This window comes from Schistocerca serialis, chromosome 7, assembly GCF_023864345.2.
Source record: "Schistocerca serialis cubense isolate TAMUIC-IGC-003099 chromosome 7, iqSchSeri2.2, whole genome shotgun sequence".
In the NCBI taxonomy this organism is placed as follows: domain Eukaryota; kingdom Metazoa; phylum Arthropoda; class Insecta; order Orthoptera; family Acrididae; genus Schistocerca; species Schistocerca serialis.
The window spans coordinates 465,416,045-465,488,133 of record NC_064644.1 but is presented as its reverse complement, the minus strand read 5'-3'; positions in this window follow the sequence as shown (position 1 = coordinate 465,488,133).

The window sequence follows — 72,089 nt, the reverse complement described above, 5'->3', positions numbered from 1 at the left end:
CCAGTGGTGTGGTCATGGGAGGTGCGACTGAAATCCCTGGTCAAGCAGGACAGAGCGGATAAGGTTATATTTGTGGAAAGGGGCCAAAATAAGGTACTGTCAGTTGCACTCTTCATATCAACTTTACTTGTTAAAACACACAATCACACAAGCAAGAATCAAAACTTTCAAGGTTTTAACGAAAGACCTCCTTTGATTTAATTTAGATCGGCTGAAGGCCACATCAAAAATCCAAGGCACAAAGCCTAAGCAAGGAATGAGGTACAGATGTTCTGGAAGTTTCTCTTCTTTAGAAAAAAAATTTTTGTCTTCAATATAAATAGGATGAAAGCCTTAGCTTCAATTTTTCCCATAGAATTCGGTTACACATTAATCAAGAACAGTGTTATAGCTTAAGGCCGAGACATAGATTTTCAATGTTTATTCTATATTGTCTGAAAACTCGGCTGAATGCCGAATATCAACAAAACATTTTAACGGGTTAAGGCTTAGGAAGAAGTGCTTTCAATTTGAAAAGGCTGAAGGCTTTATTTTAAAATATTTCGTGTAAAATCCAGCCGAGGACCACACAGAGTACTTAAGACTGAAAAGGAAATCACTATGTAAAACACAAGGGTTCCAAGGGTCGGCCTGCGAAGTAACACTTACTCGTGTTTAGGTGAGACAGGCGGCCAGACCGACAACCTCTTAATCGGAAGGAAACTCAACCGAAAACCAGCCAGCGAACCAACCAACAAGATCAGTTCTGCTCCACCCGATCAGCAAAACGACAACAAGATGTCAATAGCACAACGATCTGGATACTGGTGCGCAATCCATCCATGTCAGAATAACCGCCCAAAACTACCAACAACACCTCTGCTGTCGAGCTACACACCGTGCTGGACAGCATCAACACGACGAGGAAAATACACTGCCGTAAACTACGTTAACGTCTAGGGCAGCTAACCGGAACGACAACGGCCACAAGGCAGAAGATACCGATGGTACACTTCATCAATGAAGGAATGAATTAAATTAATAGAACTAAAGTTTCACTCTACAGTGGAGTGTAGTTAAACACCACACGGGAAGACGGCTGAAATTCTAGCCAACTTGAATGCACACACGTTGTTGCTCGTGGGAATTTCCCAGAAAGCGACAACCATGATCAAACGAAGAGATGTGATAGCAGTTGAGGCTTGATAGTAGGTTAAGTGAGCACTCAAGTTTAGTGTCGAGGATCGGTGGCCGACGAACTTCGTCAACCTCGCAAGAAGCGGCTCATAACTCCAACCGCGCGTGCACGCCACCGGGGTTCTCCGGCCTGACGACGAGCCACGGAGACTTCCACGCTGCTCTGTCCCAACCGACCGACTGCCACACACAGCACACCCAGAAAATATATCCGCCACACTGAAGATAGTACAGCAGTTCTTGTATCGATAGACGCTGCTGCTGCCACTCGCGGAGAGAAGACAGCAACGTTATGACGGTAACGGGAGAAGAAATAAGACACCACTGAACTGCCACCAGTGATAAAAAACAAGGCATGAAGTGAGCCTGCCACGGCACAGCGACATTGACACATGCGTTAATAAAACGAGAATTGTCCCTCTAAGCTCTCCCAGTTAGGCAACACCCTCGGTGTCCCCCAGGCATCTTCACTGAGTGCGTTAGAAATGTATCACTACAGAGAGTCAGTAGTTGATTCCTACGTAACGGGGTGGAAGGTGACCATTTCTACAGCCCTAACCTGAAGGACTACGTCGCTGAACTACTGTCCGCTGGCCGCTTGCGTAATCTGAGGGGTGTCCGAAAGGGATGTCTGTCGGGATGGTGCCTAGGAGTCAATGACTGGCTGTTTTTGAAGTGCCCGACAAAGATGTGTAGTTTGCACTTATATCACTGCAACGGCATTTACGTAGCATGTGCTATGAAATATCAAGTTTGGTTTATTACGCACTATCTCCGAATTGAACAAATAGTCCTGTCACGGAAAAGCCTCGTATAGTACTTCCGTCCGCTACTGATTTACCATAACCTTAAAGTTGGAGGCAGATCGTGAAATGGAACTATTTTTACTAAAACATTTGCAGTATAAAGAAGCAGAGCAGTGTTACCCTCTGAAAGGAATTTAGTTGTGTTGACTGCGATGTACCTAACGGAGGTGGCTTATACGAAATTAAAGTCAGAATTACGTAAATATTTAAACAGTAACAAACAATAATTTACCTATCGACAGTGTCCAAATGATAATAAAAACGGTCATCAGCCTAATTAGGCATAAGTATGAGTTGCATTCTTGTTCAAGAAAATAATATGAGTAACTTTATGGGCAAACACAGGCTATACTTTGTCACACGAGAGTGCAAAGAAACCCTGTCACTAGCAGATGTTACCCGTTAAAGAAAGTGAAAGTGTTAACAGATATAGAAGAACAAGGCTATTAGCATAAGTACAACAGATAATGCCATCCAGTTTTTGCTTTCAAGGCTTGGTCAAACTGAGTGGTTTCAATAATATTACTATTGTAGTGCACTTTAGAACCACAAATTGGACATAGGTTCAATATTACTTTTTCTAACATATTCCTATGTGACATGAAATATGGATACGGTTCACAGCAAAATTAATTATTATACATAGATTAAGTCTCTCACTACTAAACACCTTTTCACTTAGAATGAAAAATAAATGGAATTCAATAACAGATTATGTCTCACTGTCTTTTGAGTAAAGAAGTTACTGTTTTCATAAATAGTGGTCTTTCTATTAATCATTATCTAGCATGAGGATAATAGATAAACTGTGGATCCTGGTACACTATTAATATGCACTTTTTATACACAAGAGGAACCCAGTATTGTAGAGAAAAAAATGGTTCAAATGGTTCTGAGCACTATGGGACTCAACTGCTGAGGTCATTAGTCCCCTAGAACTTAGAACTACTTAAACCTAACTAACCTAATGACATCACAAACATCCATGCCCGAGGCAGGATTCGAACCTGCGACCGTAGCGGTCTCGCGGTTCCAGGCTGCAGCGCCTTTAACCGCACGGCCACTTCAGCCGGCTATTGTAGAGAATTTGAGTTTAATAGCAAGAGTAATAAAACGTTTATATAATTTGGAAACTGTGTGCATTTCAGCTACTTTCAATGGAGGGGGGGCCCTTAATCTTGACCACTGTAGCAGAGAAAACTAAACACACTTTCAGTACACTACAGAAACAAGCCCTTAACAAGCATGAGCATATAATTTTCAACAGTAATAGTTCTCAACTTTTACTGCAGTAGAACTCACTTGATGTGGTTATAAGACTATAACTCACCTTTGGGTGATTGTCAACAGACTGCACTGTGATCATTTAATTTGCAAAACTCTATAAGCCACAGGTTTGAGAAAATTCACTTTAGAAGTTGGCAACACAATACTAATAAGCATTTTTAATAGAAAAATTATTTTCAATAAGCATCATTTACTATATTATTCAATCCAGCTACATTAACTTTAACTTAGTTTCCTCTTACTGTCTTCAAGCGGCATTAATTAGTAAAACACTAAGCTTTAATGTTTTTTCAATAAGGACACTTGGTAATCACTTTAGCATGGGAAGGATGTGTGGCGTTCGCTGTGTTATTCAGTGGTTTGATATTTAACTAATTTGTAAATAGAAATGATAATCTTATTTTATTACATTGAGTAATTACTAAATAATTTTTCTCACGGCTAAAGATTTGATCAAGTTGCTAAAGAACTCCGAGTTAACGTCGTGTTAAAGTGTTGTTTGTAAGTTGTGTAACTGTCACTAAATCACGGTTCATACAACAGATTCTATACAACTATGGATTATGATGGAAACAGTTATCCTCAGCAAAATGATCATTAAAACTACCGAATATCAGCCGCGCACAACACTGACATATGTCACCTGAAACAATATTCTTCGCAACTCGTGCGTAATTAATTTCGGCTCCATACATCAGCAAGAAAGGTTAACGTTCGTGCTATGAGCACTGTTTTTTAAGAACCAATCTGATTCGAATCATTTTCATTCAAATGAGTTCGGGACCACCGGTGCATATTTATTTTTACACATTTGTATTACGTTCGGCATCTATGTCTGCAGAGTTGCGTAATTTGAATTTGCCGCTGAGACAATTGTTAAGATGGCGGCAGACAATTGATAGAGACTTTGTATTGTTAGAGCAAATAAGTATTTTAAATGATCATTAAACTTTACAGAAACTCAACTTTCGTATTGTGCACTATTTAGACTTCATCAAGAAAACATTTGACTTGTTTCTATGAAAAACACATAAAAAACGCGATACAAATCGCTATCATCAATGGCTGCGCTCGTTGCAGCGGAAAGAAATAATTAACATAGATAATGCTTACTGAGAGAGGAATTACAGTTACAAATAATTAATCACTCATATTTATAATAATAATGAACTCTATTTTCAAGTAATAGTTAACAAATAATTACATTTTCTTAACAGACCTCAGTTTGATATGCGTCTTGCGTGCTGAACCTACAAAAGCCAACCAACAAAAGGTAAAAACAAAGGAAGACAAACGTAGATCATAAAAGCACATTACAATTATCATTGTCTTTGTAAGATACACATCGATATGTCCAATTACATCATAGAAGATTATATAAATAATTAACTCACTATTTTTTCCTATGTCGAATAGAAAATGTTTATAACTGCTAGAGGCATAATTTCCTCTCGTCGCACTGTAGCCAAAAATTTATCGCGTGGATGTTACAATGCCCCTTGGGCTGAGAAAAAAAAATAGTTTATCTATTGTGTATTTTTTTTTTATCAGTCCACGTAAGCCACGTAAATTTGCTACTCTCAAGATGCATATGTTTAGTTTCTCCGTGACTATATTATCTCGGAAATTGCTGCGGATACTTCCCGGATTAATTTACCCCCCCCCCCCCCCCCCATTTGGGTTCACTGGGCACGGAAAAGCGGGAATAAAAACGTCCAAGGGGCTTCAAGAAAATACAGATACCTACTTTTAACAGTCAGGGTTGGCATGATTGTAATAAAATATGCTGGAAAATGCAAATTTATGACTCTGTTGTAAGCATCTGAGATAATGAATGTTATCTCATGGTGGTATATCACAAAATTTCCAAAGTTACTCATTTATCGAATGTCATAACAATTTGCTGCTGATGTCGTAAGACCGCCCCCGTGTCGAGCCGTTGGACGGCAGACAGGTGGTGACTGCTGCTGGACCGCCCCCGGACGAGTCGACGGGGCGTCTGTTGCCGTCGGCTGCATCGTGGTTTGGATCTGCTGCTGGCTAGAAGTCGCGCTGCATCAGGTCTTGTTTCTCCTTTCCCACGTCCCTCAGTTTAAGACGGGTACATGGAATGTCAAAATATAAGCATCAGTGACAAGATAATTACTATTCTCATCCTGTGGAAAAGTTTATTAGTGTCCATTTCACTTGCATTCACACGAATGGAATTAGACTGCTTTTGGAGTATGTTCTGTATTTTGACACTGTTCAACACAATGCAGTGATTCACACTTAAGTTTATCACAATATGCACATTTTGAACACTGCACCGTTAATCATACAAGTGTCCGTAGTGCGCTTCGTTTACTTAAGCGGAATGTAAATATTTTCGCGACGCGCTGCGTAGCCAACGTTGCATTATTGTTTTGCCGCGCGGCTGGCTGTACAGTCTGTCACATTAAATTTGGCACGCGGAGACGCTTCATATCAAACTACTAAAGGTCATCAGTTCAAGTTAATTATTAATTCAGTTAACAGTACTCAACGTTCATAGCGTTGCTGCTGACTTTGACACTCCAAGAGCGTTCATAAGGTTACGTGATCACAGTTTTTATCACTGTTCATCATTATTCACAATATAAATCACAGTTCTTCACGCGTCCACAAGTTCCTGCGAAACACGTTTCACTGTTCTGATTGCTGTCAGTAGTTTTCCACAGTACTTAACAGACAATCTATATGCAAATGACACTTTTCAAGTAATGAGATCTGGTACACTTGCACATAAGTTCATATTACCCTGACTGAATAACAAAATTTAAAATTTTACACTGTCACATAAACATGAGATAATATAAAACTTTCAGAATCTGCTACATTACCTTGACCGTGAGATCATTACTGAACTGTCCAGACAACAGTACATTTCCATTTTTATTACAGATACATATATTTATATTCCTTTTATTTTTTTATTGGGATTGTTATTTACCATGTTTTTGGGACAGATGTCCATGTTCGGTTTATCTAACAGGAATGTTGCTCATTAGAGCATTTTAAATGACTTTGTAATGAAACCGTGTACGAAAATCAGTAGACATTCAGATTTCGCTTCACTAGCGGTGAAAGCAGTTTATTTTTTATATTTTTTTTATTTTTATTTTTTTTCTCAGTCACACAGCTCACACACCACCAACGCTCGCTATGTGTGTGGGACTACATGACTCAACTTTATGAAAATATTTTTGTTATATCCATTCTTACACACGAACAAATATATAATTTAAGCATTTTAATCATTTGTATCCTACGTATGGAAAGGTAAAATTCCTCACATCTAATGCAACAACACTCAAGTGTTTATCAAGTTATTTATTCCTTTTAAAGTAAAAATACATTTATTATGGGGATTCTCTACTCCTTGTTCAAATAATTCAACAACATTACAGCGTAATACTTGACATGAGCTTATTAACTAATACATACATAATATTATCACATTATTACTGCTCATTATTTTACCATAATCATTATATTTACAGTTATGCGATAGAGCACTTGCTCTTCTGATTGGTCCTTTGTATATTCAGTTAGTTTTTCTTAGTCCAGGGGACCGAGTAAGATGCTCTGCAATAGGTCTTGTGCGGATATACTTTCATATTATACTGGTAATCTTTCATGATTCCAGGGCGTTCAGTGAATCCTTCGAGGTATCCGGATAATAATTTTGTTAATTGTCTAGCCTCTGAAGAATTAATGCAAGTTGCCTCCTGTACTTTCTCTTCTATTGTTGTGACGATGTCACTCACGTTGCTGGGTGCATCGTTATTTCGATTTTTGTGACATATCTGTGGGTGCTTATGATCCAACACTAACAACTTCTGTTTGCCGACAAAAATATTCATTTTTGTCATCAGTGGAACGTTCGCACCGAACTCCCAATTCAGCATTAATGTTATGGGTCGTTGTTGGTACTTCAGTGCACACGTCCCACGGGCGAGATCAATTACAACTTCTCTTTCCCGATGGAAGTCAAGACCCAGAAGCACCGGTAATGACAAGTTATCCATTAGTAGGAACGTGCATAATAAGCGATCATTTCCCAAGGAAACTTCCACCTGTGTCTGGTATTTTATACTCTGTGCCTTTTTTCTCAATGCCCCTATAACCTTACAATTTGCAACCGGCAAAATCGGCAATCTCCTTATCTCCGATACCTTCTTGAAAAACTACGTGTTCATAACTGATACATTCGCACCTGTGTCAAGCAGAATAGTAGTTGTTACACCATTTGCCGATCCGGTGACACTTGCTTGGATATTTTCCCTTTGTGGCTTATCAGAGACAGCAGGTTCCTGATATAGCTCATCTCCGATCCTGTTGCCATCCTGATACCGTATCATGTTTCGTTTTTGTTCTGTCGACCTACTCCTATTGCCTTCATTGTTGTCCTCGGTCACCTGGCGAAGGCCTACAGGGACCGAAATTAGTTTGTAACTTCCTAATGTTTTGTTCTGTTTCCGAAGGTACCTCCACTGTTCTAACATATTGTGAGTTTTCAGTCGGTGGAGGCCTGCTTGGGTCCCACCTCGGTGGATATTGATTGCTTGGTATAGGTATAGCCTCTACATAATTTATTGGCTGACCTGAATTGATAGAATTACGCAGCGGCTGCCTATGACTTGGCCCTGGCTGTCGCCAATATTCACTGTCACCCCGCATATTTTTAGGCTTGTCTTTATATGGACTGTCTGACCTGTTGTCATTTCGTCTCTTTCGGTTGCTATTGTTATTGTTTGAGTTTTCATTGTGGTACGGCCTCTGATTATCATTCGGTTGTTGGTGTTCTTCGGCCTTTTGATAATTACTGTTATTATTATTAGGATAACCAAAATTTTGGTTGTAGGGATTCCTACTACTACTATTATCATTGTATTTTCCGTTACTATAAGGTTTACTTTTATTTTTCTTTGGACTACCTTCGCCCCTATTTCCATTATTTCCATTCCATGAATTTTTTCCATTACGACTATTATTATTGCTGATCACGTCAGAATTTTTTATGGTGGCTTGTAGCACTAGATCCAGAGAATCAATTACAGACAGAAATTCTTTCAGATCGGTGTCTGTAACATTAAATAATTTTTCTCTAATATGTATGGGTAATCTAGCTTTTAACACTCGCGATAAGTCTCTGATAGTTACTGGCTCATCCCAGTACCGGGACATGTTAATATATTTTTCAAAGTACTTTCTTAAGGAACCTGACTTCAGATTGTACATTTCTGCATTGTAAACAATTTTACGGAGTCGCTCTTGAGTAGACACTGACCAGAATTGTTCAAGGAACGCCTTCTCAAAATCGTGGAAAGTCTTGCAAGTTTCTGCTGCATTTAATGCCCAGAGCGACGCATCACCAGAACTATGTGAAACCACAAACTGTATTTTCTCTTCTTCCGACCATGATTTTTGAAGAACTACTGGATGTATGTTTTTCTTGCTTTCTTTGTTAAATATTTGAAACTGTCTATGCTTAATTAGGCTTTCTTCATGCATCAAAGTAGGTAAGTGCATGGAATTGCTATCATTCGCAGGTGGTGTGGTTACTTTATTACAAATACATTCTATTCCACTATTATTGTTCCTTGGTGTCACATATTGCTCTGGTAATATCGGTTGATTACCAAAATTTGGTCTTCCTTCTGGTGCATTAAAATTCGCCGTTAGATTATCTGCGACCTTTCCCCTGTCAGTACCAATGTTGTCATTACTGCGTACTGTCAGTTTTCAAAGTTTTGATTTTCAGAGCTCAGCACCCTGGCTACTTCTGTTCGGACTTGCTTTCGGATTTCCGAGGGAATGTCCTTCTGCATTGTTTCCACAGCGGTAGCCAAAGCTTTGAATTGATTCTCTATCTACTTCAGTTTGAAGGCTATTAACCTGAATTGGAATGTTTGTTAACCGTTCAATAGTGGTTTTTACTGCATCGATTTCCTGCTTAAAATGGGTAGTAATAGCATAATCACGATCGACCAAAAACTTGATTTATTCTACGGACAATTTCTTTATCTCTTTCCAGTAATATATTGTCTATATTTTCCATAAATTTGTTTTCCTTTTCTTGGTCCCTGAGCTCCTGTTGCTGTTTTTCTATAAGCTTTTCCTGTCTACGTTTTTCCTTTTCCTGCTGACGTGGTCTTTCACGCTCCTCCTCTTTAAGCTCGCGTTGTTTTTCACGCTCCTGCTCTTTAATAGTAATCTTTTCAAATAATGCTGTTAGCATATCCCGTATGGACATAGCTTGAGCATTGCTAACTTCTGCCCCTTGCTCAGAACAAATATTGTCATTAATTCCTAACTGGTTGAATGCAGGAGTGTCAGTTCGTTTTGGCAACTCCTCGGTTTTACTATCACTCGTGACATCAGTTTCTAAATTATCATTCATAATTAAATTTTCTAATAATTCGACAGAAATATGGGTAGATTGTTCTACCTGCGACTCGGATGTCATCTCTGCATCAGTATGCTCATTCGGTTTATTTTTCTTTTGTTTAACCATTCTATCACCAATATAGCACAACAAATATATAGATCACTGACAACCACCAATTGACACAAAATAATCTTATAACTAACACATATACACAAATAATAATGAAAAATATTATTCTCGCAGCCATAATATTCAATTATTACTACTTATGGCTGCAGGTACAAACTTTCACGCAGTAAATGTTGTTGGTGTGCTGACAAAAATTTTGAACATGTACATCTGTTTCTACCTCTGTGAGGGTGATGAATTGCATTGCTTACACGAAGTTACTGTCGCACCGGCACACACACAGATTCGTACAGCGGTTTGGTAGGAAGATAATACTCATGAAACAAATAAACAATGAATAATAGTTTGTTTTCGTACTCCTTTCCTGTAATAGATCATAATTTTAATTATTAAAATGAGTAAATGTTAATTGGTGGCCCCACATTGGGCGCCAGTGTGGCGTTCGCTGTGTTATTCAGCGGTTTGATATTTAACTAATTTGTAAATAGAAATGATAATCTTATTTTATTACATTGAGTAATTACTAAATAATTTTTCTCACGGCTAAAGATCTGATCAAGTTGCTAAAGAACTCCGAGTTAACGTCGTGTTAAAGTGTTGTCTGTAGGTTGTGTAACTGTCACTAAATCACAGTTCATACAACGGATTCTATCCAACTATGGATTATGATGGAAACAGTTACCTTCAGCAAAATGATCATTAAAACCACCGAATATCAGCCGCGCACAACACTGACATATGTCACCTGAAACAATATTCTTCGCAACTCGTGCGTAATTAATTTCGGGTCCATACTTCTGCAAGAAAAGTTAACGTTCGTGCTATGAGCACTGTTTTTTAAGAACCAATCTGATTCGAATCATTTTCATTCAAATGAGTTCGGGACCACCGGTGCACCTTTATTTTTACACATTGTATTACGTTCGGCATTTATGTCTGCAGAGTTGCGTAATTTGAATTTGCCGCTGAGACAATTGTTAAGATGGCGGCAGACAATTGATGGAGACTCTCTATTGTTAGAGCAAATAAGTATTTTAAATGATTATTAAACTTTACAGAAACTCAACTTTCGTATTGTGCACTATTTAGACTTCATCAAGCAAACATTTGATTTGTTTCTATGGAAAACATAGACAAAAACGCTATACAAATCGCTATCCGCAGTGGCTGCGCTCGTTGCAGCGGAAAGAAATAATTAACACAGATAATGCTTACTGAGAGAGGAATTACAGTTACAAATAATTAATCACTCATATTTATAATAATAATGAACTCTATTTTCAAGTAATAGTTAACAAATAATTACAATTTCTTAACAGACCACCGTTTGATATGCGTCTTGCGTGCTGAATCTACAAAAGCCAACCAACAAAAGGTAAAAACAAAGGAAGACAAACGCAGATCATAAAAGCACATTACAATCTTTGTATGATACACATCGATATGTCCAATTACATCATAGAAGATTATATAAATAATTAATTCACTATTTTTTCATACGTCGAATAGACAATGTTTATAACTGCTAGAGGCATAATTTCCTCTCGTCGCACTGTAGCCAAAAATTTATCACGTGGATGTTACAGATGCTAAGTGCAAATGTGACAGAGGATAAATCAAGGTAAGTTTTCATAAATAGTCTTTAGGTTACCTTATTATTGAAAATAAATAAATTACCCACATGAGCTGATCGTCCACTGTACATATTTACAGGCCCTGATTCCTTGGTTCCTTTTCAGTGATTGCGCAACGTGGTGCGAGTGCTCGTCGGTGGGTCGATTTGCAGGTACAACTGCTGGACCCTATCATTTCTTGGTGGCGATGATATATACTAATTCCAGAATAGTTCCAGCTCTTTAGCCACCCATCCGAGGCATTGGAAAGTTGCATGAAAAGCCTCTCTCAGTACAAGCACAATACACAGCTTTTACATGAGCAGTTGACAGTTTGGTAGCTTGTCCCCGACAGATTCTTGGTTCCACCTTTCTATCCATGCCCACCACATTTTGCGCGCGCTACACAGTTCCGTTCCCGAGGGGAACCACACCACCTTTTACATACAAAATAACTCAGAATCTTAAGTGAAGGTCAACTGTTTACATAACAGCAACCAAACATATTAAACAAAACAATATTTGCATATATTGACATTTCCTCAAAAAATTATTCACACAGAAATTACAATTATGTACAGTAAGTTTTGTTTCCTCCAAATGAGACAAAGAATTTAAATGACAGATCCACTAAATTGCTTAGAATCAAACCATGACATCAAAGTTTTTACAAAGATGAGAGTATGCAACTTTGTGTTGTCGATTCAATCCAACAACATTTACAGAAGCTCAACGATTGAATGTTGAACAAAACAGAAAGCAAAATGAATCAACAAGAGGTATGTAGTGTCTAAGCTATGGTGTTACACACTGAAGGCGTTTCCAAACGGGTGGGGGGCCTAGGGTGATCTTTTGCCGTTGCATTCACGCACTTGTCATCGCTGCAGCCCCTCCTGATCACGGTACAGCAGGGTGCTAAACAGAATGGCTGAAAAAGCATGAAAAATATTTACTTTCTCGAATCACGTTCAAGTTTCGACGAACAGTTTTGAACAGTCTCTAGCGTTTCCACGCTGTATACCAGAGCGAAAATTGCGGTCGTGCTACATTCCAAAGGGACACGATCAGGTTCAATATGCTTGTAGGTCCACCATGTCTGGAGGATGCCATCTGTGTCAAAGGTTGGCAAGAACGTCGTCTTGTTGCTCATATCACTATGAACTGACGATTTCGACCCCGAAATGTAAGGGAACCAACATCCCGAGGATGGGAGTGGTGGCGCCCTTTATGCCACCCCTTCAGGCCTTTATCTGTAGATACGGAGTGACGATGACTCTGAAATGTCTTCCTCGGGCAGCCATAAAAAAAGAGCGTGCTTTCAACGTTGGGATCCGTGGTTCTGAGCTCCATCGCAGAGGCGTCGACAGAAGGGGTCTAATGTGAGTAAGGATGGTTGTGACGGCCAACTCATCGTGTGATAAGTATAACGTGAAGTTTGGTGTCCGTACGACATCATTATCCGTGAGGTGTGGCGACATTTTGACGAATGAGCCGTTACGTAACTGGTGCTCTTAATATAGCAACGCGCAAATGGAATGACACAACAGCGGGATGTGCGCGAGAGCTGGCAGCGTCTTTTAGCACTAGGAAGCTGCCTCGTTTTGGTGCGCTTTTGGCAATTCTAGGACAGTGCGTTGCACTGACTCACGCTGTCTATTGAGAACCCACAGCAAGCCATAGAGACCAGGAGTCTATGCCGAGTACACAGATTGGCTACAACATGGAAAGAAAAATAGCTTCTCGGCTTTTCTCAAGATCACTGTATAACTCGTTACGTCAAAAATGGCCCAGAGGTGGCTACTGAACACAGAGGTCCTGTTATTTTTACTCCAAATAAAGATGATCTTACAGCTCGTGTTTTATGCATGATATTTTAATACTATTTTGGTCAATATGAAGTCTCTTTAATACGTAATATAAATATATGCTAGGACTCTGGTCTCCCTTCGTTGTATACTGCAGATAGAACATCTCGCTTAACGGAACAAAATCGACAGATGCAAAGGTAATACAGGAGTACACAGAAAAGTATGATAGGACCGTGGGTGTTTACAATATATAGAAATGATCTAGTAGAAAGCATCGGATGCTCTTTAAGGGTGTTCGCTGATGATGCCGTTGTCTATATCAAAATAGCAACGCCTGAAGATAGTAAGAATCTGCAGAAGGTCCTGCAAAGAACTGATGGTTGGTGCAGGCTCTGGCAGTTGACCCTGAACGTAAATAAATGTAACATATTGCGCATACATCAGAAAGGAAATCTATTACTGTACAGCTATACTACTGATGACAAATAGCTGGTGACAGTGTTTGTCGTAAAATATCTAGGCGTAACTGTCCAGAGTGACCTTAACCGGAATGGTTCAAATGGTTCAAATGGCTCTGAGCACTATGGGACTTAACATCTAAGGTCGTCAGTCCCCTAGAACTACTTAAATCTAATTAACCTAAGGACATTACACACATGCATGCCCGAGGCAGGATTCGAACCTGCGACCGTAGCGATCGTGCGGTTCCAGACTGTAGCGCCTAGAACCGCTTAACCGGAATGACCATATAAAACAGATAGTGGTAAAAGCAGACACCAAACTCAGAGTCATAAGAAGAATCTTAACGAAATATAACTCATTCGCGAAAGAAGTTGCTTATAAGGCGCTTGTTCGCCCGGTTCTTGAATATTGTTCATCCACGTGGGATCCCTATCAGGTAGGACTGGTAGAGGAGATATAGAACAACCAACGAACAGCGCCGCGTTTCGTCACGGGTTCGTTTAGCTGGCGAAAGAGCGTTACTCCATTGACAGATGTTACAAGAGAGGCCTTGTGCATCACCGGGAGAGTTACACTTGAAATAATTTCGGGACAGCACTTTTCAGGAGGCGTCGCAGATGATATTACTTCCCCCCCCCCCCCCCCCCCCCCCCACACACACACACACATCTTACATATTGACCACGAGGAGAAAGTTCGAGAAATTAGAGCCAATACAGAGGCTTACCGACATTCTTCCCACCCACTATTCGCGAGAGGAACGGGGTTGGGGGATCACATAGTGGTACTGAAAGTACCGTCCACCACATACCATTAGGTGGATTGCGGAGGCCGGCCGGTCTGGCTGAGAGGCTCTAGGCGCTTCAGTCTGGAACCGCGAGGTCGCTACAGCCGCAGGTCCAAATCTTGCCTCGGGCATTGATGTGTGTGGGGTCCTTAGTTAGGTTTAAGTAGTTCTATTCTAGGGGACTGCTGACCTCAGGTAAGTCCCATAGTGCTCAGAGCCATTTGAACTGCGTAGTATAATGTAGACGCAGATATTATGTGATGAAATACATATATATTTACTTGAACATCTGAGGTCTGACCTTTCTTTCGCATGAGTTGACACCTTGTTGTTTGAAGCGTGGAAGAGCCCGGTGGAGACGTCGCAGGGTGCCACGCTTTTCCACCATTACGGAAGATGGCTGTAAGCACCTTTGAGCCAAATTTGAAACTTCTGCGGCGCAGTCGGAGACAACTACGAGGTATCGAATAAGTGACCCATTAATTCTGTTTTCAGTGCAGAAAAATTATAACAGTGTTGTGACACAGTGCTACAACACGTAGCACACCAGCGCCCAGCGACACAACACAAGCAGTCCTATAGTTATTCAGTTTCTGAAAATTAGCTAGCATTGAAGGGCATTGTACTTAATACTACTGTGCAGCTCCTACAACAACTCAGTGGCCATAAATACCTGCATAATGATCAGAGTGACTTTTTCTTCGGAAGTAACTATACGTGAAACCACAACAACAAGACTGGCTGCTCCCTACTTGAGGCACATTTAGCTAAAGCATGAATAAAGGGAAGTATAAATCTTGAGAACGAGATCACGACACATGTTTTTAATAGTTCATTAATTCACCAATAACCAAATTTTCGCAACTTATAACCTCGTGACGGCAATTCCATCCACATCTGCGCCTACATATGAACTCAACAAGCCACCTTGTTCCATGTAGCGTACTCTAGTTCCTTTCTATTACTACGTCCCTGCTTATCTGTTCCAGTTGCAATTTCTTCGCGGGAAGCACGATTGCCGGCAGTCTTCGGTGAGGGCTCGAATCTCTGTGATTTTTTCTTCACGGTGTTTTCGTGAGATACACATAGCAGAAAGCAGTATGTTCGTTGACTCGGAACTTTAACTGTGAACCACACCATGATGTGGAACGACTCTCTTGCGGCGTCTGTTACTCAAGATAGTTCACCATCAACGTGATATTTCCGTGTTTACTAAGTGAACCTGTAACGAAATGCTCTGCTTTCCTTTGCATCTTCTATATTTCGTCCATTAATCCTGTCTGGTGCAGATACCATATGGAAGACCAATATTCAAGCATTGGTCGAATGAGGTACCTCCTTTGTCGACGCACTACTTTTCCTAAGAGTTGTTCCAGTGAATTTCTCTCTGGTATCCGCTTTTCCTACAATTAGCTACATGTACGTACTCCTAGACATTTTATGGACGTAACTGCTTCCAGCGATCGTTCTGCAATCATGTAATAAAAAACAATGGGTATGTCCGTCTATGTATACGCAATACGTTACATTTTTCTTTTATCTCGATGGTTATTTTTCACTCCCTGCACCATCACCTGTAGGTGGTCCTGCAGTTCGCTGAAACTTTCTACCGTTATGACTTCTCTGTACACAAACAGCATCATCCGCAATAAAAAAAGTCACGCAGCATTCGATGTTGTCCACTACATTTACATATTTTGTGAAAAGTGATGCATCCATGACACTGCCTAGGAGTACCCACGAAATTACTTTTACGTGTGAACACCTCTCTCCATTGAGAGTGATATGCTGTATTCTGTTTGTTAGAAACTCTTCAGTGCAATCACACAGTTTGTCATATATACAGCACGCTCGTATTTTATTCATTAGAGGGCAGTGCGGATCTGTGTAGAACGGAAGTCAACAAGGATGCTACCTGCACGCCGGGATCAACAGCATTCCGAGCTGGCTGGGTTTAACACGATCGTTGTTTTCGAAACCTACGTTGACTACTACAGAGGAGATTTCGGTCCCCAAAATTGTCATAATACGCGAGCACAAAACGTGTTCCTACATTCTACGATATACTGAAGACAGAAATATAGGCCTACAATTTTGTGCGAGTATTTGGCCAGCCTTCGTGAAAACTGGAATGGTCGGTGCTTTTTTGCAATCATCAGAAACACTTTGCCCCTCCAGGTAACTTTGGTACGCTGCTTCAAGAAGAGGGGCAAATTATTTAGCATACCCCATGTACATTGGTGGTGGTATACCGTCACATACAGTGGACTTTCCGCAGTCGAGCGATTTAAGTAGCTTATATATACCGAGGGCACTTACTTTTTTATCAGCCATTTTGTCGTTCTTGCGGCGGTTTAAAGAGGTATTACAGCGCTATTTTCGTCTATGAAACAGTTTTTGAAAGAAACATTTAGTATTTAGACCATTTGTGTGGCTTCCTCCGTTTCATTACCATTATGGTCACGGAGTAAGCTGATCTTCTATCCCTTTCTACATTATTTTGTATCTTTTTCTTGTCAGAAACTGGGTTGTATGAGCTATTAAACTGATTGTACGATGGTTCTCACACATTTGTGCCTTTGGTATCTTCGGGACTGTGTGGATAATATTCTTCCGAACGCCTTTACAGATTTCGAAGGAATTTTATCTGTGCCCTCTTCATTGTTCAATATCAAACCTTCCAAAATGGTTTCAAATTCTACTAGTGGAGCTTGTATATCTTTCAAATACCATCATTTCTTCTATCAGGTTGCTGACAATTCCTCTACCTCGTAGGATGCCCCAGTGTACTCCATCCCGTTTTCTGTTGTCTGCATCTTTCGCTGGTTAACTCGTTCACTCATGGTTTCTTCAAAGGTACCTTCTTCGTACATATATTTTCTGTCAAATATATGTGATGTAATCCGCCTGGTTCCTACCCTGTCTCCATGGTTTCACAAGCGTACCTCCGTAGCTTATACGTTATTTTATATATTGGCATGTGAGCCAAAAATTAAAAGCTCTCTGAACTTTCTTCGGGAGACAGTGGTCGATGTTTACATTGAATATTTACCTTGACATATGTAAGTGACGTACTGTATCGACCACCATTCGACTTCGTCAGAAAACCTGAAGCAGAATCGGGATGGTACGCCGAGTACTGCTTTGTCATATTGTTGTCATGGATAACTCAATCATCGTTCATAAGGATTTCCACACATTACACAATAAATTAAAAAGAAAAATTTCGAAAATAATGGGAATGCTATTTATATAAGTACTGCTTAATTTAACTGAAAACAAGTAACTAAACCTCTTGTGAAGTTTTAATTGTGAGTAGATCCGTTAAAAATTGTCATAGATGTATTTATTCATTGCCACGCAGCGTAACAAGGAAAGGAGTCAGGACGGATCAAACACGAACCATGTTAAGCAACATATCATTACACAAACACGTCATATTACATTGAAATGGCCAAGTTCTGCTTTTGCAGTCATCTATTTTGCTATTACGTGTCTTTTCTCATTCACTAGTAGTCCCTGGTTACCATGATTCTCATGAAATCTTACATGTACATCTCCTGTGTCTATTCTTAATATTTTTTCTGCAAAGGTGTTATGCTTTCCTTCTCTCACTTTATTTAGGCAGTCGCTCCTTCACCCAATTCCTCATTCTTTTTGCTATTTGTCCAACTCATTTCAGTTACTTTGCTCCATAACCACTGTTCTGTTGCCCCTAAATGACACTGATACGACCTGAACATTGTCCGGTTTTTGTATTCATACAGGAATAAGCTAAAGGCATAATCTTTGCTAAAATCCTTGTATAGGTTGCCTTTTCAGAACATTCTTCGTTCTGGAAACCACGTTTTCTGAACTTTTCTGCGTTAGAACTTAAACGTATCTCCAAGATTCAGTTCCTAATCAGCAGCTCTGTTTCACTGGGTTGATTTGAATAGCCTAATTTTGCAAATGCGGTATTCGATTGCTGGGTCCTACTCACTTCCTGGATCTTTGCCCTCTACGAGTTTACCCTTAACTCGTATTATTTTATAGAAGCAGCCAATACTTCAAGCATGTTGTTCATGCCCTTTTCTCATGCTGTAACTAGAACAATTGTCGTCAGCGAATCTTACACAATCGTGGGTCAAGGTCATTTATTTTTCTTGTTTTCTCTTCTAAGCTCTTCAAAATACGTGTTAAAGAACTATGATAAAATAAGGAGCACAGCTTAACCTCGTTCCAGATTTTTCGTTCTCTCACATCTTGTGGCATCTGCTACTGGAGTTTATTTAGTATCTCCTAAAATCTGTTGCACTTAGCAAACGATCCATGACGATACCTGGTTCTCTTTTTTGGAACTTCTCTATCTCTCTCTTCTGTTAATCCACCATGGCAAGCGTGCGAGCCTGTAATATTGAAGATTCTGTTTTCCAATGGTTTTGTTCGGGCACTTTTTTGTGGATAGGGTACATTTCCTAAAGGTTGTTCTAACGTGCCTCAACTTGGCATTTGCTTTTCCTGCAATTAGTTTTATGTGCGCATTCTAATATGTATTTTTATTGGTGCCGAAATTATTCGCATTTTTTAAACAAGTGACACTTTTTCGTCCGGTAAACAACCTAAAACGTATCACGTCACAGAGTGACAACTGATAAAACGCGTATTTAGGGTTATGTACCTCAATTAGTAAACACGAAACCCTTACAGGGTCAGTAACGTCCGAGTCTTTCGCGGCGATATGTCGGAGTAAAATCTTCTCGGTTTCCAAGCCGCGTCAGTTCCAATAAAACTCTCGCGCTCTCGATGGATAGCTCCGCCAACGTCGACAGGAGTAAAACTACTGATTGCCGGAGCTGGTGCTATTTCCCGCTTATGTGCGTGCGACTCTCTCTGATCGGTGCCAGCAGCCGCAATCGTTGATACGTAAGCGGCAAATCGTGCCAGCCGTGGCAGTCAGTAGTTTTACTCCTGACAACCATGGCGGAGCTATCCATCGAGAGCTCGAGAATTTTATTCGATATGACGCTGCTTGAAAACCGAGAAGATTTTATTCCTTACAGGATCACCTTTTTGTCCGTCTGTCTGCCTGTCCGGCTGTTAACAACCCTATTTCTCAGGAGCGGTTAGGTGTATCAAGTTCAAACTATGTCACATACGAAGGTCTATGGTACCTTGGCAGTATAATATACCTCCTAAGTCAAGGTAATCAAAATATAATGTATTTTTTCCAACCAGGGTGCGGCGGAACATTAACACAGCCGTAGAAAATATTTTTATCCATTCTCCAATACTAAATGGTCATTCTGTTTGTAAATGGATGATTGGCCTTTCCGACTACGTTGCACAAATTTTAACACTAAAAAGGTCTTTATATATAGCCTAATTACAAGCCATATAGAAAAGCTAATCCAACAGCAGCAGGGAATTTTTTAAACCTCCTTAAGGAACAAGAGTGGCAGGATGTTTGTAGTGCAGGTACTATAGATGATAGATATAGTGCTTTCCTTAGGACATTTCTCACGCTCTTTGAAAGTTACTTTCCATTATAACGTTCAAAACAGGGTGTTAGCTGTAAAAGGCAGGGTGGGTGACTGACTAGTGGCATAAGAATATCATTGTGAACGAAATTGAAATTATATCAAAATGTTACATGTAGTCACAACCGAGCTACAGTAGCCCATTACATACAGTGGTGCAAGGTACTTAAAAATGTTATTACGATGCCCAAGAATATGTGGTACGCAAACAGAATAGCTGTTTCACAGGATAAAACTGAAAACGTATGGTTAGTCGTGAAGGAAGTATTTGGTCAGCAGCATATGGTCGAGGATATAAAGTCAATAAGTAGTAAAAACGTTTCTGTTACTTGTAAGTCAGATATATGTACAGTATTTAACAAGCACTTTGTGAGCATAGCTGGTGAATTAAATAAAAGCTCAGTTTCTACAAGGAACTATATAGCTCTCTAGGAAAATGGTTTTCCGATACTGAAATATCCTTCGTGATACTAGCAAAGGGAGGATCGCATCAATAATTAAATCACTGAAGACTAAGGACTATCGGGCATATGATGGAGTTGTTGTTCTCGTGGTCTTCAGTCCTGAGACTGGTTTGATGCAGCTCTCCATGCTACTCTATTATGTGCAAGCTTCTTCATCTGCCAGTACGTACTGGAGCCTACATCCTTCTCAATCTGCTTAGTGTATTCATCTCTTGGTCTCCGTCTACGATTTTTACCCTCCACAGTGGCCTCCAGTACTACATTGATGATCCCTTGATGCCTCAGAACATGTCCTACCAACCGATCCCTTCTTCTACTCATGTTGTGCCACAAACACCTCTTCTCCCCAATTCTATTCAATACCTCCTCATTAGTTATGTGATATACCCATCTAATCTTCAGCATTCTTCTGTAGCATCAGTATCTAGCAGAATACTAAAGTATTGTTCTGCACGTGTTATCCCGGTACTTAGAAAGTTTTGTAATTTTTCCTTTACGAATGGCTGTTTTCTGATCGATTAAAGTACCTAGTGGTAAAGCCGCTTTATAAAAAGGCTGAAAGGTATAATATAAACAGCTTTAGACCTGTTTCTGTACCGTAAATGTTTGCTAAAATCATCGAAAACGCTGTGGACGTAAGGGTAATTGATCATTTCATTTCACATGATTTGCTGCCAATGTGCAGTGTGGTTTTAAAAGTGGTTTAAAAACTGAAAATGCTACATTTTTTCTCTGTGTGGTACTGGATGGATTAAAGAAAGGCTTTCGAACTCTAGGCATTTTTCTGATTCAACTGAGGCATTTGTGTTGATCGCAAAATATTTCTCTAGAAGTTGTACCATTTTGGAATACGGGGAGTATCCCACAAATGTTTCACTGCTTAGTTTAAAAACAGACAGCAAAAGGTAATTTTACACAGTATTGAGAATAGCTATGAGGCCGATCCGAGTGGAGTACGGTTAAAAGGGGGGGGGGGGGTTACCCCAGGCAGGGATCAGTGCTGGGGTCGCTCTGTTCTTCATTTATGTAAATGATATGTCTTCTAGTATTACAGGCAATTCTAAAATATTTCTGTTTGCTGATAACACTAGCTTGGTAGTAAAGAATGTAGTGTCCAACCTTAAGCACTGTTTCAAATAGAGCAGTCCAAGGCGCAAGTTCATGATTTGTAGAAAATAAACTAACGCTAAATCACAGTAAGACTAAGTTTTACAGTTTCTTACAAACAATTCAACATAATAAACTATGGCGTTTCAGTCTTCGATCGCTATTCTTTATTTTCAATTACCGGTTTCGGGCTAGCTGCCCATCATCAGATCTGTTAGACAATGTTAAAAATGTAATTAATAAGAGGGAACAGTTAGTGATAAAAATATCTTAGTTTACAAAAAGAAATTTTGGAACGTATTAAATGCCAACATACCATATGTTGTAGTTACAGAGTAACTTGTCCGTACAGAACACAAAGTTCACTGTCATAAGTAAAGTAATTTCAAGCTGTTAAAACATTATATCGCAGTATTTAAGAGTAACCTGATTGGTAACAGTAAATAGTGCCCTCTACCTATAACAATTGTGCATCTGTTATTTCGCCGTATATATTAATGGCGAATATCTTTTTCAATAAAACAATTTTTAAGGTAATAACATATGAATAATCTTTTTGAGTGGACCATGAAACGAAAAATTTTTCCATTAATTTAAAATTTCTTTATAAAGAAACATAAAAATATAATTAAAATGTAGATATTCTTCCGAAAATGTGCGTTTGCTCTTCTTTGTTTTTGATTGGTGGTGGAGTGGATTTCCCTACGTCAGAACGTATACAACGCCACGCCGAGTCGTCTTGCGCCGCGCCCAATTCACCTCGCCGCCAGTACGCTGAGGGCCGTTCCGCTGTAGCTGTTTCTTACTGGGGCGTGCTGTTGCATTCAAGAGTAAGCCTAAAACAGGTCTTTAAAAATCTCATAATAATTCCTGTGCATAAAATCACTTTGCTCATTAAGTAGTAGGCCTGGCGTTTTTCTCTGATGTGCGTATATTTCAATCTCTTCCAGCACGTTGAGATAGGAAATGACTAAAGTTTTAAACGAGCAGCATCCAAAAATTCAATTCACACTAGAAATGGAAAACAATGGGGCGATTAACTATTTAGATTTGACCGTCAGAAAGGAGGGAGGCAGGCACGTTTCGGCGTCTATAGAAAAGACACTTGCTCCGACAACATCATTGTAGCGACGTCGCACCACCCGGCACAGCATAAAAGACCGTACTTTCATGCACTGTGCAACAGAGCCCTCAGATTGCCACTACAGGAAGATGAGCTGCAGAAAGAACTAGGTATTATTAAGCAAGTAGCAGCAGCTAACGGATACAGGGCGGAATTTTGAAATTCGATACAGGGAACATTGCAGTCATAACAATCGAACAGCATTTGGAACACATGTAAAAGAGAGTAGACATGAAGTGAGTAATATAAATGAACAAATGGAGGTGCTACATAAAGCTCCAAAAAGTCTCTATCTCAACGTGCTCGAAGAGATTGAAATATACGCACATCAAAGAAAAACGCCAGGCCTACTACTTAATGAGCAAAGTGATTTTATGCACAGGAATTATTATGAGATTTTTAAAGACCTGTTTTAGGCTTACTCTTGAATGCAACAGCACGCCCCAGTAAGAAACAGCTACAGCGGAACGGCCCTCAGCGTACTGGCGGCGAGGTGAATTGGGCGCGGCGCAAGACGACTCGGCGTGGCGTTGTATACGTTCTGACGTAGGGAAATCCACTCCACCACCAATCAAAAACAAAGAAGAGCAAACGCACATTTTCGGAAGAATATCTACATTTTAATTATATTTTTATGTTTCTTTATAAAGAAATTTTAAATTAATGGAAAAATTTTTCGTTTCATGGTCCACTCAAAAAGATTATTCATATGTTATTACCTTAAAAATTGTTTTATTGAAAAAGATATTCGCCATTAATATATACGGCGAAATAACAGATGCACAATTGTTATAGGTAGAGGGCACTATTTACTGTTACCAATCAGGTTACTCTTAAATACTGCGATATAATGTTTTAACAGCTTGAAATTACTTTACTTATGACAGTGAACTTTGTGTTCTGTACGGACAAGTTACTCTGTAACTACAACATATGGTATGTTGGCATTTAATACGTTCCAAAATTTCTTTTTGTAAACTAAGATATTTTTATCACTAACTGTTCCCTCTTATTAATTACATTTTTAACATTGTCTAACAGATCTGATGATGGGCAGCTAGCCCGAAACCGGTAATTGAAAATAAAGAATAGCGATCGAAGACTGAAACGCCATATTTTATTTAATGAACGATCGCGGAATACCCAGTGAGACAACCATGTCTAGTTTTGATAAATTCAACATAACCTGGCGTTCAAATTATACAGAATGGGTATATGAGTAGTGAGACTGAAAAGTTCTAATTTCTACGTGTTCAAATAGATAGTAAACTGTCTAAGAGAGCTCATGTTCAAGATGGTGTCCGAAGACTTAACGCTGCCATTTTTATTATTAGAGTAGTATCTGAAGTAAGTGATAGTTTGACACGTAAAAAAATTCCGTTTTGCTTATTTTCTTTCGCCTATGACTTACGGTAATATATTTTGGGTAACACTTCACATTCTCAAAGGGTATTTTAGATTCAGAAACGGGTGGGTCGAACAATAAGTGGTGTACGTTCGTAAGCTTCTTGTCGCCCCCTGTTCATTAGTCTGGGTATTCTGCCTCTGGCCTCTCAAAATATACACTCTTTAATGTCGTTTCTTGTTGAAAATATCAGATTAATCCCAAGAATTAGCAGCTTCCACTCAGTTAATAGCAGGCAGAAAACCAACTGCATTTGGATCGCGCGCCATTGATTCTTGTGCCCAAAGGCGTGCCGAGTTCTGCTGCATTCATTTTCAATAAGGTACCACATCAATTGAAAAATCTTAACAGTAATGAGTGCGCTGAATTCAGACGGAAGAGTTCCCTCGTAGGTAACTCCTTCCATTCTGTTGAGGAGATCCTTGAAAAATTAAGCTAGTTCCTATGTTACATTCCTGATTGCGTTTATATAAACAAATAGCTTGTCGTCTTTTTAGGATTTATAAATACTTTATTTTATCCATTATTACTTCTCTGTTGTAGTTTCATGTACTGACAAGTTACACGGCTGTGGGGATCTGCTCCTCAATTTGGTCCTACGGAAGAAGACGTTTAAAATATAAAAAAGAATTATTTCAACATTTGCAAACTCACACATCAAGACCTATAGGGTACTTCCCATTCACCTAGAATCATTAAATTTGGGAAGAAATAAGGTTTCACATTACTAGAAAAGGAGCAATCAAGTAACAGTTAATTTGTGATTACTTCAGAGGAAAAAAGGTATTTTTTTGTAATTCATTGTGTGACAGTCAGTCACATGAAGACTCCCTATTCCACAGAAACCGGTTGATGTGTCAAGTTGAAAGTTACGTCACGTACTAGGGTCTACGGTCGCTTGGCAGAGGAAAATCCTTAAGCTTCTAAGTCAATATAATCAAAGGATACTCCCATGTGCGTCATATATTTTTATATACGCATACTCATTCACCAAACCGTATAGCCTACTTCGTGAAATTTCTCAAGAAGCAAGGTTTTACAGAAACTGAAACACGTATGTAACGCAGCAGCGATGGCGAGGCATTGTAGCATCTGTGACCAGAGAGTATGCGCTTGACCGCGCGAGTGTTGCGAGCGGTTCTCAGTCAGTAGTAGTCTTTGCGAGTTAGTTGTCGCTATGCAGAGTAGCAGTCAGTCTGTCGTTGCGAGTCTGTCAGTCACTCGTTGCGAGTCGGTAGCTCTGTCTAGTTGAGAGCAGTACTCAGTCGGTAGTCGTCACGCAGAGCGGTCGGTCAGTAGTAGCAGCCCAGTGCGGTTGTGTGATGTAGGCGGTCGGCAACAATGGTCAAGATGAGGAATAAGGTATACTGTTAATTAATATAATCATTAGATAATGAAAAATTTTATTTATTGTAATTATTCTCCAACAAGTCTCCCAATAATAATTTTTTATTTCAAAAGCATTTTCTCAAAAGTTTAATTTTTTTTTGAACTAAAGATCTCGTTGCACTTCCCATTTCATTCCACTTCTTTTTGAAGAAAAATTTCACTAGAATTACAAAAAAAAAAGGAGAATATTATTATTTGCAATGTAGTTCCTCCAAGTGGTGCGCAACAACAAGAGCAGATATGTGACATCCATTTATTCTGAGGTAAGACTTTAATTCTGATTGTTTTTACACAGGGCCAAAAACCGATATTTCGGTTTAATTGAATTTTCTTGTCACTGAACGGACTTTAATTTTTTGAAGGATTTATAATTGAGTCAGATTGCGAATTTCACATTTTTGTTGCCATTGTCAGTACATTTCATTGTGGGGAGGTTACGCATAGAGCAATGTCCATTAGCATCCCTAAATAATATTGTCAATTATTATAAATTTTGCGGGGAGGTTACACTCGGCCCCCATTTCTATTAAGTATTGCTATATTTTCTTTTAAAAAATTACACTGGGGAGGTTACACTTGGCGACCCTGCCAGGATCGTATTTCGTTGAGAGTCTTTTGAGCGACAGTCAGATATCTGCTCTTATTTGCTTAGATAATTAGGATTTGGCGCAACGCTTTTAATAATATTGTGACTTTCTTTCTACAGGTCAACGGCAATTTGCTGCATTGTTGTATTTGTGTGTTGCTTTTGCATTGTGCTTATTTGTTTTGTGAAAAATTTTGACTATTGTAAAAATGCCGCGAAAGACTGTGAATAGTGTATCGCGAAGTATTGTGAATGAAATTACCGACTTAAACAACGTGACCGATAGTAATTGTGATACGCAACGTAATGATGACAATCTTGCGTTCACTAACAATCAGTGCATTCCAACCACTAATGATGATTTTTGTCTTAATGATGAACAAACGAACTCAATTGTCTCGTCTGTTAACTTGACGACAATTGATGACGCGGGACGCTCTATAGTAATGAGCGCTGCCGAGCTTAACACACCCGATTTAGAAAATCCAAGTAATGTACAGACAAATTTGTCTAATGAAAATGAACAGGATACACAAAGTACGACGGATTTATTTAATTCCGAAATAGTGAGTGACAGTGTAGGTCCGACTGATAATCCTTTTTGTAAATTGCAGAATGACCAAATGGTCACACAAAGCGCGACAATTCGAGGTACACAATCAAACAGCACAGATAATGGAGTAGGTAATGTTACTTTGGATCAATTTATAGCAATAATGCTACAGTTTAAGAACGAACAGAACGAAAAACAAGACAACCTTAGTGAGCAGAATAAACAGTTAAATAAAAAACTTGACAATAATAACGAAAATCTCAAACAACTTAGGGAAGATAACAAACAACAAAATGAAAACCTCAAGCAACTTAGTGAACAGGTCAGACAACAAAATGAAAAATTTGACGACAATTCGAGGCAGCTTAGTGAACAAATTAAAGCTGTTGCCGCGCAGTGTCATGACACTAAGGAACAGTTGCGCGTGGAAATTGAGGCTTGTTCACAAAAAAATAGCGAAGAAATAAAGTCTGTTGCGCAAGAATTAAGGGAAATGCAAACAGCCGCGACAGATACACTCAGAGACGAAATTAGCGGAGTCGCTAAACAATGCTCTGAAAAAGCTGCACAATTACGGGACGAGTTTAGAGCAATGACGGTAGAACTTTCGCGCACTATGGACGCAAAGATAGACACGAAATTCGAACAGCAGAACACTCAGATTAACGAGCGCTTTAATCAGCACATACAGAACAGTGATACGCGTTTCCGCAGATTTATTCAGGATCAAAACAAAGTAAAACGACAAGTCATGGAAACAATCACTGCACAGAGACAAGAGGACAAACGTAAAATATTCGCGAAAGCGAAGACGTATGTAGACAATAATATTACTACAGTGTCCGACAAAATTAATACCATAGAACAATTGAACGCGGAATTACGGGATGAAATTTCTGACCTTAAATCAAAAACAGATACACACACAGTAAATATTCAAACAGTGACAGATAGATTCGAACAATTAGATCTAACACAGGATTGTGATGTTATCAAGGGTGATGTTAAAAAACTGAGCGAAACGACGCGCAAGTTGCAAAAACAGATTAATGCGTCTGATTCTAAAACCGATGATCAGGTTAAGATATTGACTGAAAAATGTGATGAATTGGCCAGCCGTATTGATGTCATCGAAAATACTAATGACAATAAATCAGACGATACTGCACCGGTTTCATTTAACCAAACACCTGAATTTCAAAATTTACAGCAGACAATTAATGAGATCGATTCATCTAACAACACGTTACGTAAGAAGTTATCAAATTTACAACAAGAAGTAACAGAAATAAAAAGCATTTCAGTTAACAATACGTCACAGAACCCGCCACGTTGCGAGCATTTGTCAGACTTACGCAGTGCGTATAATTTGAGCAATTTATGGAGACTACGCGACTTAAAATCCGAAAAGCCACGCGACTTAAAATCTGAAAAGCTATGCAACTGGAAATCCGGAATGACACAGACGAACAGATTCACACACAAACCCGAACGTGTTTTCAAATTCAATGAAGAGAACGTAGATTACGAGCAATTTTTATCCGCCAGAAAATGTAAGGAATTTAATAATGACAGCGTACAGGTACACGCTTTGCACTGTATACGACAATTTATCTTTGTACATTCACCGCTATTGCCTGTAATGCAGAAACTAGCTTTGAACCAGATGCGACAATTTATTTTTGTATTTTCATCAGCATTGCCCGTAATAAGGAAACTTGAATTAACATGGATACAACTATTTGCTTTTGAATTTTTACCGCTATTGCGTGCAACGCAAAAGCTAAAATTTATTTGCAGTGCGTAATAGACCTCAGGGGATTCATTACGCTTTAATGAATATGTGCCGTAGCGAGCATAGGGCCCCGAGCTGTAGTAGTGCTGTTTCATCTTTAGTTTTCTGCACTGCTGCCTTCTCTTCTACTATCCTTTATATCTATCAAAACTGCTCTTTAACTATTGCTCTTTGTAGTATTAAGAAACAAGTAATGAAAACCGGGTATGACAAATATTTTACCGAATGTGACAATTTTCAGTAGGCACTCCCGTAATGACAACTACCGCCGTAATTTTTAATTACAGATAAAATCGTAATCATCAGTATGTGTAAAATTAACAGCAAACGCATTTTTTGGTAACAATAGACGTTTTCCACCACAATAGCATGAAAGTCAACCGCTTAGCATACCTAACCAACAATGCAGTCTACAAGGTCAACCAAACTTTAATGTTTCGCCGCGTGCACGTATAGTCCCAGATCCAACAAATAGTAACGCATGGCAGCAAAGAAATAACTACGTACAGACAACACACTATTTCAACTCGCATAGCAATACGCCGTATAGAAATTACTATCATGACAGACGTAAAAATAACGAGCACAATTTTCAGCGTACATTTTAATAACAGTCGATCTTATGAGCAGCAACAACATCAGCAACAACAAATAATCATGAATGAAACAGACAATAGGTGTCATCCATAGCGTAACACGTCAGTAAGAAATAACAGAACAGTTCATATAGTGGATATGCCACAGCATCCTCCCGTAAATAACAGGACGAACGATAGAATTTAACCAGATACAGCACAGATTGCATACTACAGTAACGCAAACATTACTTTTGACACGCAGAATTTTGTTCACGAGAATGTTATTTGAAACATGCTTTATTGAATGCTCTACTTTTATCGCACCCAGATCTCACCAGAAATTTTTCCATTGCCACTGACAGCTCTAACACCGCTTTAGGTGTACATATTTTTCAGGAAATTGAAGAAGATGGTTCTACAGTAATTAAAAACATCGCATTTGCAAGTCGCATTTTGTCACCTGCTGAGCGAAATTACTCCGTTACAGAATTGGAAACATTATGCGTTGTCTGGGCTTTTACGAGATTTCGGCACTTTCTTTATGGCAGACATACCACCGTTTACACAGACCATAGAGCTATACAATTTTTTGCTTTCAGCTAAATTTACTCACGACAGATTAAGTAGATGGAAACTATATTTACAAGAAGTTAATTTTACGATTGTTCATATTCCCGGCACACAAAATGTTATAGCAGACGCACTATCGCGTTCTCTCGGCAACAATCAGCAAGACATCGCAACCAACTTCTGCAAAGCAAATTTCAGCGTCATGTACATTCAACAAGTTGCATTTGAAAATTTTATTTCATCGTCATTACAGGACATAGCACAAGAACAAAATAAGGACAATGTGTGGAAAGAAATTAAACACCTTTGGCAAGACAGGAAAAATGTTACGATTAGGAACCACTACACTGTACGCAATGACATTCTGTTTCGCCGCTCTCATCCTGACAGCAACAATTGGTTATTATGCATTCCTGACGAACTGGTTAACAAACTAATTTGGTACACTCATTTAAGTTACGCACATTACGGAGCACGAAAATGTTTTCTTATACTGAGACAGAACTGTTATTTTACCAACATGGAAAAACGTATACGACGAGTTTTAGCGTCTTGTAAAATTTGCCAGAAAGCTAAATCAGACACCACTTCACATATTCCTCCTTTATATCCCATTATACCTGTGAAATTAAGACACATGGCCGCAGTAGATATTTTTGGTCCGATTCCGAGAACTAACAGAGGTTTTTGCTACATTTTTGTCGCTGTTGAGCTCACTTCAAAATTTGTTACTTTCACTCCGTTACGCAAAGCTACTGCTAAAACTGTTTCGAAAGCATTTGTAAAACATTTTCTATCTCATGTAGGGCATGTAATGAAAGTAATTTCTGATAATGGATCTCAATTTCGTAGTAGTGTATGGACACGCATGTTACGAGCTAGAAACATTTCTCCGATCTATATATCCAAGTACCACGCTTCTTCGAACCCTTGTGAAAGATTAATGAAGGAAATTGGTAAGCTGTGCAGAATATACTGCCACAAAAGACATATTGATTGGGATACACACATACTCTCATTCCAAGATGTAATTAATTCCATTCCAAATGAATCCACTATGCTATCTCCGACTGTTATACTGAAAAACGTTGAACCACCGAACAAAATTAAAGAATTAATAGAATTCCCCAAAAATCGTCGCCTACGACACCACGAAATAATTGACATTGCGCTGAACAACATCAAACGTGCCGCAGAGCGCCGGAGAAGACAGCAAAAACAGGTTTGTACACGCCGCGACTTTCACGTTGGACAGAAGATATTAGTACGTACACACTATTTATCCAGCAAATTAAAAGGTAAGTGCAGTAAATTTGAACTTCTATACGCAGGTCCGTATCGGATTCGCAGTATCCCTCACCCCAATGTTGTACACGTCGAAACTTTGAGAACCAGAAAATCGAAAGGCAATCACCATATCTCAAACATTAAACCGTTTATTGAGTGAAACCACTGTATGATTCAACACACTATGATGCCATTTACTAATGCAATTAATTCACCTGACTAATTATTGATGATTATCGTATTTTTTTTCTTGGCAAGTGCCCGGCAAGGTAAGGTTAGCAGGTCGCTCTTCTTGTCGTTACACATCAGACCGTGCATATTTTTCCAGATGAATTTACACATTTACGACTATTTCTGCAATTATATTTATGTGACTACTTATTGATGATTATCGTATTTTTTTTTCTTGGCAAGTGCCCGGCAAGGTAAGGTTAGCAGGTCGCTTTTCTTGTCGTTACACATCAGACCGTGCACATTTTCCATTTTTTTTGTGTATATGACTGTACTCCAGTTTTGTTTGTATGCACTATGAAATAGTTAAGATATAACACACACCAGTCGACTTTGACATTTTTTTTTTTGCCTTATGACATCTCAACATCGTGACTGTTTCACATTTTTTTTGCTACTGCATTGTATTATTCTGTGTACATTTTTTCGCATCCGAACACTGTCAATGTCTTCGACATATTACGTTTTCTGTCATGTTATGCTGTATGGTTAATTGTGTCACCATAAACCAGTCATTATTTAGTGGGTATAGGATTTAAATGCAAGACATTAATCTTTGTTCATCAATTTCAGAAAGGAATGATGATTCTAAGAAATAAATTTAACATAAATGGGAATTTCACCTACGGAATAAACGAAAGGAGATGCAATAACTTTATGAGGAAGAGTAAAGGGATCAGGATTAACAAGCATTAACAAGACTATACTATACTCATCACAGAATAGCAGTCTTAACTAATTTTTTCTTTCAGAATACAAGGTGATTGATGCAGGCTGTCAGAGAGAACTACACATCTTATTTTTAGTGATGAAATATGCTAGAGATAAGGAATAGTTATGTAATGAGTAATGAAGTGATTTTTTGCAGATGATAGTGAATACTGATGAATAATGATGAAGGAAATGGTATTATGAATAATGAAGTTTTTCTTTACAGATGATGATAATAGTGAGGTTATGATGATATGGATAATGAAGTTTTTTCTTTACAGATGAGGATAATGTTGAAGTAATGTATTTATGCTACGTAGTTATTTAAGTATTTGTTGCAGTTTGCTTTGACAGCAGGTGTTACATTGCATAGTAGGATGACGGAAAGTTTTGGAAAGGACAGCTATGGAACACATTTTTATACACATTTCACTACTTGTTGATTCGAAGTTCACTACTTTTCAGCATAGTGTGCGTTTCTTCTTTCAGGTCAATAATCCGTTTTTGTATTTTTTCCAGGAGAAGTTTTTCATGACACTTACTAAACCTGTTACTTATTATACCTGTTCTAGTACTTGCATTTTTATATTTTTTACCCATTTGTGTTTATCATTTATAAATGTGATCACATGTACTGCCTTGTTACATAATCTTGCTACAGCTGACTCATGACGAATGACGTTACCTATCCTCATTTGCAGCAATAGGTCAAAAGCAAAAAGTATTATGCCTCAGCAATTAATTATCGATCCCAACGCAATGCATTGCTACCAAAAAAATGTATTACCAGTCCCACATAATGTCACTAGTTTATGATAATTCTGAATAATACTGATTAACTCTGAATAGCATGTCACTCGAGTAATGACCTCTTAATGAGACTATATTCAAAATAATGCTTTGTCACTAGCTAATAACTGCCACTGTTTATTGTAATGCCTGTGATTACTAATGATTTGACTGTAATTAACTGATTTTTAATAATGACTTTGTAATGATCTGAATAATACTGAATGATGAACTATGTTTTATTCTATTCAATACTTGATGGCCACTGAGTGCCAATAATTAATGTCAATCAACGAAATTGTTATTAATTATGCCATTAATTAACTCTTGTTTTCAATGTTCATACTTTGTAATTGGAAATAAATGTGATTGTTTAATAATGCTTTGTAATTAGAAGAAGGCTAATGATTCTTAATAGATTGGAATGACAAATGATTAATTAACTGTAATTAGGAGAAGGTTAATGATTCTTAATTATACTCTGTAACTGAAAAGAATGCGATTATTTCATAATATTTTGTAACCAGGAAAAGAAGGCTACTGATTCTATGTAAAACAATTAATGAACATTTTTCTGTAATACTACATACTTGGTACAGAAATGTTCAATAACTGGGCTATGAATGCCACGAACTATCAATGAAGACTGTAATTGTCAATATTATGTGACTTGATGTCCTTCACCTCATAAGCTGACTACCCTGAATTACTGCAATGTCCATTTGTCCTGTTTATCCCAGTGATCATGGAGCACTATATTTGGTTTTGCACTAATTCTACGTTGGTGTGCCTTGTAAGAGTGTGGTGTTGACACGACATGCTGTCCACCACCATGAGCGATGAAGACATTATTATGGTCCCACTGTTTGGTGTACCTAATGTACTGCCAAAATGAAAACATGGAACATTACTACGACAGTTCAGTGTCTTGGCTACACTGATAAATTCTGATGGGAAAAGAACTTCAAGTTGTGTCACTTGGTGTTGTACTACTGTGGAAAGATATGGACTTTCAGAGCAGCTGTGTGCAATCTAAAGTGCTACAACCATGATGCAATCCTTCCCTTTCCTATCCTGATTCTTGTCACATAAAGAAAAAATTTTTTTTGGTAACATCATTTATGTTCATAGGTTATACATTTTTCGATTCGCTAAACTCCAGTGTGAGTACACTTATGTCACTGGTCGACATGATGTTTGCCATTATGTTTATTTGTTGTGAAAATACTAAAGACATTTTTCAGTGCATGTGCACTTTGGACATGAATTTTTTTTTTGCCATTATGTTTATTTGTTGTGAAAATACTAAAGACATTTTTCAGTGCATGTGCACTTTGGACATGAATTTTTTTTTTGCCATTATGTTTATTTGTTGTGAAAATACTAAAGACATTTTTCAGTGCATGTGCACTTTGGACATGAATTTTTTTTTTTTTGCCATTATGTTTATTTGTTGTGAAAATGCTAAAGACATTTTTCAGTGCATGTACACTTGTCAACATAATATTTTTTGCCAGTCTGTTTATTTGTTCTGCATATGCTAAAGAATTTTTTCAGTGCCTGTGCACTTTATCTGTCAAAAAGTTTGTATATACTTTTCTGATTTGCTACTATGTTTTGTACTCACATTTTGTCTTTGTCTGATATATTTTGTACTTAGTGCGTGTGCACAACATTTACTTTATGTACTACATCTAATTATTCTTGCCAGTCTGTTTATTTGTTCTGCATATGCTAAAGAATTTTTTCAGTGCCTGTGCACTTTATCTGTCAAAAAGTTTGTATATACTTTTTTCTGATTTGCTACTATGTTTAGTATTCACATTTTGTCCTTGTCTGATATATTTTGTACTTAGTGCGTGTGCACAACATTTAAATATTCTGTAAGTTGTAGGATTTTGTTAATTAAAGAAAAATTTTGCCGCGCTTGGCAAGTCCAAATGACTCACCATCGCTGCCAAATTTTTGCCCCCCGAGTGGAGGGTTATGAAACACGTATGTAACGCAGCAGCGATGGCGAGGCATTGTAGCATCTGTGACCAGAGAGTATGCGCTTGACCGCGCGAGTGTTGCGAGCGGTTCTCAGTCAGTAGTAGTCTTTGCGAGTTAGTTGTCGCTATGCAGAGTAGCAGTCAGTCTGTCGTTGCGAGTCTGTCAGTCACTCGTTGCGAGTCGGTAGCTCTGTCTAGTTGAGAGCAGTACTCAGTCGGTAGTCGTCATGCAGAGCGGTCGGTCAGTAGTAGCAGCCCAGTGCGGTTGTGTGATGTAGGCGGTCGGCAACAATGGTCAAGATGAGGAATAAGGTATACTGTTAATTAATATAATCATTAGATAATGAAAAATTTTATTTATTGTAATTATTCTCCAACAAGTCTCCCAATAATAATTTTTTATTTCAAAAGCATTTTCTCAAAAGTTTAATTTTTTTTTGAACTAAAGATCTCGTTGCACTTCCCATTTCATTCCACTTCTTTTTGAAGAAAAATTTCACTAGAATTACAAAAAAAAAAAGGAGAATATTATTATTTGCAATGTAGTTCCTCCAAGTGGTGCGCAACAACAAGAGCAGATATGTGACATCCATTTATTCTGAGGTAAGACTTTAATTCTGATTGTTTTTACACAGGGCCAAAAACCGATATTTCGGTTTAATTGAATTTTCTTGTCACTGAATGGACTTTAATTTTTTGAAGGATTTATAATTGAGTCAGATTGCGAATTTCACATTTTTGTTGCCATTGTCAGTACATTTCATTGTGGGGAGGTTACGCATAGAGCAATGTCCATTAGCATCCCTAAATAATATTGTCAATTATTATAAATTTTGCGGGGAGGTTACACTCGGCCCCCATTTCTATTAAGTATTGCTATATTTTCTTTTAAAAAATTACACTGGGGAGGTTACAAAACGTAAAGGAAAAAATTCGAAATTTATTGACTTACGACTACAACACAAGAAAAAATGTTCCTTTGTCATGTTTCCGACTGTCTGTCTACCCGTCTGTTAAAACCTCTTTTTTCCGAGAAACATTAAGACGTATCAAGCTGAAATATATGTCACATACAAAAGTCTATGGTCCCTTGGCGGTTTAAAAAATTGAAGCTTCTACGCCAATGCAGTCAAAAGATGCGGCGATTTATGTTAGATGTTTCAATGTCTTGCTAGTATCGTTATTGATAAACATCGACGAAATCCTTGATGATCAGGATGGATGAATGGCTGAACTCTTTACTTACGTGATTGATCTTGTATGGAATACTCGTGGATGAGTCCAGCTCGCACTCCGCAGTTCGAATATATTTTTTTCATTTATTTTTATTACCAAAATAGCTCGCTCGGAAACAATTATTTGTAAAATTCGTATCCCGTACAGTTTGATTTGTGTAAGTTTTGAAACCCTGTTCTTTTTTTCACTTTTTGTCAATATTTAAATCGTAACTAGTATGACTTTTATCTCTCTGAAATATAACATTAGAGTTCTGATATTCACGTTTTCTTTAGATGGCTACAATGTCTCTAATTATGTGATAACTATGCACTTAAATTTAATTACAACTTGAATCATGCTATTTTCTAGAATTTTTCTAGAAATTTTCGCTTTCGGAAAAATTCACACTTGAGAAATGGCAGGTCTTAAAAGTGATAACTCATTGGGTGGCACTGATGTACTGTTACGGGGTGCAGCCCACTCTGCCTGCTGTAAAATACCAACCACTTTAAGCATGGCTAAAACCACCTTAGGGTACGTGTTTGACGCACGTGTTCACGAGAAAGATGTGCATCATGTTGTGCCCGTCTTCTTTTACACTGAGGTGGCCACTAACAGTATAGGTAATCAGTACACTCTAATATGGAATTAATTACAACAAAACTTGTCTTTGTTCGCCATGTTCGGCTGTGGCAATAAAACTGCATTTGTGGACTGCAGTTCAGAACACACTAAATGAGCCATTTACTGAGTAGCGTATTGTTACAAGTTCAGGATGGTCGTACTCTGAGTTCATTACAGTCACTAGAAAACAAAGATCGTAGACACTTGCTGACACAGTTCTGAAGCGTTGAAGCGTAGGCACACTTCATAAGAGACGGAAGCCTCTTCACTCCATGACTGTTGACACGGGCTGTGTCATGGCGTATGGCAATACAACGACGTTACTCAGACAGGAAGTTCCTGTAAGTTAGCAGGATCCGGCATCGAATAAAAGCCCTCTTGGCGTTTGGTGACGCTATTTCATGGCAGAAGCGCGGCGGAGGCATCTCGAAACTATGGGAGGCACGCTTCTTCCTACCATATTTGGGCCATGTAATGCCACTGTGCTGAGCAGTATCTCTGCGGTGATCGATATTTCTTGCGTCGCTCTCGATATTCGACGACACTGCACTCCATCCAGCTAAACATCCCTCCTGGCGTCGGGTATGGAGATGGGACACGGTGGTGATGGCGAGGGGAAGCGGTGGAGGGGGAGAGGGGGGAGGAGAAAGACGGATCGCTGACGCAATTGCGGAGGTAGGTGCCGAAATTTGTGTCTGCAACTAGCACCCACCCGACTCCGATATCCTCCCTGTGCGTGGCTGGAAACGCTGACCGAGAAACCAATCACAGAGTGAGCATCGGCGGCAGTAGCCACAGAGCCAGTCAATGTGACGGACAGACCTCTGGAGGGGAAGTCCGGGTCCTCCAGTGGGTCCGACCAGATACGACCCTGTTGCTGGCTTCGTCATGGGATGCCAGCACGACGGCGATGGTGGCGGCGGCGCCAGGTTGACGTCGATCGGCGTTTGCCACGGCAGAGACGACTGTGCAACCAGCGACGACGTCTGCTACTGTGACGATGGCTGCTGTATGCCCTGGCTGCGTGCTAGACCTGTGAACAAAAAGGGGGTGGCAAAATCTCCCGATCGGATTGGCCTAATCTGGTTCCAATGCCGCCTGTATAAGACAGTGGATGATGTAGGTTGTACAGGAGAACACCTCAGACACCACACCCCGTTCTCAACTCTGGCGCCGGCCGAAGTCGCCGAGCGGTTCTAGGCGCTGCAGTCTGGAACCGCGCGACCGCTAGGGTCGCATGTTCGAATCCTTCCTCGGGCATTGATGTGTGTGATGTCCTTAGGTTAGTTAGGTTTAAGTAGTTCTAAATTCTAGGGGACTGATGGCCTCAGATGTTAAACCCCATAGTGCTCAGAGCCATTTGAACCAACCCAACTGTGCCCCCGCCAAACACACGAAAGGACTCTGGTTGCTGAGGCCGTAACTGTGACTCGAAATGAGGGACAGAAGGTATCAGCGGTGGACGCAGCGAATGGAGCAGAGTCCTAAGGGGTCAACCATGCTCAACTCCGTCGCCGACTTTCCATCTTTGGGCAGGGAGATGCATGACGACAGAAAACCTTTCAAAACCTGGTCTCGTGTGTGAGTGGCTCGCAATTTGTCCGTGTGTAATTTGGAGGTCCTTACGAAGCATTCAGTTTCAACTTTCAACTGCGGGTGAAAGGGCGCTGTAAGGACATGCTGAATACCATCGTTTCCACAAAAGTGTCAAACTCGCGACCCGTCAACTGCAAACACATTATCTGACACTATCATCTCAGGTAACCCTTCACAGCAGACGATTGACGTAAGAGGTAATTGCTGACCGATATACTAAATTTCATTGGAACACTGTAGGAAAACTTGCTGTATGCATCGACACCCTCTAGCCAGCGTATGTTCCAGTATGACACAGCAAAATTTATGTGTAGGATAGCCAAATTCCGTCAGGATATGCCCACTCAAACTGCTGCTGTGGGACAGCAGTCTGATGCTTTGCACACATTACACACTATGAATTCATGGCTTCTATTTATGCGTCCATTTCCGGCTATATACAAGGGCTCCTAGCCAACTGCTTGGTGCAAACAGTACCCTAATATCCTTGGTACAACAACCGAAGAACTTCCCTCTAGATGGACTAAGGGAGCAGAATCTTGACTCGCCACACCCTGCTGTCCAGATAAGACGAACCACCGGATGAAGAATCTCCAGCACTTACCAACAGTGAACAAGCTCCAACACCATCTGCAACGCCGCGTCCGATGCCGTCTCCTGCGCCGTATGGTGGACTGTGACCAGAAAATATTGCAAAAGCCAGAGTTCTTCTGGATCAATGTGATGACAGGAGTCGTCGGAGGAATCAGGCGCAGCATTGGAGCCAATAGGGACCCTAGACAAGAGGTCAGCGTTAGAGTGTTTGGTGGTGGGCTGATAAGACAACTCGTAGTGATAACTGGACAGGAGAAGGGCCCACTGTTGTAGCTTCAGTGCTGTACTTGCTGGGACAAGCTGGGAGGACCCATACAGAGCCCTCAATCGTCTGTGGTCCATCACTAAAGAAAACTGGCGGCCGTATAGGTGTTGATGGAAGTGCGTCACTCCATAAATGATAGCCAACACCTCCTGTTCAAGTTGACGGACGGCATTCGGGATAAAACGGATGCTGAAATATTGGTTAGTCGGCAAATATTGGTTAGTTGCCAGTCACAAATTGTAACTAAGTACGACTGGATGCCAAGCTCATTAATCACGTGGCCAAGATAATCATTTTCAGCGAGAAAGAAGGAACACTTAGAACGGTTGCGCGTCAGTTCCATTTTGGACATCACTTGCCTCTAAATTCTGTATGTGTTCTGCTAGCGTACGACCACAGGCAACTCTTTCATCTAAATAGTTAGACCAAGAAGGTACTTGGGACGCCAGTTGCTCAACGTTCATTTGGAAGCACTACCGAATGTTAACGAGTGAAATTAGAATAATCCCTTGTGTGTGTTGAGCATAAAAATCTTCTTCGATTCTTCATTTAAAGGCAACCACAGATAGGACTCATGGAGATTTATTTTTGAAAAGAAATAACCCTGACCTAATTTTGCCATTAAATCCTCAGAGCGGGACTACAGAAAAGAATCTGTCGTTTGTGCATTGGAAGTCGATTTAAAGTTGGCGTTGAGTCTCAAACAGCCTGACGGTTTACTAAGGATCGCAATTGGTGACGCCCATGGGCTGGCTGAAAATGGTTTGACGATGTCACTGTCGTGCAACAGCTGCAACTCTGTGGCGACCCGGTCCCATCATGCATAGGGACAAGACGAGCATGAAACAACTTGGGCTGCAAATTTGTCTTTCAATGTCACATGAGCCTCGAACCCTTGGACCTTGCCCTAACTACCTTGGAACAGAGAAACGTAATAGTCACATAATGCATTACTATTGGATAAAAATCCGCAAGAATTAATTTGTAACACCGTCCTGTGAACTGACAACCTTAAAAGCTCAAAACTATGCAAGCTACAAATGTTAGTAAGTTCGCGAGAACACAACACATGAAATAACGCTACTTTAGTAGTGCCACAGAACGTGGCAAATAAACTGGACAGTCCAAGCACCGGAATAGACTGCCCACTGTATGCTGACGAGCTACGTGGTTGCTGAAGGTGTGGGCTATCTAACCATTCATATGTCGAGTGGGTAAGCAGTGTAACAGTAGCACCAGCATCTAACTGGAAATTATCATACCTGTTGAACACGCGCAACTGAACATCCAACTTATTGGAACATCGACTGATAAGTTCAGAGTTTGTGTCCTGGCAATCTGATGAAACAACAACAGGATCGACGGAACGTTGTGTAACTGACACAACATAAGCTCTCTAGAATCACTGTCTGAAAAGGAATGTCAAAACTGCTCAACTCCATTTATAATTAAATATACCGACTGTAAGTGGCCTTGTTTGCCATTTGCGAAACACTTGACTCTACGGCACAGGCACTGTGCCCCATCATGTGTTTGAAAGCAACGCGGGCGGGACCACGTGACTGTCTGGGCTACGCCATGGCCTGATGATGCGACTGGTGCGTGCGTGATCTGGTCAGTGGGCAACGTCTGACTTGATCGGAGTGATGGGGGGGGGGGGGGAGGGGGGAGAAGGGGGATGTGTTTCTGTTGTCAAAAGATATTGCAAATGCAATGTCACATGAGCCTCGAACCCTTGGACCTTGCCCAAACTACCTTGGAACAGAGAAACGTAATTGTCACATAATGCATTACTATTGGATAAAAATCCGCAAGAATAATTAGTAAAACCGTCCTGTGAACTGACAACCTTAAAAGCTCAAAACTATGCAAGCTACAAATGTTCAGTTAAACCGACAATGTGCTGAGAGTCAATAATTGACAATACTGTACTGAGGTCAGGGTTTGGATGTTTTAGAATCGCAGTACGAATACAGAAATCGGGCATGTTCTGAGTAATCACATCTCTCATCATAATATCACTGTCACTTAACGCACATAAACATTGCAAGTGAGACTGTCTAGTAAGTTTTCGAAGTTCTGTTACCCACTGCTTATAGGACTGTCGAGGCTGATAATTTAATTTGAACAACGTATAACAAGCAGCTTCTGTATGCACTTGTGGTTTATAATGATTTGAGAGTTTCTCAGCCACGCGGGATTAGCCGAGCGGTCTGGGGCGCTGCAGTCATGGACTGTGCGGCTAGTACCGGCGGAGATTCGAGTCCTCCCTCGGGCATGGGTGTGTGTGTTTGTCCTTAGGATAATTTAGGTTAAGTAATGTTTAAGCTTAGTGACTGATGACCTTAGTAGTTAAGTCCAATAAGATTTTACATGCATTTGAAAATTTTTGAACAGTTTCCCAACTATCTCGTCGGAGGGGGGCTCATGAGGATAGAGATCTGGAAACAGTTTTACCACCAACTGGGATACACCTACGCCTACGGTAGAGACAAAATGATAAAATACACTGGTTACTGGTTGTGCTGCATGCATTGAAATGCACCGTCAATGCGCAATATAATTGTAGAGTTTTTTTTTCAAATTGAACAGACTGGGGTGGCAATCGTGCTGCTGTCACAATTCTTTGCTGTGCATGTCATTATTAATCAATCCTTTGTCCCTGCCATTCTGTAGCTTGCATTAAAGACACATGTGGGAGAGTCATCGTGAACACACAATGTAACAACACACACGAACAGAAAAATAGCTCTGATGGAAGAGAGGTTAGTTAAACAATATGTCACAATGAGATAATCGCGAGCGGCATCCTTGGCTCACTTTACTTGTTGTGTCCAACTTCTTGGACACTGCCGTGGCCAGTAATAATACAGTTAATTAGCACACTGTGAATAAAAAAAATGTTCAAATGTGTGTGAAATCTTGTGGGACTTAATTGCTAAGGTCACCAGTCCATAAGCTTACACACTAAATTATCCTAAGAACAAACACACACATCCATGCCCGAGGGAGGACTCGAACCTCCGCCGGGACCACCCGCACAGTCCATGACGGAAGCGCCTTAGACCGCTCGGCTAATCCCGCGCGGTATAGTCAGAATAAGTAATACTTTATTAATTACAACAAAACTTATTTTTACTCGCCAGGTTCGGCTGTGACTATGAAACTGCACGCATGGACTTATGGTTCAGAAGACACTGAATGAGCCACGATTAATGAGTAGCGCATTGTTACAAGTGCAGAATGGCTTTACTGTGGCTTTAGTACAGTCCCTAGAAAACACAAGGTCGTAGACACTTGCTGAAACAGTTCTGACAGCGTTGACGCATAGGCACAGTCAACGAGAGAAGTCTCTTCGCTCCCCCATGGCTGATACGGGCTGCGTCTCGGCGAGCAGGCCGAGACAGGAATTTCCTGGAAGTGGGTAGGATCTCACATCGAACAGAACGCCCTCCTGGTCTGTCGATACTCGACGCACGTCATGTTGGAACCACACTCGTATACGAATATGAAATGTGACATATCTTCTAACAAGGTGGGGAGTATGTCATCAGAAACGCTGTGGATATCGGTGATGGCAAGAGGAGAAAGGAAACATCAGTCATGACCACTCTCATCTGTCCGCATCTCAGTTGCTACTGCATGATATATTTAAAGGCACTTATCCCATCCTCTATTAGGCTGTCACTGCGATCTTCCGTTACAATTTGAATTCCACCACGGAACTTCTTGGAACTTTCTTTCCCACAGTTATATTTTCCTGCCAGCTTCATCCATATTTTTTTTCTCCGTTATAGTTACGGACGCTGCAGCATTTTGTTACTGGATTCATTTGATTGCTTTTCCTGTCAATCCTTACTATTTTCATAATTCATTCAGAGCTTCAATCTAAGTGCGTGTGTAGATCGCAACCATACCTCGACGCCGTACCATTCTTTCGCTGCGGAGGCGCCCCTACCGCTGGCCGAGCGGCCTGTACAGCGGGTAGCGTTCGTGTCAGCGCAGCGTGTGCGGAATTCTCTCGCTGACGTGACGCTGGCGTGACGCGACCGTAATTAGGCCTGCCCACCAGACACACGTACACTCCCCTACTGTCCCCCACCCCTCTCTCCGTCGCCCTGGCCCTTCGTCCTGTTAATTTTGATTTCCAGCGATTGGGCCTCCCGACAGGTCCCATTTCGCGTTCCAGCGGTCCGCGCATTTGATCCGGTTGACCGTGATGCCGCCCGAATCCACGTTGAGCCTCTGGAACGTAATACCATGACAGATGATCACCGAGTTTGGTAAATACGGAACGTAATCGTTGCTTAGATTGGCTCCTCGTAAATTATTTTGAGTTTGTCTGAAACTTCCGGTACCGAACGTGGACTTTCATTTCATGTGTAATGACATCTGTGGCGCGTGAGTTCATGTAACATAACAGTGACAATTTTTATGTTCTCCCTTATATTTTAGGCATGTGGATTGTGATGACAAAATGAGGCGCGGCGTAGTCCGATGTCTAGGTTATGATGGAAATTTACAGTTAGGTTTGGGAAACGAAACGAATGCGACCTCAGAGAGCGACTAGAGCAAAGACCATCAAAAAATGTATTTCAAGTTTACCATAGGTAATATATTAATTTGACGATTTTTAGGGCAATCTACATCTATATCTTCATGGATATTCTGCAAATCAGTTTAAGTGCCTGCCAGAGGGTTCATCGAACCACTTTCACAATAACTCTATTATTCGAGTCTCGTACAGCGCACAGGAAAAACAAACATCTATATCTCTCCGTGCGAGCTTTCATATTTCTTACTGTATTATGATGATCGTTTCTGCGGATGCAGATCAGCGTCAGCACAATATTTTCGCATTAGGAGGGAAAAGTTGGTGATCGAAATTTCGTTAGAAGATTCCGCCGCAACGAGAAACGCCTTTGCTTTAATGATATCCACTCCAAATCCTTTATAATTTTACTGAACTCCCTCCCATATTTTGCGGCAATACAAAACGTGCGCCGGCCGGAGTGGCCGTGCGGTTCTAGGCGCTGCAGTCTGGAGCCGAGCGAGCCGAGCGGTTGCAGGTTCGAATCCTGCCTCGGGCATGGATGTGTTTGATGTCCTTAGGTTAGTTAGGTTTAATTAGTTCTAAGTTCTAGGCGACTGATGACCTCAGACGTTAAGTCGCATAGTGCTCAGAGCCATCTGAACCAACAAAGCCGGCCGAAGTGGCCGTGCGGTTAAAGGCGCTGCAGTCTGGAACCGCAAGACCGCTACGGTCGCAGGTTCGAATCCTGCCTCGGGCATGGATGTTTGTGATGTCCTTGGGTTAGTTACGTTTAACTAGTTCTGAGTTCTAGGGGACTAATGACCTCAGCAGTTGAGTCCCATAGTGCTCAGAGCCATTTGAACCATTTTTTTGAACCAACAAAACGTGCTGCTCTTCTTTGAATTTTCTCGACGTACTCCGTTAATTCTGTCTGGTCAGGATCCCAGACCGCACAGTAGTATTCCAAAAGTCGACGGAGAAGCGTGCTGTAGACACTCTCTTTAGTAGATCTGTTACATTTTCTAACTGTCCTGCCAGTAAAAAGCAGTCTTTGGTAAGCCTTCCCCACATTTTCTATGTGTTCCTTCAAATTTCATTCGTTCGTAATTCTAATTTCTAGGCATGTAGTTCAATTTACAGCCTTTAGATTTGACTGATTTAGCTTGTAATCGAAGTTTAAACGGATTCCTTTTAGAACTTTTGTGGCTCACCTATAACTTTTCGTTATTTAGGTTCAACTGCCAATTATTGCGGCATACAGATATCTTTTCTAGATCATTTTGTAATTTGTTTTGATTTTCTGATGACTTCGACAAACGACCTAAGATGGCTGCTCAGATTGTCTCCTAAATCGTTTATATAGATACCGAAGGCAGAGGGTCTACAAAACTACCTTGGGGAACGCCTGAAATCACTTCTGTTTTACTCGATGACTTTCCGTCAGTTATTAAGAACTGTGACCTCTGTAACAATAAATTACGAGTCCAGTCACATACCTGATATGATATTCCGTAAGCACGCAACTTCACTACATGCCGCTTGTGTGGCAGAATCCACTTACGTTACGACCTCTTCTTTTCGTGCCACCTACATTGTGATTAGCATGTAACTGACATAAAAAACGTAAAAGCGCCAAAAATGTTAATTGGTATTAAGAGGAATGTAATTTTTGAGTTTCAACAATGGTTTTGATGATGTATTAACATAAAATCAAATGTTTATTACCCAGAAATTTTACGTCAATTGGCTTCTCCCTGAACCATTTCAGATAGATTTTTCTCCGATGTAGTGTCTCTTTATACACTACGTGACATAAAAAGTGAAGCACAAAACAACTGACGGGATGTCAGTGTAACGTCAGACTGGTGTGGGACAGATTGGAGTTCCAATTCTCCAGGTTGAACGGCCACCAGAATGCGTTAGTGTCCATAGTGTTTAGTCTTCTTACCAGACGTCGTAGCGTACATAAGTGCGCTGATAAACTCATCGTCGGGCGCTCGTGAACCCGATGCATAAATATAAGCGGCGAGAACAGCGTCAGATGTTGACTGATCACTGTGCAGTACAAGAAGATGTCGCATACTAGTGTGTCCATTATTAGGACACGTCAAAGATAAAAGTGGCTCTCATTATTAATCTCAATTTGGTAGACCGGTTGAATTCCTCAGTATTTAGATTTGTTGGGCATTCGGGTGCGTCAGTGGCCCAATATTGGACCGCACGGGAACAGATCGGGAAGATTGCGGTCGATCACACTGTGCTCCAGACACACCGTAACCATTTCCCATATCCGCCTAACATCCAAGAAAAAGTATCCAACATCCTGCAACACATTGCGTCATCCGGCATCATTGGTCGGAGACTAGCAGCAGCCGGAATGGGCAAATGCAATCTCATGTGTAGGCTGCCGTCAACACCATAACAGAAACGGCTACGTTTGGAGCGGTGCCGCGACCAGGAATCATGAGATGTTGTTGATGAATGGCGTGTTACTGTGTTCAACCATGAATGAATGACCATCATCAGGCAATATGGCAGCTACCTGTCTAGAGGTCCCAACCTTCCCCTGTTTTGGAGAGGGACAGCTCCTGACTTCGTACTGTAAGGAGATGACATCACGTCCGGTTGAGTGAGATGTGACTGCACAACGATACGTCACGGATATTCTGCGTCCTCATGTGTTATCTCTCATGAGACAGTACCGACGTGCCAGTTTTCACAGGCCTAAGCTCGTCCACGCATGGAACGTGTCCCCAAGATCTATCTGCGTTATACTGAGTCACTACTATGGCCAGCACGTACCCCTGATATGTTCTCAATAGAACGTTTGTGGGATCAGCACGGACATCAGCTCCGTTCCAGTGCAACGATTCAGGACTTCTAAGACCAATTACAATAGTTGCTCGAAGGGTTATGGTTTCTAGTAATCTTGGCTTAGTAATCTTGGCTAAGAATCGTTGACCGTGACAGAAGGGCAACCCTTACTGAAATTGCTGAAGATTTCAATTCAGGGCTATCAACGAGAGTCAGCGTGCAAATCATTCAACGAAATATCATAGATATGGGCCTTCGGTTCCGAAGTACTGGTTGTTCCGTTGATGACTGCACTATACAAAGACGTGTACGTTGTATGGAGATATCATTATGAATCCATGGTCCCAGCCTGTCAGCAAGGTGGTGCCGCACGGGGTAGCCGAGTGGTGTAAGGCGCCTTGTCACGGTTCGTGTGGCTGCCCCCGTCCGGCGTTCGAGTCTTCTCTCGGGCATTGGTGTTCGTGTTGTCGTTAGAGTAAGTTTGAGTTAGATTATGAAGTGTATAATCTTAGGGACCGATGACTTCAGCGGTTTCGTCCCATAAGAACTTACCACAGTCTTCCAAATTTTTTCAAGCTGATGGAGGCTCTGTAATGTTGTGGGGCGTGTGCAATTGGAGTAATATGGGTCACCTTAAACATCTAGATAAGACACTTACCGGTGACACGTACGTAAACATCCTGTCTGATCACCTGTAACCTGTATCCATTCATGTCCGTTGTGAATTCCGACGGACTTTGGAAATTATAGCACGACAATGGGACACCCCACACGTCCAGAATTGCTACAGAGTGACTCTTTAATAGACTTTCAAAAAAGTGAGAAAAGTTTGTTTTACTCCTTGATAACTGAAGTTTTGTATCATAACTAATAACACTGAAATCACAACAAAATTTAAAAGAAAGAATTAGTATCGTCAAAAGGACAAAGAAAACAAGCTATGTTTTTAACAGTCAACTCGGAAACGACGTTAGTATTCAATTTATTTCTTAACAGTTATCTCTCAGCTCAACTTCCCCGCAACAGCCAGAGTGTATCTGACAGATTTATTCTGCTGTTTGTTTACCGTAAAACATTGTCTAATATTTCTGGGAAGTTTTGACTTTCCATAAATTCTGTGGTGAAGGGAGGAATGTTACTATGGGGCTGCGGGGCTGTCGGAAGTATATGTAGCGGTACTACTCACGCTCGTTTGAATAGTACGTATTGTCGATGCTCTTGATTACCCGTTGTACGTGTGTTACTCTTAATAATGAGCCAAATGATTCATAAAACTTTGCAGTCTGCCGGAACTGAAATGTCTTCTCGGCTTACATTAATTTACAGTGATCGATAATATACACATTGCTCCCGTCCTTCAAAAATAGATCAATATATATGTGCTTTATGACAGTGACTGCGACAACTAAGAACTATGTGGATTCTAATGCAGGATTTGCCAAACTCTGTTGTGTTCCGCGGAAACCAAAGTTAGCGAATCAAGTCGTTGCGCGCAAATTCAAGCAGCCCGCCAAATACCATTACTGTCAGTTGTTCTCCTAGCCTAGTTGGTAGCGCACAAGACTGTTCAGCCTTAGGCTCCAGTCCGATCCTTACCAGTGTCTGCAGTGTTCCCATCCCCAGCTCCCTATGCAGCACCAACAGTTTTCAGAGAGGTGATTCACTTGGCTCAAGTGAGTGAAACAATCTATGTAACGCATGCAGACAACAAACACCACGAGAGGACGACACTTCATTTCATGGTGGTAAGGACTCTGTTATCGCAAAGAGTAGGTGCTTCAGAAAGAAAGTGCCACTGTTCAGTACGGAACTCGGACTGTGACTATTATACGTCTTCTACAACCAACTTTTTAAAGTAGGATAGCAGGGTCTCTGTCGACTGCTGTTGAAGACCAGATTCGTCACTTCTTGGAGACCAATGACCGAATCATATTCAGCATAGCTTGCACGAAAAATTAGTGCAAAATACTTGAAATGACTGGAGATTTCTCTTAAGGCTGCTTTGTATTTTTTCACAGATAATGACTGACGAGGCACGTATTCGGTCATTTCGTCTCCCGACAATTAGTTGCCATCTTCGCTGTTTCAGCTGTAGAATATTCTGAAACATAGTAAAGAAATTCATATACATGCCAAAGATCGATGAGCTAACAGTATTATTTAAATGATAATAACAAAGTGTATTAAATGGTGAAGTTTAATCTAAATTAAGGCCAGTGGAAAATTACAAGCACGAGGGACACTTACATACTATGTCTGCTCTGCAGCAAGGTCGGAAGAGCTCGAAAAACAAATTATTTTCTACATTATTTTTGCTTTAACGATAAGTACCTAGAAGACAGATCGCTAGTATCTTTGACAGAATATCCGAATTTTTACAATACGGATTTGAATGAAATTTATATTTACTTAATTAAAGAAACAAATTCTCACGTCCCATGTCCAGTTTTCGTATCGCTCCGTTTGGTTTTAGGAAACGAAATGAGGAACTTGTTTGGCAACACCTCCTCTGACGGTCAGCTTGAAATTGGGGGCACAGCTATTTGATTGGCTAACTTCAGTGTGAACTAACTCGGTAACGGCATATCGCGTCGAATTTGTTTCTTAACAACAATGTCTCAGCATAACGTATCCTGCAACACTTTTCCAAGCTTTTCAGATAGTTTCTGACCACCCTCAATACAAACACAATATGTAGCCAAACAGATTGAAATCCACTGACGAAAGCCTTAAGACAATAGCTCCAGGTGGCATTCCACGTATGGTGGTTGTGCTAAATAATGATTAGTTATTACAAAAGTAATTTGCATTATGTGGTCATCATATAATATTGAGCAACAAATGTTCATAAAACCACTTTTTAGTTTTGAGAATTAAAAATGTATCTTCTAGATATCTGTAGGAGATTTCGTGTGTATTTTCTAAACTAGACAGAGCTGATGTATAACGATCTCTACAATGTTAGTGAATACAGTGTCCAGAAAGTTTAGACATTAAAGGTCGCCGGCCAGTGTGGCCACGCGGTTAAAGGCGCTTCAGTCTGGAACCGCGCGACCGCTACGGTCGCAGGTTCGAATCCTGCCTCGGGCATGGATGTGTGTGATGTCCTTAGGTTAGTTAGGTTTAAGTAGTTCAAGTTCTAGGGGACTGATGACCTCAGATGTTAAGTCCCATAGTGCTCAGAGCCATTTGAACCTTATCTAATTACAGGTCATACATAATATTCGTACAAAAAACAGGAAGTAATTAATACACAGATATAGAAATGTTAAAACATGATGAGTGTTTTACACCAAGAGACATTCAAAGGAAACTATGAGGTGGTACTGTGGTGTGCGAAAAACGAGAGTACTATCTGAAGTGTATCAGATGGTAGTGGCTGATACTAAGGAGAGGATATCACAACATTAGGTACACACTTGTAACTGCAATCTGATTACATTCACAACTTAAGCAGATCACCATAAAATAATAAAGTTAATGACAAAAAAGAATCTATTGGCAAGACGACGTAGAGATCCTGTAATAGTTGCGCACTGCAATAACTACTAACATTTACGAAGAAGAGTTATTACAAATCGAACATCATACTCATCATGTCATAAATCAATAATCCCGACAACATACTCAAGAATTCAAGGTTCGTTGGTTGGCTTGGGGCACAAAAGTTCAAATGGCTCAAATGGCTCTGAGCACTATGGGACTTAACTGCTGTGGTCATCAGTCCCCTAGAACTTAGAACTACTTAAACCTAACTAACCTAAGGACATCACACACATCCATGCCCGAGGCAGGATTCAAACCTGCGACCGTAGCAGTCGCGCGGTTACAGACTGTAGCGCCTAGAACCGGTCGGCCACTCCGGCCGGCGGGAAGAAATGGACCGAACTATAGGGTCATCAGTCCCTTCTTCCTCGTGCAAACAAGTCTCAAGGTAAAACAATTACCATAAGAATTTCCTGAAAATAATAGAGCGTAAAGCTAAGGGGAAACCACACCGAAAGAGTAAACGAAAGAAGCGAACCAAAAGGGGAAAACGTACACTGAAAGGAAATGTAGAGGAAGGTATTAAAATCATATAGCAAAAGGACTGGGCTGGCTGATCACAAGGACAAAAGAGGACGAACCAGCCACTCCCCAACACCCTAAAATCCCCAGCCTAAAAGACAAGGCGAGATGAACACACATAGGGAGAACACGAACACCAAGGCAAATAAAATGCAAAGAAGGAGTGACAAAGAGGTAAAATGGAGGGAGAGTGCAGGCCTGGGAGAGAAGGCCAGACGTCCACCCTTAGATTGCATGAAAAAAAAAACCCTCACGAATAAAACGTAAGAACTAAATCATCCATTGAGACATTGTCGCCCAACACCGTAGGTAGGGTGATGGGAAGGTGAAATTCCGCCGCAGAGTGACTAAAATTTAGTAGTCCAACAAGATGTGGACGACAGTCATATGGGAGCCACAGTGATACCAAGGTGGGTCTTCGCGATGGTGGAGGTGACCATGTGTTAGTCAGGTATGGCCGATGCAGAGCCAGTAAAGGACCACAGAGTCCCTGTGAGTGGCTCACATGGGTGACTACTACACACTCGTTGTGTTGTTGATAAGACGTTTATTTGGTGTACTGAGGGTGTGCCATTCAGGATCCCAGATCGTGGCGGAAGACCAATCGGAGATCAGCGTCTGGCAAGCGTATCTCCAGAGTTGGTTTACATGTACCCTGTTTGGGCAGGCTGTCAGCAAGTTCAGTACCAAATATCCTGAGATGTCCTGGGCTCCAAAAGAAGGTCACTGAATGTCCACTGTGGCATAGGGTACAAATAGACTTCTGGGTACTCATTACCAAAGGATGTCGAGGGAAGCCTTGGTCAAGAGCTTGTAGGCTGCTAAAGGAGACACTACAGATCACAAAGGACTAACCAGAGTAAGAGCAGATGTGCTCAAAAGGGTGATAGATGGCTACCAAAACTGCAGTGAAAACGCTGCAGCCATCCAGCAAGGAGCGCTATTCAGTACGTCCACTGTGAGCGTGAGTGAAGCCAGCGAGACCGTCGACCATTGATCCACCAGAGTAGAATATTTCTGAGCCCTGGAACTCGCCGAGAAAGAAAAATAGTCGGAAAAGGGCCTCAGGTAGAATTGAGCGTTTTGGGTCTTGTGACAGGTCCAGCCGAAGCTGTGGCCAGAGTATGGACCATGGAGGTGTATTTAAGTGGACCCAAAGAGAAGGGGGTTCATAAGGACAGTAAGGGGATTCCCAGTTCTGGGCCGCCATTGCTGGAGATGGCTAGCCATGTTAGAGAAAAGGAGATGATAATTTGGATGGCGAGGCGAATGCCAGCAGTAGTTGCCGCCAAAGTCGCAATGGAGGAACGCCAGTTTCCTCAAGGGGGCTGTTCATTGAGCTCATTCGAAAAACTCCCATCAGGAGCGGTAGTCCTTGGTGGTGGATAGAGCCCAGCAGGCGCAGTATGGTGGGTGATGCTGAACCATACATTAGGCCTTTGTACAGCTGCAGCGATGTAGGTCCATCACCACCCTAGTCGATGTGGCTCAGGCATCGAATAATATTAAGAAGCTGCCAGAATTTATCCTTAAGCTGAAGAGGATGGGGAAGTCAAGTTAAGCAGACATCAATCACCAGTCACAAAAAGTGATAAGACTCCACTACATCAAGTAGTAGCTCACTGAGATGGGGGTGAACAGCAGAACGACGACAGGAGTGCATCACGCAAGTCTTGGTGGCCGAAAACTGAAAGCCATGAGGGAGGGTCCATGACTGTGACTTCCATATAGCTACCTGCAGCTGCCGTTCAGCCACACTAGTAGAAGAGGAATAGATGGACATACAAAAATCTTTAGCATATAGGAGTGGATATACTGAAGACCCTACAGCTGGTGCAAGAAAATAGACTGCAATTAAAAAGAGTGGGACACACGGGACAGTGCACTGCAGGCTCCCATTCTCTTGTTTATGGGGTGCACTGTGGAAAGCACTGACGAGAAATCTGGCGGTGTGGAGCCACAAGCTGTATAAATGTCGGGAGTTGGCCTCAGCATCCCGAATCATGGAGAGTAGTGAGGATATAGTATCGCCAAGTGCCAACACAGGCCTTCGTCACGACAAAAAAGACTGCAATAAGGTGTTGTCGTCAGGAAAAGGCCAATCGAATAACAGACTACAGGTGGACAAAGTTGTCAGTGGTGGAGCGCCCTTGGCAAAAACTGCCCTGGGACAGAGAAGAAGGCCCCGAGACTCAAGGAGCCAACAGAACTGCTGGCTCACCATAACTTTCAACAGCTGGCACAGAACACTGGTGATGCTAATAGGACGATAGCTATCGACGTTTTACCAGGCTTTAGCATTGGACCATTGATACTTTTCCCACCATTGCGACAGGAATTCGCCATCGCTCCAAATGCAGTTAAGACAGCAAGGAGATGGCGATGGTAATCTGCTGACAGATGCTTAAGTATTAGGAAATGGATGCGGTCTGGGCAGTCAGCAACGACACTCAGAAATTCCCACTCACTGAAGTGAGCATTATATGGCTCAGTGTGGCGCGGAGCAAAAGAGAGGTGTTGTCATTCCACCCTCTGTTTGAAGAGACGAAATGCAGGAAGGTAATTATTAGACTCACAAGTGTGAGCATAATGCTCAGCAAGACGCTCTGGGTCAGCAGATATAGCTCCATTTGTAGAAACTGTAGGTACAACAGGAGCAGTTTGATAACCGTGATGTCGTCGGAGCTTGGTCCAACCCTGGCTGGGAGAAGTTCATATTTCAATGGTGGAGGCATAGCGTTCCCAACACTGCTGCTCCTGTCGTCTGATTAGCAGGAGGATCTGAGCACGGAGCTGTTTGAAGGCAATAAGGTTCAGCAAGGATGGGTGGCGCTTATGACACTGGACGGCCTGCCTATGGTATTTCACCGCTGCAGCGATTTTCGGCGACCACAAGGGCACTGACGTAACTGAGGAACAAGGGATCGCCGATCATTAAGTGCGATGGAGATTCAGTGGTGGTAGCGGAAGTGAAAGCGTTCCAGTAAGCCTTGGGAAGTGACCATCTGGGCAAGTGGCCAGATGAGAGACACTGGTGTACGGTCAGGAAGAATGGAAAGTGTACCACAAAACTTAAAACTTCCGGGCTGATAGGCCGTGGTCAAAGTATAAAACTCTCCCCTGACTGCGGAAGACATCCTTGGAGGTACAGCGGCGAGCTGCAGTTCGCTGCTGTACCTCTGAGGATGTCTCAGGCAGTCAGAGACGAATCATCAGGGGAGAGTTTTATACTTCGACCACGGCCTATCAGCCTGGAAGTTTTACGTGAAGACAACACCGGCCGTGAAAGGCTACATTGTATGATGTACCACAAATGTCATCGTGAGCTCTCCAGTGGATAGATGGGAGAAGGGCAGGACTGCAAACAAAGCAATAAATGGCCAAGTATGTGCCATGCGCCACACTGAAATGTGAGGGGGCAGGACGCAAAGGCCGATATGAGTTAGTAGGTTCTCGGCTTCTTTCCTTGGCCAGTGACCCTGGTTCCACCCCACAAAGTGGTATGGGCGTCAAAATCACCCATAAGTAGAAATGGAGGGGGGAGTTGGGAAATTAGTGAAACAAATAGGTGGACCACTGTTTCCCCATCTGAAGGGAGATACCACGCCCGGGTTCCCGGGTTCGATTCCCGGCGGGGTCAGGGATTTTCTCTGCCTCGTGATGGCTGGGTGTTGTGTGCTGTCCTTAGGTTAGTTAGGTTTAAGTAGTTCTAAGTTCTAGGGGACTGATGACCGTAGCAGTTAAGTCCCATAGTGCTCAGAGCCATTTGAACCATTTTTTTGAAGGGAGATAGATGTTACAGACATTAATTTCCTCCATTGCCCTCACCCTGACAGCCACAATTTTGGACGGTGTTTGAAAGGACACAGCTTCACTGTAGACTGAGGTAAGGACATAGATAGAAACTTACCTGGCAGTCTGTTACAGAATGAAGGGCGGGGGTCCATATTGAGGGAAACCAGGTCTCCTGAAGGGCAAAGAAAAACCAGGAGTAATGCTTAAGTTGTTGTAACTCAGCCAGGTGGGAGAAAAAACCGCTGCAGTTCCCCTAGAGGATGACACTTTCTGGAATTGGGGAAAGCATGTAGTGACCAAGGAGGCAGGTCACGCCTCAACATCACCTACTGCCACTGGTTGAGTATTTGTATTTGTTGCCATTGTGGGTGTCAGTGAGATCCCGGTCCTTGTGGGATGCTAAAATGTCTACCTCGTGCTCTGATGCAGAACTGGTAAGGAGTGCTGGTGTTGGGGCCACTGGAGGGGCCTGTTTCTTAGCAGAATTCTTTGTTTGCATGGCCTCTTGCTTCTCTTTAGGAGCTTGCTGGGAGGACTTCTCCAAAACATCTTCAAGCACGGAGGAAGACTGTGAAGACCTTGGTCTATTAGCTTGTGGCTCCTTCAACCACTGGCGAGTATCCACTTTACGATTAGTGGAGACCTTGGAAGAGAGAGTCCTAAGGAACCCCTCCATGTGAGAGGAGCCAGAGGAGGCTGGAGGCTGTGGGCTCTCCAGCTTTGGGGAGGAGAGTGATGTCCCCAGTGTTTGGGAGGGGGGGGGGGAGAGGTATTGCTCCCACAGTACATCACTAAATACTTTCGAAGACCCAAGGGGGCGGGTGTATTTGAGTGGCTTGAAGGGCCTACTGTATGTGGCAGAGGTGTCAAAACTACTTTCACAAGTGAAGGCGATGTCTATGTATCTGCAGCATATATAGATCTCAAGCAAAAGGGTTGCAGTCGTTCAGATTTATGTTCAAGCTCTCGTAAGTCAGCTGGTCCAGGGTCTTGTGCTCTATAGTTTTCTGCTCCTTTTGGAGTATTGTGCAGTCTGGGGAACATGGGGAATAGTGCTCTCCACAGTTGACACAAATGGGAGGAGGCGCACATGGAGTATTTGGTTGAGGCGCACGTCTGCAGTCTCGACATGTGACAATGGAATTGCAGTGGGAACACATGTGCTGAAATTTCAGCACTTAAAGCAGTGCATAGGGGGTGGGACGTAAGGTTTTACGTCACATCCGTAAACCATCACCTTGACCATTTCAGGCAATGAATCACCCTGAATCGCCAAGATGAAAGCACTGGTGGCAACCCTTTTTCTTTGGGTCCCCTATAGACGCGCCAGATGAATGAACACCCCACAGTTCTCAATTGGCGGGCAGCTCCTCGTCACACTGCAAGAGAGGGTCGCAATGGAAAATAACCCTCTGGAACATGTTGAGGCTTTTATGGGGCCGACGGAAGTAGAAATGTGACTCAGCGGCTCACAGGCGAGCAACGTCTGGGACTGGGCGGCAGACTGAATCAAGACTGCCCCATTTCTCCCATTGGACAGCCGTGTAACATTCCAAATCTTATCCTCCCGAAGTTCAACAAATAATAGAGGCCTTATAGCTACGAAGGAGTCGTCTGTTAGGCTACGAGGAAAATGATAAATCAATAGAAAGACAACCAACCACGTAGTTGTTGTGGTCTTCAGTGCTGAGACTGGTTTGATGCAGCTCTCCATGTTACTCTATCCTGTGCAAGCTTCTTCATCTCCCTGTACTTACGGCAACCTACATCCTTATGAATCATCTCTTGGTTTCCCTATACGATTTTTACCCTCCAAGCTGCCCTCCAATGCTAAATTTGTGATCCTTTGATGCCTCAGAACATGTTAAGCCAACCTGTCCCTTCTTCTTGTCCAGTTGTGCCACAAACTCATCTTCTCCCCTATTCTGTTCTATACCTCCTCATTAGTTACGTGATCTACCCATCTAATCTTCAGCATTCTTCTGTAGCACCACATTTCGAAAGCTTCTATTCTCTTCCTGTCCAAACTATTTATCGTCCATGTTTCACTTCCATACATGGCTACACTCCATACAAATACTTTTAGAAACGACTTCCTGACACTTAAATTTATACTCGATGTTAACAAATTCCTCTTCTTCAGAAACGCTTTCGTTGCCATTGCCAGTCAACATTTTATATCCTCTCTTCTTTTACTATCATCATTTATTTTGCTCCCCAAATAGCAAACCTCATTTACTACTTTAAGCGTCTCATTTCCGAATCTAATTCCCTCAGCATCACCCGACTTATTCGAATACATTCCATTATCCTCGTTTTGCTTTTATTGATGTTCATCTTATATCCTCCTTTCAAGACATTGTCCATTCCGTTCAACTGCTCTTCCAAGTCCTTTGTTGTCTCTGATAGAATTATGATGTAGTCGGCGAACCGCAAAGTTTTTATTTCTTCTCCATGGATTGTAATACCTACACCGATTTTTTCTTTTGTTTCCTTCACTGCGTGCTCATTATACAGATTGAATAACATCGGGGAGAGGCTACAATCCTGTCTCACTCCCTTCCAAACCGCTGCTTCCGTTTCATGTCCCTCGACTCTTATAACTGCCATCTGGTTTCTGTACAAATTGTAAATAGCCTTTCGCTCCCTGTATTTTACCCCTGCCACCTCTAGAATTTGAAAGAAAGTATTCCACTCAACATTGTCAAAAGCTTTCTCTATGTCTACAAATGCTAGAAACGTAGGTTTGCCTTTCCTTAATCTTTCTTCTAAGATAAGGCGTAAGGTCAGTATTACCTCACATGTTCCTACATTTCTACGGAATCCAAACTGATCTTCCCCGTAGTCGACTTCTACCACGTTTTCCATTCGTCTATAAGGAATTTGTGGCTTCTGTTAGTTTTTCCATTCGTCTGTAAAGAATTCGCGTTCGTATTTTGCAGCTGTGACTTATTAAACTGATAATTCGGTAATTTTCAAATCTGTCAACACCTGCTTTCTTTGGGATTGGGATCATTATATTCTTCTTGAAGTCTGATGGTATTTCGCCTGTCTCATACATCTTGCTCACCAGATGGTAGAGTTTTGTCAGGACTGGCTCTCTCAAGGCCGTCAGTAGTTATAATGGAATGTTGTCTACTCCCGGGGCCTTGTTTCGACTCAGGTCTTTCAGCGCTCTGTCTAACTCTTCACGCAGTATCGTATCTCGCATTACATTTTCATCTACATCCTCTTCCACTTCCATAATATTGTCCTCAAGTACATCGCCCTTGTATAGACTCTCTATATACTCCTTCCACCTTTCTGCTTTCCCTTCTTTGCTTAGAACTGGGTTTCCATCTGAAAGGTCTCTTTAATTTCCTTGTAGGCAGTATCTATCTTACTCCTAGGGAGATAAGCCTCTACATCCTTCCATTTGTCCCCTAGCCATCCCTGCTTAGCAGTTTTGCACTTCCTGTTGATCTTATTTTTGAGACGTTTGTATTCCTTTTTGCCTGCTTCATTTACTACATTTTTATATTTTCTCCTTTCATCAATTACATTAAATATTTCTTCTGTTACCCAAGGATTCCTACCAGCCCTCGTCTTTTTACCTACTTGATCTTCTGCTGCCTTCACTACTTCATCCCTGAGAGCTACCCATTCTTCTTCTACTGTATTTCTTTCCCCCATTCCTGTCAATTGTTCCCTTATGCTCTCCCTGAAACTCTCTACAACCTCTGGTTTAGTCATTTTATTAAGCTCCCATCTTCTTAAATTCCCACCTTTAGCAGTTTCTTCAGTTTTAATCAACAGTTCATAACCAATAGATTGTGGTCAGAGTCCACATCTGCCCCTGGAAGTGTCTTCCAATTTAAAACCTGGTTTCTAAATCTCTGTCTTACCATTATATAATCTATCTCCAGGGTTCTTCCATGTATACAACTTTCTTTCATGATTCTTGAACCGTTAGCTATGATTAATTTATGCTCTGTGCAAAATTCTACTAGACGGCTTCCTCTTTCACTTCTTATCCCCAATCCATACTCACCTACTATGTTTCCTTCTCTCCCTTTTCCTACTCTGGAATTCCAGTCAACCATGAATATTAAATTTTCGTCTCCCTTCACTAGCTGAATAATTTCTTTTATCTCATCATACATTTCACGTAACGTGTATCCACAGGACATGTGGCCTGTAATTGAAGAAGTATCATGATGATCTCGCCATTGGCAAAAGATTCCGGAATAGTCCCCCATTCGGATCTCCGGGAGGGGACTGCCAAGGGGGAGGTTACCATTAGAAAAAGACTGAATAATCAACGAAAGGATAACGTTCTACTAGTCGGGGCGTGGAATGTCAGAAGCTTGAACGTGGTAGGGAAACTAGAAAATCTGAAAAGGGAAATGCAAAGGCTCAATCTAGATATAGTAGCGGTCAGTGAAGTGAGGTGGAAGGAAGACAAGGATTTCTGGTCAGATGAATATCAGGTAATATCAACAGCAGCAGAAAATGGTATAACAGGTGTAGGATTCGTTATGAATAGGAAGGTAGGGCAGAGGGTGTGTTACTGTGAACAGTTCAGTGACTGGGTTGTTCTAATCAAAATCGACAGCAGACCAACACCGACAACGATAGTTCAGGTATACATGCCGACGTCGCAAGCTGAAGATGAACAGATAGAGACAGTGTATGAGGATATTGAAAGGGTGATGCAGTGTGTAAAGGGGGACGAACATCTAATAGCCATTGGCGACTGGAATGCAGTTGTAGGGGAAGGAGTACAAGAAAAGGTTACAGGATAATATGGGCTTGGGACAAGGAATGAAAGAGGAGAAAGACTAATTGAGTTCTGTGACAAGTTTCAGCTAGTAATAGCTAATACCCTGTTCAAGAATCACAAGAGGAGGAGGTATACTTGGAAAAGGCCGGGAGATAGGGGAAGATTTCAATTAGATTACGTCATGGTCAGACAGAGATTCCGAAATCAGATACTGGATTGTAAGGTGTACCCAGGAGCAGATATAGACTCAGATCACAATATAGTAGTGATGAAGACATTAGTCAGGAAGAATCAATACGCAAAGAAGTGGGATACGGAAGTACTAAGTAATGACGAGATACGTTTGAAATTCTCTAACGCTATAGATACAGCTATAAGAAATAGCGCAGTAGGAAGTACAGTTGAAGAGGAATGGACATCTCTAAAAAGGGCCATCACAGAAGTTGGGAAGGAAAACATAGGTACAAAAGGAACCATGGGTAACAGAAGAAATACTCAGTTGATTGTTGAAACGGGGAAGTACAAACATGTCCCGGGAAATTCAGGAATACAGAAATACAAGTCGCTGAGGAATGAAATAAATAGGAACTGCAGGGAAGCTAAGACGAAATGGCTGCAGGAAAAATGTGAAGACATCGAAAAAGATATGATTGCCGGAAGGACAGACTCAGCATACAGCAAAGTCAAAACAACGTTTGGTGACATTAAAAGCAACGGTGGTAACATTAAGAGTGCAACGGGAATTCCACTGTTAAATGCAGAGGAGAGAGCAGATATGTGGAAAGAATACATTGAAAGCCTCTATGAGGGTGAAATTTTTTCTGATGTGATAGAAGAAGAAACAGGAGTCGATTTAGAAGAGATAGGGGATCCAGTATTAGAATCGGAATTTCAAAGAGCTTTGGAGGACTTACGGTCAAATAAGGCAGAAGGGATAGATAACATTCCATCAGAATTTCTTAAATCATTGGGGGAAGTGGCAACAAAACGACTATTCACGTTGGTGTGTAGAACATATGAGTCTGGCGACATACCATCTGACTTTCGGAAAAGCATCATCCACACAATTACGAAGACGGCAAAAGCTGACAAGTGCGAGAATTATCGCACAATCAGCTTAACAGCTCATGCAGCGAAGCTGCTCACAAGAATAATATACAGAAGAATGGAAAAGAAAATTGAGAATACGATAGGTGACGATCAGTTTGGCTTTAGGAAAAGTAAAGGGACGAGAGAGGCAATTCTGACGTTACGGCTAATAATGGAAGCAAGGCTAAAGAAAAATCAAGACACTTTCATAGGATATGTCGACCTGTAAAAAGCGTTCGACAATATAAAATGGGGCAAGCTGTTCGAGATTCTGAGAAAAGTAGGGGTAAGCTATAGGGAGAGACGAGTCATATACAATATGTACAACAACCAAGAGGGAATAATAAGAGTGGACGATCCAGAACGAAGTGCTCGTATTAAGAAGGGTGTGGACTGATAAGGTAAGGAATGAGGAGGTTGTACGCAGAATCGGAGAGGAAAGGAATATGTGGAAAACACTGATAAGGAGAAGGGACAGGATAATAGGACATCAGTGAAGACATGAGGGAATGACTTCCATGGTACTAGAGAGAGCTGTAGAGGGCAAAAACTGTAGAGGAAGACAGAGATTGGAATGCGTCAAGCAAATAATTGAGGACGTAGGTTGGAAGTGCTACTCTGAGATGAAGAGGTTAGCACAGGAAAGGAATTCGTGGCGGGCCGCATCAAACCAGTCAGTAGACTGATGACAAAAAAAAAAAAAACATTTCATCAATTTCTTCATCATCTGCAGAGCTAGTAGGCATATAAACTTGTACTACTGTGGTAGGCGTGGGCTTCGTGTCTATCTTGGCCACAATAATACGTTCACTATGCTGTTTGTAGTAGCTTACCTGCACTCCTATTTTTTATTCATTATTAAACCTACTCCTGTATTACCCCTATTTGATTTTGTATTTATAACCCTGCATTCACCTGACCAAAAGTCTTGTTCCTCCTGCCACCATACTTCACTAATTCCCACTATATCTAACTTTAACCTATCCGTTTCCCTTTTTAAATTTTCTAACCTACCTGCCCAATTAAGGGATCTGACATTCCACCCTCCCATACGTAGAACGCCAGTTTTCTTTCTCCTGATAACGATGTCCTCCTGAGTGGTCCCCGCCCGGAGATCTGAATGGGGGACTATTTCCATGGTTCATGGACACAATAGGATAATGTCACTATTCAACTGAGGGAAGGGGCTATAAATGATGAGTTGCAGATAGAAAATATATTTCACAATCATTTATTAAATATAGCAGAAATTATAGGGACCAAGACTTCAAGAGGAAAAAAATTGCAGCAATATTTTGAAATACCTACTCTCATAGAATTCTATCAAATTAATTTACCGCCAACTTCTATTTCCAAAATTAAGAAAATTATACACACTCTCAAAAATAAAAGCTGTGATGATTTTGATGTTGTTTCTAACAGAGTACTGAAGATTTGTTCCGTTATATAAGACCTGTCTTATATAAAATATGTAATGCATCCGCAATGAAAGGCATTTTCCAGACAGCTCGAAATATAGTCAAATCCCTACCTAATGAGGGTTATAGGAGAGATGTCAATAACTACCTAGTTGTTTCATTGCTGACATCATTTTCAAAAATTTTTGAGAAGGGTATGTATTCTAGAATAGCATCTCACCTGATCACAATGATATCCTTAGCAAACCACAGTTTCGATTTCAGAAGCGTTGTTCTACTGCATGCCATTTACGGTTTCACTCTCCAAATTTTACAAGTATTACATAAAAAATGTCAGTTTGCATTTTTTGCGACGTGCCAAACGCATTTAACTGTTTGAATCACAATATTTCCTAGATGAATTGAAGGATTATGGGATTGATAGTATAGTCAACCAATCGATAATATATCGAACCAAAAAAATGTGTAAAGTTGTACTTAGTAATTCAATCAATGAAGTGGAGGAACGTTTTCCTGAGTCAGGTGAAACTACGTATTTGGGCCCCCCCAACGCTCTGCCTAAGGTCCACAATTGTTCCTCATATACGTAAACTATCTTCCATCACACATGAAAAAGCAGGATTAGTTATTTTTGCAGATGACACTAGTATTGTAATCAACCTAATTGTATGAAAAATAGTAAAGACTCTTCTTAAAATCATCATTGAGTGATTTACATCAAACGATCTCACCTTTAGAAGGGAGCTACATATTTAATTCTGCACATCTAAGGATGCTAAACCAATGATATGTGTAACAAATTGTGAGGGTCTCAAGTTCAAAGTTATTAGGCGTTTATATTGTTGAGAATTTAAACTGGATAAAGCAAATTTTGAAACTACTTAAAATGTAGTTTGGCCATCTATGCACTTAGAAGCATTGAAAATGTTGGGGAGAGACAAATCAGTGAGTTGACATAATTTGCATATTTTCATACAGTAATGTGATACGGAAAAATTTTCTACGATAACTAATGTTTAAGAAGTCTTCATTGCTCAAAAACGTGCTGTGACAACGATGTGTGGTTCATACACACGACTAGCTTGTAGATATCTGTTTAAAGTCTTGGTTATTCGGACTACAGCTTCACAGTGTGTTTATTCCTTCATGAAGTCTGTTGCAAATAATCCATTGGAGTTGAAAACGAACAAAGACGTACAAAATTGCAATACCTGAAGGAAAAATGACATTCATTACTCCACATTAAGGTTGTCTTAACACAAAAACGGGTGCACAATGCTTCAACAAAAATTTTAGCTGTTGAAGAATTTCTCATTCTGTATTACTGAGATGCCCAGAATTTATAAATCACATTTGTCGATACTTCTTTTCTTTTTTTAAAAAAATATCTTTATAAATGTTCATCAGGTGGTCATATACGAAAAGCAAGTAGTGAGATAATAAAATTTTCCCGTGTTTCAAGGAACGTCAGGTGGTTAAAATCTATTTAGCTTTTGACCGACCACTCCTTGGTCGTTATCTACACTTTTTGCTGTAGTGAAATATGAGGTTCAGAAGCGCTTTTTTTTAAAAAATTACGAGATTTACATATTTAAGTGCCATATAATGTATTAAACCTTTTTGGTAAGATATTGTTAATTCTTCAGTTACAGAGTTGTATGTGTAGTAAAATTGTGCATATTATTAAGCCTAGTTACGTAACTTGGGGATGGTTAAGCCATATTTCGTCTGTCGTGCACCAGCTTGTGCCTTGTGCCATGGAAAACGTCATATTTGTTAATGAACTTAGTTTCTTTTGCATATTAACAATTTTCCATGTCTTGAGAACGGAAATTTTTGTGGGTTGCCAGTAGCTTCAGTTTCACAATATTTTTAAGATGTAACAGATTTTTGGTAATACTTTCCTCCAAATTTAATCTTGCTTGCTCATTATTCGTGTGCAGTAGAGTAAGAATGTAATACACACAGATGATTAAATGTATAACTGACAAGAATATCACGACTGAAACCCTTTTCAGTTTGAATAGAATATTTGAAAGCAATCTTAGAAATCTGATTACGTTGTATCTTGAAACAGTTTTTCACATTTGCGACAAAACCCTACTTCTCTGGAGTAATTTTTGTAGTTTCAGAAAATTACTCCAGCACAGATAAAGCACTCCATTTCAGATCGGAGTAAGAACTATACTAGCTATACTAGCTAGATGATAATTCTGAAAAGTGGTCAAATGTATGAAACTTCCTGGCAGATTAAAACTGTGTGTCCGACCGAGACTCGAACTCGGGACCTTTGCCTTTCGCGGGCAAGTGCTCTACCAACTGAGCTACCGAAGCACGACTCACGCCCGGTACTCACAGCCTTACTTCTGCCAGTATCTCGTCTCCTACCTTCCAAACTTTACAGAAGCTCTCCTGCGAGAGAGAGCTTCTGTAAAGTTTGGAAGGTAGGAGACGAGATACTGGCAGAAGTAAGGCTGTGAGTACCGGGCGTGAGTCGTGCTTCGGTAGCTCAGTTGGTAGAGCACTTGCCCGCGAAAGGCAAAGGTCCCGAGTTCGAGTCTCGGTCGGACACACAGTTTTAATCTGCCAGGAAGTTTCATATCAGCGCACACTCCGCTGCAGAGTGAAAATCTCATTCTGGAAACATCCCCCAGGCTGTGGCTAAGCCATGTCTCCGCTATATCCTTTCTTTCAGGAGTGCTAGTTCTGCAAGGTTCGCAGGAGAGCTTCTGTAAAGTTTGGAAGGTAGGAGACGAGATACTGGCAGAAGTAAGGCTGTGAGTACCGGGCGTGAGTCGTGCTTCGGTAGCTCAGTTGGTAGAGCACTTGCCCGCGAAAGGCAAAGGTCCCGAGTTCGAGTCTCGGTCGGACACACAGTTTTAATCTGCCAGGAAGTTTCATATCAGCGCACACTCCGCTGCAGAGTGAAAATCTCATTCTGGTCAAATGTAATTTATCCAGTCTGTTAAACAGTGTGGACTACAAAGAACAGCCTTGTCTTACACTCTTTATGGTTGTTATCATTTCTGTGCTAATGGTTGAATTGACACATATCTTGATACTGCTATAAACATTCAAAAACTGAAGTTATCCTCTTAAATGCAGAGGAATGACATATTATTCCAAAATTTACCACGACTTAGACACCACCACCCCATCGAAGGCCCTTTGATAATGCATGAAAGCTATATACGTTGCAAGATTAAGTTACCTGTGCTTTGCTGTTATCTGGTTTGTACCGAAAACGCAATTCATGATTGATCTTTCCGATGTAAAACCTGTTTTAATGTCCTATCTGAAAAATTTTTACTATAGCATTTAATCTTTTGCAAAATATCTTGAAGACTATATATCACGCAGCATTTAGCAGGCTTATACCTCCATAGTTATTGGAATCATGTAGTCTCATTTTGTAAATATAGATCAGACTATTGTCCATCCTTCCGACAATAGTTTATAAGTTTTAGAAACCTAACTTAAAATACTCATGAGCATGTATTAAGTAGAGAACTTATTTTGTCTCGCCCTGGACACTTTCCATTATTCGTGCATCCCACTGCATAATCCAGCTACTGCAAGTAAATTGGATCTGCATTCAAATCTGACTGATACAATACCTTTTTCTTTTCGTGTAAGTAGATTTTTGGAAGTAGTCGATCACTGGTTCATCGGAAATTTTACCCATCCTCATGAAGATTTTTGTTAGTTTATAAACTGTTAATACCGTACTCTTAATTTCAAATGAGAGACCCCTTGCTCTGCATTTTCAGGCAGAAGTAAGTTTACCGTGGAGATGCTTTGATAAGAATTCACAGTGCTATTTTCATTTATTTTTGGGAGGCAGCGGAAACTAATTTTCAAGTCTGGAGGATGATCACCGCCACATACCAGCCCCCGAATATTTATTAGACAAGGGACTATCGTGGAATTACATTAAATAAAAGCCGAACATTTAGCTGGCATTACTTCAAAGTTCATTCCAATCAGACAACAAAGAATACATTAAAGAAGACAAAGGGAAAACCTATTTTGCACGTGACCTGGTCGTACTGGTAGCTATGGAAGACAGTCTGCAACGAGCTGTATTGTCTTAACATGTAAGTGCAAAACAATATTATTTAACCATATCCACGAAGAAAAATAAAGTTATTGCATATGTGGAAGGGAATATCTGGAGCATCATAATAAACGTGCCGTAAAAAGTCTGTATACTGACATATCTCGAATGTGATATTTGTACGCTTATTGTAATGATCCTAAAAAGAAACTGCTAAGGTGGTCACACACATTAGGTTTGTTAAGAGACAGCTCCTGAAAAAAGGTAGGGAAAAAAGCATTAGTAAATGGCATAATAATATGGACTGTAGTTAGCGCTCTGCGGATCCGAAGTATGGCTTCTAACGAATAGAATTGAAGAGGTGAATATGGGACGTGTAAGAACTTGAACAGGTTACAAATTAGAAGATCATAAGAGGAACAGTGATGTAAGAAAGGCGATCAATGTCCTAGGAATTGCAGAAGAGATCCAACAACATAGAATGGAATGAGAGGACTATCTGTTACGTATGGCTCAAAGCCGAAGGAAAACATATGACTGTAGCCAGAGGGTAGAAGAACGACTGAATGACCACGAAGAAGGTGGTACGATCAGCTTTAAGTGCTTGGTATCGAAACTGCAAGAAAAGCCTATACCAAAAATATACATTATCTACTTTTGCATCTACATATTTTCCTGAAATTCACAATTAAGAATCTGTCAGCTTTTCATCGAACCGTATTCAAGCTACTTTTCTACCGTTCCACTCTCTAACAGCGCGTAGGAAGAACGAACATTTAAATCTTTCCATACAAGCTATCTCTTGCTTTATTATGATGTCACTTCTTCCTGTGTAGGTGGGCTCCAACAAAATATTTTCGTACTCTGAGGAGAAAGTTGGTGACTGAATTACATGAGAAGGTACCGCCGCAACAAAAAACGGGTTTGTTTTAATGGTTTCCACTTCAGTTCGTGTATCATATCCGTGCCACTATCCTATTTCATGATAGTAAAATGCGAGCTACCCCTCTTTGAAGTCTTTCGACGCCTTCCATCAGACCTATGTGATGAGGATCCTACACAGCACAACTGTACTCTGGAAGAGGGTGGGAGGCATAGTGTTGATAGTCTCTTTCGTAACCCTGTGTGAATTTATAAGTGTTCTGCCAAGAAATCACTGCCTTTGGTTTGATTTATCCACAACGTAATCTATGTGAGCTTTCAAGTAGAAGTTATTCGCCATTGTAATCCCTAAGTATTTAGTTGAGTTTACAGATTTTATATTTGTATGATTTATTGTGTAACCGAAATATCGCGGTTTCCTTTTAGTACTCAGTGAATGACTTAACACATTTCATTTCTTAGAGTCAGCTTTTGTGAAAATCGTTTGGCAATTTGTTTTGACCATCTGATGACTTTATAAGACCTTAAATAACAGCATCACAAACAATCTAGGAGTGCTGCTCAGAACCGCAGAGGGCTTATAACACTTCCTTGGAGAACACTAGATATTACTTTTGCTGTACTCAATAACTTTCCGTAATTCAATACGAAGTGTGAACTTTCTCACAGGAAATTACGAATCAAGTCACAAAACTGAGACGATAGTCCACAGGAACGCAATTTGATCAGAATTGCCTTCTAGGGAACAGTGTCAAATGCCTTAAGGAAATCTGATAATATGGAATCAATTTGACGTCCCCTGTTAGTAGCATTCATTACTTCGTGAGAGTAAAGAGCTAGTTGTATTTCATAACAACGATATTTTCGTAATCCCTGTTGGCTGTGTGTCAATAAATCATTTCCTCCGACGTAATTCATAACGTTCAAATACAGAATATGGTCGAGGTTCCTTTTTCAAATCGACGTTAGTGATGTGAGATTGTTATCCGGCGGATTACTCCTTTCATGGGTATTGGCACAACTTGTGCCACTTTGCACTCCTTGGGTACGGATGTTACTACGAGCCAGCGGTTGTATGTAATTGCTAAATATGGAACTACTGAATTAGTAAACTCTGAAAGGAAGTATGCGGAACTATGATGACGATGGAGAAAAACGATTCCCAATATTGTATAGAGGCTATTCGCTCTGAGCACTATGGGACAAGTGCACTAGAACTTAGAACTACTTAAACCTAACTAACCTAAGGACATCACACACATCCATGCCCGAGGCAGGATTCGAACCTGCGACCGTAGCAGTCTCGTGGTTCCGGACTGAAGCACCTAGAACCGCTCGGCCACCCCGGCCGTCTATAGAGGCAATTCACTACGCTTCAGGGTGCAATCTAGGAGAGAGACATTTTGCCGCTCTGTACCATTGGCACCTCATTGTAAGACAGAAGTATCAGACAGGCAGATTTCCCGGTCGACCGAAATAACCCTCCATCCCTCAGGATTCTGTTCCTTTTAAAACAGAAGGGATGGGTCGGTGATCCCATTGATCTGCATACATAGGAACGACGTAAGCATTTGCATATAAATGAGAGCGCGCACCGCGCGTGGGTGACACACGCCGCGCTGCGAAGTCCCGCAGTGTCCGTCGCGGCACTGTCCTCCTGGACCTCGCGGAATCCCACCCCCGCGTCTCACCCCCTTTCCCCCCTCCCCACCCTGCCCTTCTCCGTCCACCAGCTCGGCTCTGCTCGCAATCCGTTTCCCGCATCGGGATCGGCGGCGCCTCTACGCGATCTGATTCGGACGTCGCGATGTCACGTCCCGCGTGGCTGTCCCCGGCACCAGCGGCTTGCCCCTGCTACCATTCCCCGCCCCCACGTGCGGAATCCATCACCTGCGGCAAGTGTCGGTCGTCACAACGCACAGCGCGTGACGCTATAACGTCGAGCAGTTTGTTATTGTGGTGCGCTCTGGAAAGACGGAGTACTGTAACCGAAAGCTTCACAACGAAACAAGACAATTGCGAAGGTGAAAGCAGCCACACCATATCACCTTAGCACTCTTTTAAAATCAAAGAAATACACTACTGGCCATTAAAATTGCTACACCACGAAAATGATGTGCTACAGACGCGAAATTTAACCGACAGGAACAAGATTCTGTGATTTGCAAATGATTAGCTTTTCAGAGCATTCACACAAGGTTGGCGCCGGTGGCGACACCTACAACGTGCTCACATGAGGAAAGTTTTCAAACGATTTCTCATACACAAACAGCAGTTGACCGGCGTTGCCATGGTGCAAAGTTGTTGTGATGCCACGTGTAAGGAGGAGAAATGCGTACCATCACGTTTCCGACTTTGATTAAAGTCGGGTTGTAGCCTATCGCGATTGGGCTTTATCGTATCGCGACAATACCGCTCGAGTTGGTCGAGATCCAGTGACTGTTAGCAGAATATGGAATCTGTGGGTTCAGGAGGGTAATACGGAACGTCGTGCTGGATCCCAACGGCCTCGTATCACTAGCAGTCGAGATGACAGCATCTTATCAGCATGGCTGTAACGGATCGTGCACCCACGTCTCGATCCCTGGGTCAACAGATGGGGACCTTTGCAAGTCAACAACTATCTGCACGAACAGTTGGACGGCGTTTGCAGCAGCATGGACTATCAGCTCTCAGACAATGACTGCAGTTACCCTTGACGCTGCATCACAGACAGGACCGCATGCGCTGGTGTACTCAACGACGAACCTGGATGCACGAATGGCAAAACGTCATTTTTTCGGATGAATCCAGGTTCCGTTTACAGCATCATGATGGTCGCATACGTGTTTGGCGACTTCGCAGTGAACGCACATTGGAAGCGTGTATTCGTCATCGCCATACTGGCGTATCACCCGGCGTGATGGTATGGGATGCCAATGTTTACACGTTTCGGTCACCTCTTGTTCACGTTGATGGCACTTTGAACAGTGGACGTTACATTTCAGATGTGTTACGACCCGTGGCTCTACCCTTCATTCGATCACTGCGAAACCCTACATTTCAGCAGGATAATGCACGACCGCATGTTGCAGGTCCTGTACGGGCCTTTCTGGATACAGAAAATGTTCGACTGCTGCCCTGGCCAGCTCATTGTCCAGATCTCTCACCAACTGAAAACGTCTGGTCAATGGTGGCCGAGCAACTGGCTCGTCACAGTACGCCAATCACTACTCTTGTGGTATCGTGTTGAAGCTGCATGGGCAGATGTACCTGTACACGCCATCCAAGCTCAGTTTGACTCAATGCCCAGGCGTATCAAGGCCGTTATTACGGGCAGAGGTGGTTGTTCTGGGTACTGATTTCTCAGGGTCTAGGCACCCAAATTTCGTGAAAATGTAATCACATGTCAGTTCTAGTATAATATATTTGTCCAATGAATTCCCGTTTATCATCTGCATTTCTTCTTTGTGTGGCAATTTTAATGGCCACTATTGCACCATCTAAATCACTATTTATCTTTTTATTTCCTTTTTACAGTGTGACGGAAAAAAGGCACACCAAGAAGATGTACGACGAACGAAACTTGTTAGGCGCGTCTGTACGCCTGAAAGTTGATGTCTGTTAAAATTTCTCGCCAGTCGCGTAAGAGTGGCGCTAGTAGCGCCATTGTGATGACACAAACCACGCGTACTGTAAATACGAGCTGTAATGGTCGTGAGCGTTAGTTGCCTTTGAGACTGGAAGTGGTGACTTGATGTTAGTCAAGAATGCCTTTAAAGCGTCCAACCTGCAATTATCATCACCTTACTGATATAAAGGACGGCGTGTCAGACTGCTACGAGAATCTGCATGTTCTTTCTGCGATACTGCAGAAACACGTGACAAGAAAAGACCGTACTCTGGACGGCTGCGCGGCAATAGCGAGAGGGAATCCCATCGGGTTGTCGTACGGCTTTTGCGCATCGTACTACATCTGCAGCAGCATTATGAGCAGTGGTTGGCACCACAGGGTCACAAAGATCTGTTAAAAATCAGTTTCTTAAGGACAGCACCAGACCATACGCCCTGTAACATACATTCCACGGATCCCAAACCACTGCCCTTTGCGACCTAAGTGCTGTCAAGTGAGAGCTCATAGGAGGGCTGGATGGAGTCTTTTGAGTTTTCTGATAGAAGCTGTTTCTGCCTCGGTGCCAGTGTCGTGTGCTGATTAGAGGGAGGTCAGTTGAGAGCCTGCAGTAGAACTGTCTCCGTGCTAGACGCACTGCACCTACAATGGAGTAATAGTGTGGGGTGCCACTTCGCATGACAACAGGAACAATCTCGTTACAATGCCACCCACCGTGATTGCCAAACTGTACGTCAATTTTGTGATTCGACCTGTTCTGCCGCCATTCACAAACAGCATTCCAGGGCGTGCTTTCCAATGGAATAACTCTTGCCCACACACCGCTGTTGTAATGGAATATGCTCTACAGTGTGTCGACATTTTGCCTTGGCCTGCTCGATCACCATAGCTGTCTCCAATGAAGCACATATTGGACCCCATCGGACGACAATTCCAACGTATCCACAAACAACATTAACCGTCTCTATACTAACCGACCAAGTGCAACAGACGTGGAGCTCCGTCCCACATACTGACACCTAGCATCTGCACAAGAAAGAGCATGCACGTTTGCACGCTGTCATTCAACATTCTGGCGCTGACACCAGTTTTATCAGCATTTCACTTTTGCAATGGCGTACCTCCTGCTTACATGAACCTGTTATGTGGTAATGTCAAACACTTTAATATGTTACCTAGACAAATGTATTCCCGAAATTCCATTACTCTACATTAATTATCTTTTGGTGTCGCGTTTTTTTCTCTGTGTATGTTTAAAATTTGTTGGAAGGCGCTCATTAGGAAACACTAGATGAGTATAGTCATCTGGTATGTGTTGGAAAAAAAGTTAGTTTTTCATGCATCTTAGTGCTTATGATGTCATATCTTTTGAACTGTGTATCATACCAAGTTTTCTTGAAACAATCACTTGTATCTCTGCATAGTGTCTGCTAAACGTCTTGGGGACAGAGCTAATAGTGAAGAAGCGTTAAATTAATACGTCATAGTTAGCTGATGCAGTTGTTTCACTGTTTTAACCGCTAAAATGTGATTAGCTTGCTAGTCAAACACAACCTTGGCCACCATGGTTGCCGGATATCTCTCCATTTGAGAGAATTTGCAGCATTATGGGGAGAGAGCTCCAACCATCTTGGAATTTTGACAATCTGAGCAGGATTTGGCACAGTAATCCTCAGGAAGACATCCAACAATATTAATCAATGCCAGTTGGAATAACTGCTTACATAAGGACCAGATTTGTACCAACGCTTTATTGACTTGCTCAATTTGTGAAACTCTTTCTCTTGAATAAATGCTCCACTTCTTTTGAAACTGTGATCATTAGCTTTTCCGTACATGTGTATCACAACTATCGATTTCTCTCGCCTTCGGATAATTCCTTCTTGGTGTATCGCATTTTCCGGCTGCTCTCTCTTAAGCCAATGAAACGGTGCAGTAGTTTCGGCTCTATAAGCAGCAGGTGTCGCTGCTCGCTCGCACCGAGAAATACCAACAGAGGCGGCTCTGCCGTCAATTTTATTGCACGCGGCCGGCCGCGAGTGCAACAGAACCCATGTGGACGGGTAGAAAGAAATGTGTCAGGCTTCATAATGCGTGTTTATATGTGACGTGTAGTATCCATTTCTTGTACGTGAATGTGAATCTGCACATGAACTTTACTAATCCTCTTCACATCGTTTCGTAA